The following is a 72089-nucleotide window of genomic DNA, read 5'->3' on the forward strand; positions in this document are numbered from 1 at the left end:
TAGGAAGACACATACAACAAGCAATAAGTTACTATATAATTGTACACTAGTTCAGGGTTCTGATTGAAGACTGTTGATCACAAAAGGGAAAGTATGCTAGAGAAATCCAGGGGGGCTTCTAGAATAAGTAGAATATAAGCCCGGCTCTGAAGGAAAATGTAGAATCTTTTGTTATTTCCAATATATGCTCTTTGTCTTTTTGTCTTTGGTATCTCAAGGCCAAGATCCAGGGCCATAGGATGATAGAGTTGGAGATCTATCATTGATAACCAAAGAAGTCATCTCATAAACCCCCCTTGCCCTACAGATGAAAAAAATAATTCCCAGAGTCCAAAGAGTCACAGAGGAAGCCAGTGGCATAGCTGGGTCTCACATCTTCCAGTCTAATTATCTTTCACTATATCTCAGCCAAGTTTCAAATATTGGAGCAGATTCATAGCTTATAAAGTTGAATAATCTTTTCCCACCTTCTGCTTGTCTTCCTATTGATGTAACTTAATGCCTTTATCCAGCGAAATTCCCTTGCATTTGCCTTTATGGTATTTGTTTATGTTCAGAGCTGAGGATGTTGGGCAGAGTGAGCTTGAAGTTTGTCTTGCTAATGTCAGCTTCCTAAGCTCTCCTGTCACACGCAGGCCTTTAATGCAATGTCTAAGCACCACAGATGAGAGAAGATGGGAGGCAGGTAGACACCAAAGAAGGAAAGCAGCCTTGAAAAGGGCTCATCAGAGGTGCTGGTCCTTCCTCAGGAACTCTGGAATAGTTAGCCTGGAAGAAAGAAAACTGAGGAAATGACAAGATGATTGTTTTCAAATATTTGAATGACAAACATAAGAAAGAGGAACTATCCTCTGTTTAACCCTAATGGTGAGTGGAAGCAAATTTAGGCTTGATATCAGGAGAATTAAAAACTCCCCCCCCCAAAAGAACTTCCTAACAATTAGAGCCATCTAACCACCCCACTATCTTTGCCAAGAAAATCCCCCAACTCCAAATTGGGTCACACAAAGTTGGACACAACTGAAACTGATTGAATAACAATAACAAATTATAATATAACAATATAACATAGTAATAATACATTATATGTAATATAATAATATATAACAATGTATATTACATAATGAAAAACAACATAATAACAAAATAATAATAAGCGAAAAGTCCGCTGCTTTGGGAAATATGAAGTACCCCTTCATTGGAGGTCCTTAATCAGAGGCTGGATAACCTCTTATTGGGTTGTTAAAAGTGCAGATTTTTTTTTTCAGATACAAGTTTGAACTAAATAACCATTGTGGTCCTTTTAAATTTCAAATTAAATAAATTATCAAGGGAGTTAAAACTATATCTCTCATCTTTTCCCAATGTCTTTTTCTTTAGCTGTAGGCCCTGATTTTCCACATCCCCCAAGAGATTTCTTGCCCAAAACTTCTCTGATCATCCCACCCCTAAAAGATTTCTTCTCAAAACACTTTGAGCTACTGTTGGCTGTCTTCTAAAAAACACAATCAATAAGTCAGTCAATAAACATTTATAATTGTTTACTTCATATCAGGCCCTGTGCTAAACACTGATACAGAGAAAAGCAAAAACAAAAAGAAAAAAAAAACCACGATTCCTGCCCTCAAGGAGCTTGCAATCTAATGGGAGAGGCAGCATGTAGATAACTAGGTACATACAAGACATATACAAAAATAGATGGAAGTTGTGTCTGATGTCTTTCTTCACATTCCTGGGACATAATAGGCACTTAACTGTTTTTTGATTGATTTCAGGGAAGGCACTAGCAGTTGGGGGAGGGATGGAAGATACAAAGAATTGGGTTCCAATAAGCTCAGAAAGAGGCAAGGAGAACCTAACCCTGGCTTGTATCTAGAGGGAACAGCAGGACCTGGAAACAGGCAGATACTGAAGACTCATCTTCCTCTACAGAGTGGATTGGGAAGCTGAGGGAGGGGACTTGTGCTTTCTTGCCTGAGTCATGGCTTCACTCCTCTGTCTCAGATAAAGGAATGCTGACTGGAGCTAAATTGAGTTCCTTTTACAGACTTTTAGTTCCTTTTAGTGACTTTCTCTAGAGACTATTAAAAAATAAGAGCAGATGCCCATTTGCTCTCCTCAAATTTTATAACTTCACAAAGTAGAGTCGTCACTCAGTGGACTCATATCAGGCATAATTCAGAGAATATAAACACAGCTGTAGCATTAACAATGGCTCTAACTAGGGCATTCGTCAATGCAGTCTAACTAAACAGGGAAAGACAAGTTATTTAGCTGAAGTCTCCTCTTAGATTGAACTGGAAAATATTAGTACAAATTCACCCAGAAGTTGTAGAATCTTTAGAACATAGACTAGACTGACCAAGACTGAGAAGTGTTACCATTAAAATTATATCGAGAGATTGTTTTGGGGCCAAGAAAATAAATTTACTGTTGATATCATGTTTATTGCTAAAGTCAGCATCATAACTGCTAAGGTGATATAGGTCTCCATGGCTCTCTAGGGACCAGGGATGACCTGAGTTGGATCAGGCAAGTCTAATAAGTAGATTTTTAAGGAGCTCATTATTCAGCCCTTCCCTTGAACATCCTAAGATATTCTTAATCGGTGATAGCTAATTAAGAGGGGGGTCCATTAACCTATCCATCTCTTCACATCCCTACATCATGGGGAACTGACACATAGGGAAAGTACCCTTGTTGTCTTCAATTATTAAACAAATTCAAGAAGAAGAACAAAAACAATGAGAAGGAGAAGGAGAAGGAGAAGGGAGAAGGGAGAAGGAGGAGAAGGAGAAGAAGGAAAAAGAGGAGAAGGAAGAGAAGGAGGAGAAGGAAGAGAAGGAGGAGAAGGAGGAGAAGGAAGAGAAGGAGGAGAAGGAGGAGAAGGAGGAGAAGGAAGAGAAGGAGGAGAAGGAAGAGAAGGAGGAGAAGGAAGAGAAGGAGACATCCCTTGGAATTCCTAAGGACAAAGCAAATGCAAAAAGTAACACACTGAATGATAGCTCTGACCCAGATCACAAATACAGGAATAGACAGTAATACTCTCAAATATATAGGAATTAATACAGTATATGAAAAAGAATTTTCTCAGAAGGCTACACACACCAAGAAAGCTTCTCATAATAAAATGAAGTTTAAGGAATCTACAACTTAAGGGCTAGTCTTCTCTGAATAAAGGTCCGGAATGATGGTGGATGGCTTTGTCACAGGGTAGAAAATTTCAGGGCTACTGACAGCACAATACAAGACACATAGGTCTCCCTGCCTCCAACTCCCACCCTTTTTTCTCTGTGATACAGTAGATAAAAGAGTACTGGCCCTGGAGTCTAGAAGACAAGAGTTCAAATCTCACTTCAGATATTTACTGTGTGACCCTGTACAAACCTCTTAATCTCTCTCAGTCTCAATTTCCTCATCTATAAAACAATATAATAATAAAATCTACTTCATCAGCGTTGTTATGAGGATCAAACAAGATTTTCATATGTATGTATGTATATTATTACAATTAAAATTCTCTGGAGACTGCATATGAATTTATAAATTTTAAAACATTCATTTATTATATATAATTTGTAAACATTTATTAATAGTAAAAACCAGGTCAGTGGGAGAAAAGGCACATAATCACTTGGCTGATCACCTAGCCAACTTGAACTTGCTGCTCCCCTCATGTCCCTGTTCACTGCCACTACTTGGCCAGAAAAAGAGAGTTCCCTGGCCAAGAATAGACCCTGCAGCTTCCTAGATCCATTACTTATGCCCCACCCCCATGACATCACTTTCTCTGAGTCTCCCTCATTGATGAACTTGACCTCAGACTTCATCTTCCAAACACTAGGAGTGGGATAAAAGGCAAGTGTCTTCTGAGACACCAGGGAGCCAAGAGATTTCTGGTGTCCTCCCATAATACACACCCTTATCCAGATAAGCCTCATACCTTGCTTTTAATCCAATCAAGGGTTGGAGGCGGCACAGTAACCAAATTCACTAGAGAAATACCCCAAGACTGTCCTTTGGGTACCCAGAAAAGGGGTACAAACTTGTATTCAATTCTTAAACTCTCCTCTCTGATTCTTTGGGACACATGTTAGTCTCCCCAGTAAATCATCCCATATATTATGGCTATAAATTTCAGGATTGTGCATAAGGGTCCAAAAAGATTATACATTTCATGCAGGATCTAACTACATTTGGGTGTTTCTTAACATATTAAAAAAGACTGATAGACACATTGACAAGGAACCATTGGGGCATTCCCCTTTTCCAGCTCAAGGGTTTTACAATCAAGATAAAATAATGGCTCATGGGAAAGACAGAAGTGGGTGGAGGGCCCAATCCCCTAAAGCTCAGTTTGTTATATCCAAAGGTTCACTCAAAGTCTCCTGATGTAGTTAGTGTCTGATTTCTGGAGACATTCTTTACTGCTGCCCTCTTTTTAGTCTGTCTGGAATCATGATGTTCCTCACAGTATCTTCTCCAGGAGATCTGCTTTCCAGGTCTAGGTTACAGGTGATATCTTTCCCTAAAATGGTTTTTTTTGTTTTTGTTTTTGTTTTTGTTTTTGTTTTTTTTAACTCTTGTACTCCGGTGTATTGTCTCATAGGTGGAAGATTGGTAAGGGTGGGCAATGGGGGTCAAGTGACTTGCCCAGGGTCACACAGCTGGGAAGTGGCTGAGGCCGGGTTTGAACCTAGGACTGCCCGTCTCTAGGCCTGACTCTCACTCCACTGAGCTACCCAGTTGCCCCTCCTAAAATTGTTTTTAAAAAATCTTAGTCTATGAACCTTGAGGATAACTTCGCAATACCCTCTCAGGAGGATGAGATACTGCCCAGAATCTAATCCTGCATATAAACTACAGATAACCTGATGGTGACACAAAATAACTTTCCAACAATATGTTGTTCAGTTTCAGTCATTCCCAACACATTGGGACCCTATTTGGAGTCTTGGCAGAGAAACTGGAGTCGTTCATCATTTCCTTCCACAGCTCATTTTTTACAGATGAGGAACTGAGACATATAGAGTTTATTGACAGCTGGTATCTGAGGCCAGATTTGAATTCAGGAAGATGTCTTCCTGATTCCAAGGCCAGTGTTCTGTCCACTGGCCTAGCTGTCCTGTATGTATGTGTACATATACATATTTACTTTTACCTTTACTTTCCATCTTACAATCAATACTGTAAATTGGTTCCAAGGCAGAAGAGTGGTAAGAGCTAGGCAATGGGGGATTAAGTGACAACTAGGAGATTTGAACCAGGGACCTCCTTTCTCAATTCACTGAGCCTCTTAGATGACCCTACATATACATATATCATGTGTGTGAAAGAGAAAGAGTTCTGAAAACATTAAAGATTATATAAATATCAACTATTATACTGTTGTCATTGTTATTACTCAGGATAATCAAGGGAGACTTCATAGAAGAAATGTTCCAAACTGAGTGTTCAAGAAAGGGAATTCTAAAGCAGAGAAGAGGAAGAGCATTGCAGGTATGGCAGATGGTGTGAGAGAAGGGACAGAGGTAAATCATGCTATTTTAAGTTCATGGAATAGTTTCACAATAGCCTGATGGACTGCCCAATCGTGCTCAGGTTTAAATTCCTTACAAACTATCAGGAGCTATTGACACAAGTGATTTGCAAGAGTAGACATGTTTCTGAAAGGATATACAGAACCAAATGGAAACCAGCAATTCTGTAGTCAGCTCTCACTAGCCTTCAAGTAATCACCCCCCTTCCCCACTCAGTACATCCAGTCCTGATTCTTAGATTAGATTCTTTCCATTAGAAGTATGATATGAACTGTACTAATCCAAGATTTGTGATGATAAGCAGGGAATTGCTGAAATGCTTGGCTGGCTCAATATCCTTTTATTTATTTTTATAAAACCCTTATTGTTTTATTGAAAGAAGCTACGTCAGTGGGTTGGCATCACTTAGTTCAGATCCTTGAGAGTCTTCAAGGGACCCAGGATGATGATTACTAGCATTTATACAGCATTTTAAAATGCTTTGCAAAGCAATTTACAAATATTATCTTTATTGTAGCCTCACAACCCTAGGAAGTAGGTGCTATTATCCCTATTTTACAGAGGAATAAATGGATGTAGACAGATAAAATGACTTCCCCAGGTCACACAGCTAGTAAATATGGGAGACCAGATTTGAATTTAGGTCTTGACTCTAGGCACAGTATTCTACCCACTGCCCAAACTAGCAGCCTCTAATTGATGTCAGTCTCTATCCTGAGTTGGGTCCTCCTCACACTATTCGCAACTTAAGCCTATGTCTAGAATGTGCCGTGGTGTCTAAGACAATGAGACAAAGGACCAGGACTTCCTAACTCTTCTTTTTTTCTGGTAGTTGGATAACTAAATTAATTTTTTAAAAAACCTCACCTTTAATAATTAACAGGAAATGAGCTCCATCTAAGAAAGAGAAGCAATGTTTAACATGTCATCCATCACCCCAAAGAGAAGTTGACTGGGCATAGGTGCCAATAAATCTGCTCCTAACCTAATTATATAACTTATCTCTTCTGAGATATCTTGGGTAAAACATCTTCAGAGTGGAATTAAGGGACAGAACTAATGCTTCAAAGGGGCATTATACTTGGAAAGTGAGAGGCAGGTAGAAGAGAGGCCAGGAACCAGAGGAATTGGTTTCCCAAGTTTCAGGTACATAAGCAGAAAAGCAAAGCTCAGTGTATGAGTATGTGACTATCACTGACCTCTAAAAATTGTCAGTCCAGTTTTTTTGAGATTGCCCAGAATTCCATGGCAGGGCTAGAATTTCAAAAAAGCAGCTCAAAAATATTGTCTAACTAAAACCAAAATATAGACAAATCCTGAAAGCCTCCTTCATAACAATCCTTGAGTTGCTCATTATTTTGCTAACCAAAGATGCTTCTATAATGTCATGACCAAATGACCTAGACTTTCTTTTCCCCTACTTCCTGCATACCCTCAAGTTATTGTCAATAATCCTCAAGTTGCTTGGGTTTGCAGTATAGCCTTGGAAATGTTATGGTTATAGTCTTTTCATAAATAGTTTTTTGTTAGAATCCCCTAAGAATGATGTAATGCTTAAGACCTTATGACTGGTCAATGATGTCATAATGTTCTTTTTAGTTGTTAGAGAAAATTTTTCTATATATGTTGGCCTGGATTCTCAATTAAACTTGAACTTGTGGCAGATCCCTTGTTTCTGTCAGGCCCTATCAATTAATCATTGGAACTCCCTCTTATATATATGTTTGTGTCTTACTTAAGCTGATTTCCCGGGAAGCCTGAAACTCTATCTTTCTCACCATCCTTTCATTGCCAGGATTTCCAACAAGAAATGAAGGACCTAGACTGGGATGGTGTGAGTGAGAGTAGAGCAGAAAGGAGAGACAGGATGTAAGAAATACAATAAAGGCAAGGAAGGAAGATTTACTAGGTCTTGACCATTGTTTTGATGTAGTGGATGAGGGAGAGGGCAGAGTCAGAGGTAACTGTGAGATTTTCAGCCAAGATGATTGGCCAGTGGTGGTACTGTCGATCATAAAAGGAAATGAGGGATAAGCAAGCTTTAAGGTTCCATTTTGGAGTTCCATTTGGCTCATGAATGAACGAATGTAAAAGAATTTATTAAACACTTGCTATGTGCCAATCATTGTGCTAAGCATTCTGGAAATACAAATAAAAAAAGCAGATATGATCCTTGCCTTGGAGGAACTTCTATTCCAGTAAGGAAGACAATACACAAAGATAAATGGTGGTCAAAGACAGATATTTTGGTTATTATCAGATTGACACATACCATGACAGAGCTGATTTAAGGAAGTGAGGGGTAAGGAAAAAGAGAAAAGAGTATCTTTTAGGAGCAGGGTAGCTAGCAAGGGTATGAAGAAGATGGCCAATGTGACCGAAGTGGAGTCAAGTACGGTGAGAGATTTTCCTGAAATAGTGGTCCAAGAGGGACTCTCATCAATCAGGACATGTTGAGTTTCAGTTGTTGGTAGGACATTCTGATGTAAATGTTTATCAGGTAGTTAGAGATATATGACTGGAGCTCAGAAGTAATTAGGAATGATGACATTAAATCTGCTTAGAGGAATCTGAGCTACAGGTAATAGAGCTGGATCACGCTCTAGTTGACAAGTCAAGTGAAGTTAATAAGTACTTTATTAAGAATTTACTATGTGGGGTAGCCAGATAGCTGAGTAGATAGAGAGCCAGGTCTGGAGATAGGAGGTCCTGAGTTCAAATCAAGCCTTGGTCTCTTCCTAGCTAAGTGACCCAGTCACTTAATCTCCACCACCTAGTCCTTACTGCTCTTCTGCCTCAGAACTAATACATAGTTTTTTCTCTAAGATGAAAGGGAAGGTGTTTTGGGGGGTGTTTTTTTTTTAAGTCCAAGATATAGGGTAGCTGGGTGGTTCAGTGGAGAGATCCAGTTTTTGAAGACAGGAGGTCCTCGTTTCAAAGCTGGCCTCAGATTCTTCCTAGCTATGTGATTCTGAGCAAGTCACTTAATCTCAATTACCTAGCCACTACCACTTTTCTGCCTTGGAATCAATAATTTGTATTGATTCTAAGTCAGAAGGTGAAGGTTTACAAAAAAAAAAAAGAGCCTTCTGTGAGCCAAGTATTGTGTACAACTGTACAACTACATTCATGAGCAACCTTATCCTGCTCTGAGCATTGCTAGAGACAAGGAGGCAGACCTGCTATGAGGTCAGAGAAATATTTAGAGAGATAAAAGGAAGAAGGCAAGTGTAGGGAGAGAGAAAAAGATAGTGATAAAGTTTAGAAAGGGAGAGATTATTATAAGCAAATGTTTATTAAGCCCCGACTCCCCAGCCAGTACTGTAACTCTCACAGAGAAATAAAAATCATAGAGTTAGAATGGACCTTAGTAATCATCTACTCCAAGTCCCTCCTTTTTTTTTTTTTTCAAACCCCTGTACTTCGGTGTATTGTCTCATAGGTGGAAGATTGGTAAGGGTGGGCAATGGGGGTCAAGTGACTTGCCCAGGGTCACACAGCTGGGAAGTGGCTGAGGCCGGGTTTGAACCTAGGACCTCCTGTCTCTAGGCCTGACTCTCACTCCACTGAGCTACCCAGCTGCCCCTAAGTCCCTCCTTTTATGGTTAAGGGAACTGAAGCCTAGAGAAAGCATCCAAGATCACAGAGCTGGTTAATGGTAGATCCAGAATTAGACTATAGTTTTCCTGGATTCCAACCCAGTGCATTTTCCAGACATTGTTCTGCTTCCTATGTTTGTGGGTCCCAAGGAATCTTAAAATGGTACTTGACTTGAATCAGGAAGACCTGGATTCAAATCCTAATTTAAACTCTTATTAACTATGTAACTCCTGGAAAGTCACTTTGAGACATTGCCTCATCTGTAAAATGGGGACATAATGGTACCTCACTAAGTTTTTGTGAAAATCAAATGAGATAAACTATATAAAGGGTCTTGTAAACTTTAAAATGCTATTTTATTTTTTATTATTCTTATTTTTATTTTTTTTATTATGGAAAACATACTTCCATATTGGTCATTATTGTGAGAGCATAGCCATACAAAATCAAAACCCCAAAATAAAACCATAAATACACTTATCTGAAAGATAGTATGCATTCATCTTTCCTCTATCTGACTATTAATTCTTCCTCTGGAGTTGGATAACATTCCCCATCATAAGTCTTTCAGGATCATTCCAGATCATTTAATTTCTGAGACTTTTCTCAACTGATCATGGTACTATATTGCTGCTACTGTGTACAATGTTCTCTGAGTTCTGTTTATTTCAATTTGCATCAGTTCCTACAGATCTTTCTAGCTTTTTCTGAAATCTTGCTTATAGCACAATAGTATTCCATTACCAACATATACCACAATGGACATCCCCTCATTTTCTAATTCTTTGCTGCTAGGAGCTGCTATAAATATTTTTGCACAAGGAGATCTATCCCCCACTTTTTATTATTTCTTTGAGATACAGACCTGGTGGTGGTATTATAGGATGAAAGGGTTTGCACAGTTTTATAGCCCTTTGGACATAATGCCAAATCACCCTCTAGAATGGTTGGAGCAGTTCACAACTCCACCAACAATGCATTAGTGTCCCAATTTTGCCACATCAAAATGTGACTTTAAATGTGAATTATCTTCATTACTGAAGAAAATGAATAAATGAAACAGAAAACATTTAGCAAGTGCTTACTTATACTATTATTACAATTTGTTCATCCTCCAATTCAAGTTTCTCCCTAAAATCCTCCCTCATGGCTGTTGCCATTATGGACTTCTTTCTCCATATTCTTTCAGCCTTCATTATCTGTTTATTACCCTCACTCAGCACATAAGTCAAAATGCTAAATATATGAGACTACTCATTATTACATTTTTAGGTGGGAATTAAGATATAAAGCCAGAGAACAGATATGTAGGTTACTTTAGGGCACCATAAAATAAAGAGCTACTTAATGATCATTGGTCAAACTAAGTAGAACAATTTCACATAATTATTATAGGTACTGTCTCCAGTCCATCAGAGTCTAGATAAGGAATCTGTTTATGTGAATGTGTATCTGGGGAGTTGGGGAGAGAGAAGATTTCCATTTCCCTCCTCCTCTTAACCTCCAGCTGAAAGTGGTCTTTCCCTCTTTTGAGCATTTCTATGCCCCTTTCCTTTGCCTTTGTCTCACAGATAGGGGGATGGAGTTTATTTTATTCCTTGTACCTAGTCTATTCAAAGATTTAAAGGAAGTATTCACAAGAGATCCAAATGGGTTAGCTATTCATAAAGCAAAAAGCCTTTATTATGAGCATTTTACCTCACATAGGGAAAACTTTAATGAGCATTTATTATGCTCTTATTATGTGACAGGCATTGGGCTAAGTGCTGCATATATAAAATTTAAAAAAAAAGACCAACTGAATTCTAGCTTTCAGGAAGCTCATATTATAATAGAGGAGATACCATGCAAATAATCTTTATGTACATATCCTATGTGTGTGTGTGTGTGTGTGTGTGTGTGTGTGTGTGTGTGTGTATGGTGTAAATGGAAGATGATATTAGAAGGAAGGCATGGAGGAATAGGAAGGACTTGGAAAGGGCTTCCATAAAAATAAATTTCGAGCTGAGTCTTGAAGGAAGTTGAAGAAGCCTGGAAGTGAAAGTAGAGAGAGACTATTCCAGGCATGGAAAGGGAAGAGAGAGGGGAAAAGTGTGTCAGGCACTGTGTTAAGCACTTTCCAAACATTTATCTCATTTGATCCAATGGATACAAGAGATAGAGTGGAGGGTATGAAAAATATCAAGTATTAATTGGATCACAGAGTGAGAAGAGAGAAGTATAAGAAGATTTGACAGGTTATGAAGTATTTTAAATGCCAAACAGGATTTTTCTTTGATGCTAGTGGTAATAAGGAGTCAGTAGCAATGACTGAGTAAGGAGTGATACGATGAGAAAGATATAGCCAGAATGCTCACGGGGACCTTGGATTTGACCATCAATAGACCGCAGCAGAGAGGGATGGGTCCTGGGGATGCTCCTTCAAAGGGGTCACCCTTGGGCATGGTACATCTATGAGTCCATTTCTTTTACTGGTTGTTATGCACAGTGCATGCATGGGGCCTGTATCTCTTCCCCACTGGGACATCTCAGCAAGGCAGGAGATGGACCTGACTTTTATAGGGATGGGGAGATAGAAAGGGAGTGTATGGTAGATAGAGGAAAGCATATGAGAAACAGCGTGACATAATGAATAGGGCACTGAACTTGGAGTCAAAAAGAGCTGATTTCAAATATTGTCTCAAATACTAACCATGGAACTCTGGGAAAATCTTTTAACTTGATCATGGCTCAGTTTCCTCATTTGTAAAATTTTGGGGTTGAATTTGATGGTTTTGAAGTTCTACCTCTAAATTTATAATCCTACAATCTACAAAATTGCTATATTTTAATAATAACAAAAATAATAGCTAGCATTTATTTTTAACCCTTATCTTCTATTTTAGAATTGATACTAATTAACAGTTTGAAGGCAGAAGAGCAATAAGGGCTAGGCAATTGGGGTTAGGTGACTTGCCCAGGGAATTTAGATCAGAAGTACTGAGAAGTACCATATTTGATCCCAGAACCTCCTGTCTCCAGGACTGATTCTCTATCCACTGAGCCACCTACTTGCCCCTATAGCTAGCATTTATGTAGCATCTACTATTTACCAGGCACTACATAAAATACTTTGCAACTATTATCTCATTTAATTCTCACAATTACATCATTTCATAATTGAGGAAACTGAGGAAAATAGAGGCTAAGTAACTTACTCAGGGTCATACAATTAGTAAGTGTCATAGGTCAAATAAGAATTAAGTTCTTCCTGACTCCAAGCCCAGTGTGCCAGCTAGCTGCCTATCGTCAAAAATGGCTGCAGTGTGGGAAAGGGATTAATTGTCTTCTTGGCTCCTGAGAGCAAAATGAGTAGCAATGAATTCCATATACACTGGCTTTGTCTCCGTGAGATTAAAAAAAAAATACTGGCAATCAGAGCCAGTCAAAAAGTGGCAACTAGGATAGCAGATCGGAGCTATTCACTTGATGCAGTGGATAGAGTCCATGCCTGGAATCCAGCAGACTCCCCTTCTGGGCTCTGATCTCTAGTCTCAGATACTCCCAAGCTGTGTGACCCTAAGCAAGCTACTTAGCTCTGTTTGCCTCATTTCCCACATCTGTCAAATGAGCTGGAGAAGGAAATGGCAAATCACTGTAATATTTTTGCCAAGAAAAATCCTAAATGGGGTATCATGAAGAGTCAGACATGACTATACAACAGAGGGAAGATTCTGGGGTTGTGGGGTGGGAGAACTGAAGAAGCCTCCTACAAAGGTAAGATTTGAGCTAAATCTAAAAAAAATCCAGGATGCAAAAGGAAAGGAAGGCAAACATTTCAGGCATGGGGAACAGTCACTGGAAAGACACACAGCTGGGGGATGGAGTTTCAAGTCTAATGCACAGGATGATGAAGATGTTTCTAGATAATTGGATCCATGGAGGGAAATGAAGACTAAGATTACAAAAGTGGAAAAGAGCCAAGTTTGGGTTTTTAATGCCCAACAAAGCATTTTATATTTAATTATATTATATATAAGACTGTATTATATATAATTTGTATTTTTATTATGTCCTAGAGATAGTGGCAGCTACTAGCATTCATTGAGGAGAAGGATGAGGTTTCTTGATAGGAGACCCTAGCAGGTCACAAACTATCTTTGGTTTCAGTTTCTATATCTGCCTTTCCTGCCTTCCTCAGGTAGGGATGGGAATATTCTGAAGTTGAGATGCTCTGAAAAAACTCACAAACTATTCAAGTGGAAGGCACAATGAATGATCACTAATACCAGTCATAGGAGGACATCATGACATCAGCTATTAGGCTACTATGGACAACACAATTTTCCCTAAGCCTCATTAGCTCATTTTCTCCAAAGAATGGTGATTAACACATGTATGAGTCCCTTAAAAGCACACTAGACAAGAGGAAGAAGCAACACAGGTAAAACAAAAAATCCAGATATTTGAAAAGCAAAAATATATTCTTTTGGAATGAATTATACACCTGAGGTTGCTGTGAGACTTTTGGAGATAAGGGTTTTTTGAATTTGACTTTTCTTGACATTTCTTGAAAATGACTTTTTAAAACATATTCATGCTTAAATTATGTTATGTTCCTTGCTATGTACCAACTCCCAGCAGCAGGAAGTGACCTAGGTTGTAGATAATTGGCATCAAGGAGAATAACAGCCTGCAATTACAATTTTAGTAACTGAGAATTGATGGTATTTGTGAAGAGTAAAAAGTAGAGATTAGAATTGTGATTTTATGCTTATAGGCAACTTTTGATGGGAAAACTCCCTCTACTATTGAAGAGTAGCCTTTTTTAGACATTTATCATTTTAGTAAATTATTTGAGGCACTGAGAGATTGAATGATTTTTAACAGAAAAAAGACTTGAACCCAGTTTTCCCAAGCCTCTAATCACGGAGACACATTCTCTTTCATTTGGAAAGTGTAAAGGTATCAAAAGGGAAAGTTAGGTGGTACAGTGTATAGTCAGGCTTGGAACCAAGAAGAGTTATTTTCCTGATTAGTCCTTAGACACTTCTTATTTGTGTGATAGGGGTCACAAAGAGTCATACACAACTGAAACAACTAAACAACAATAAAAAAGTAGCAAATACCCAAGTCATCCAAGAAAGAAATGCTATCAAGCCCCCGGAACATTTTTTTCCCCAATAGAACCACTTTCCCCATGCATAAGTTTTAAGATTGGGGCTCATATGATGAGGGAATTGGGTTTGATGATCCCTTCTGGATCTAGTGGCTCATGAATTTAAATCAAAAGAGATCCAAACTATAAAAAATATTTTTTAAAAGGAAGATGCTTTAATACAATAAAACAAACATTTATAACTACCTACTATGTGTTGTTATTGTTGTTCAGTCTTTTCAGTCATTTCCAACTCTTCATGACTTTATGTGGGATTTTCTTGGCAAAGATATTAGAGTGATTTGCCAACTCTTTCTCCAGCTCGTTTGACAGATGAAGAAACTGAAGCAAACAGGGTTCAGTGATTGGCCAAGGTCACACAGGCATTAAGTATCTGAGGCCAAAGTTGAACTCAAGAAGATGAGTCTTCCTGACTACTTCAGGTCTGGCGCTCTATCCGCTATGTGACCCAACTGCTCTACTATGCCTACTATGTGCCAAACACTATCTGTAGCATTAAAGATCCGAAGACAAAAAAATTCTGCTCTCCAAGAGCTTACATTTTTGAGAAAAGAGGAAAGGAAGAATGTATGCAGAAAAAGACAAGCTAGATGCAAAATAAATACATAGTCATTTGGGGGGAGGCGGGAAGGAAAATACTGATTAAGCAGGGAGGAAATATCTCATAGAGAAGGTGTCTCTTGAGAAGAGCCTTGGGGAAGCTTGAGATTCCAATAGGCAGGAGTACAAATGGAGAGTATTCCATGCATGGGGAGCTATTTGCACAAAAACACAAAGTCAGAAGATACGATGTCCTTTAAGAGAAACATGTACTTAAGCTGGAATGACAGGTGGAGACACACTATGAAAGGCTTGATCCCATTCCCTGGAGAGCATGTATTTGAGGCTGTTTTTCTCACATCAGCATTGGTCTAAACGGAGCCATCCACTGTCTCTTACCTCACCTCCTCATGGCCAATGACCCATTACTTTCTGGAGATGGGTGCCCACAGGCAAGAATGAGGCTAACTAAGCTGACCAAGGATTTATAGCTATGGCCTTTGGCCCCATTTTTACCAAATTCTGATCAAAATAGGATCATCGATTTCCTGGAGAATCTAGAATTGAGATCAGAAGATTGTGCCTGAAACCCTACAACTCAATTATCTCTCCTCTCCCTCTCCCTCTAAAACAGAACCCATTAAACCAGATTAAGGTTATGTTATCAGGTATCTCCACATTGTAAGAACATCCTGCTCTCTGGATGTTTGTAGGGAAAAAAAACCATCAAGCTGCCAGAGCAGTATGTTGAGTGCAGATGGACACAAGCATTTTGCTTTTCTGGGGTAATTAATAGAGAGTCTAACATGTCAAAGAGGAAAGTCCAAAAGTAGTCGTTTAAAGCACAAATGATTATTTGGAAGAGTCACAGAGCCAGCCAAGAAGGAGTGTACAGTTGGAGCAAGGAGGGGAGCATAGACAGAAGAGGGACAGAGGAGACAGTGGATAATTTAACAAACATTAAGTGTTGAATATGTGTCAGGCCCTATGTGAAACCTGGGGATAAAAAATTATCCATTTAAGAATCTTTATTACAGCTGCAATATTTTTTAAAGGTGGGAAGAACCTTAAATCAAACAATGAACATGTCCTAAGTTGGACATTATACTTGGTGCTAGGGATGTAACAACAAAAATCAGTCTTTGTGGATTCTGTATACTGGTCTCTTCATTTTACAGAAGGTCATCTAGGTCATAATTAGGGTCTAGAAGGGGAAAAGTTAGCTCTACCATCTCAATCTCGACCAAAAGACCAAAAGACCTGAACAAAAGAGAGAGATAAGTGGGTTTGTCTGACAGTAAGTAGGCAGTCCTACCAACATCCCATAAACTCTGGGAGTTTGACCTCCCCTGGGCAGACTTACCCAGAGTGTCTCTGCCATGACTTTGGAGAAGGAGCTTGTGGGTAAGAGATATAAAAGGTAGGAAAGCAAGTAAGAGGTAAAGAGAAGGCAAAAACCAAGCCAGCATAAGATAAAGGATAAAGTGGACACCTCAGAGAACATTCAGGGAAACCAGAGCAGTTGTGAGGAGCCTTGTGCTAGGGTGGTGAGGATGACTGAAGCTTAAAATATATTTGAGGAGAATTTTGTGTGACTGACTCAGTTCAGACAGAAATCTGTGAATTTCTTTACTCCTCCCTCTTTCCTCTCTCTGAAGAGGGTCAAATGTGTTTTGAGTCATCCACTCAAGTTAAATCCTGCTGTTTCTTTGCAGGTTTAAGAGGTTTAGCCTTTATTTTTAAAGTTTACTGTTTCTTAAGCTAGCAAATGTGATAAAATTGTAGGTCTAAAGTGATGCTAAACAGGAGGGTAGCAATCAATCAGCAAGCATTTTTTAAAGCTTTCTTGCTAAGTGCTAGAGATCCAAAGAAAGACAAAAACAGACTCTGCCTTCAAGGAGCTCACATTCTAAAGGGGAACAGGACATGTCCAAATAAGACACAGATAGGATGATAAATTGGAGGCAATCTGTGAAGAGATTTACATAGAGGGGAATGAGATGTAAGAAGACTGAGAAAATAGGAAGGGGCCAGGTGATAAAGAACTTTCAAAACAAAACAGAAGGCTCTTGCAAAAGTCCAGGCATTAGGGGATAGTAGTATGCATCAGGGTGGTGATAGTGTCAAAGGAGAAAAGGTGTCAAGTATGAGAAATATTAAAAAGGTAGAATCAAGAAGGTGGGATAGCTAGATGATGCAGTGGATGGAGCACTAGGTCTGGAGTTAGGAAGATCTGAGTTCAAATCAAGTCTCAGACACTTACTAGCTGTGTGACCCTGAGAAGGTCACTTTTAACTCTGCCTCACTTTCATCATCTGGAAAATGAGCCAAAGAAGGAAATGTCAAACCACTCCAGGATCTTTGCCAAGAAAATATCAAATGGGCTCACAAAGAGCCAGACACGACTGAAAAAATGATGCAACAAAATGAGAAAATTGCACAAAATGATTCCCCAAATCTCTTCCTGTTCTAAAATGTTATTATCCAAAGTCTATGACTGGAGTTGCTAAAAGTCTCAGTTTGTTTATCTTTAAAGTGAGAGGATTAGCCTGGTGATTTCTAATAATTTTTAAGGGAGAGAAATAGTATAATGCAAAGAATACTGAATTTGGTTGAGGAAATTAAGGTCTGGAGAACTTAAAGCTCTTGACCAGCACCACACAGGTGATATATAGCAGAGTTGAGATTAAAGCCCATCTGTCCCTTTTTTCCTCCTGACTCCCCAGTTTCCTGATACTGGCTAAAGTTAGTGTCCTATTCCCCCATTCTACCTCCTCATCTCCATCTGTCATATTCATTGACCTTAGCCATTTGGACTTTATCCTTTCTGGGTTTTATGACAGAAATACCCTGATAAGATCTACCTGGTTTAGGAAGCATATCTACCAATAAAACCATTGTATTATGTTTGGGTGACTTGAAAGGACCTTAATGATTGCAGGAAAAACAGGCACCAGTCTGGGCATAAAGGAGAAAGATTTTTAAAATAATAAGAGTAATAGCAATAAACTATATCTGCCCAAAATGGAGACTGAGGTAAAGAACCAACTTTGGAGACTGAAGTAAAGGACCAATAGTTGAGCCCTGGCCTGAGAGGCAGGATGCCTTTCTGCAAATATTTTTATCTGCTGTCACTGAGAAATCCTTTAGTACCTGAGCCAATCCAGAAAGCCTACCAGGGAAGAAAAGCAATGGCTTTCATCCCTCACTAGTTGACCCAAACAATAATGCACAAAGCATCTTGCAGCAGTCCTCGGAGGTAGATAGTTTAAGCCTCCTTTTTACAGGTGAGAAAACTGAGGCTGTGAGCAGTCACTTGCCCACAAATACATAGCTAGGAAGCATCAGAGCCAAGATAGAATTTCAGGTCTCCTCACTCCAAGATCTGTGCTCTTTTCATTAGCACATGTTGCCTTGTTCTTCCTATAACTGCCGCTACTACCAATAATCACATTTAGAGAATGCATTTAAGATTTATGAAGCACTTACCTCTGATGTAAGGAGTGATATTTTTATTCCTACTTTTTAGATGATGAAACTGAGGTCAGAAGAAGTGAAGTAACTAGCCTAGGGATCAGTTTAGTGGATCCAGCAAAATGATAGTCTTCTGTGTTCAAGTATCCTCTATACACCTTTCCACGTGGATTTTTGGATGACTCAGTTTACCCTTACTTTTGAGAAACCCCAGTACTATTTTACACCTATTTTGATTTGAATGTTAAGCACCTTTTTGTTTTGGAGCCTTCTCTATTGGATGAAAGTTTCCTCTCAGGAAGCCCATCTTCTAAATTATACCCTTGTCTTTAATTTGTTACAGCTGATCATTCTCTAATGCCATAGCTGCTGATTGTTAGGAGGTTTATGTTTAGTCTTTGTAAGCTTCCCAAAAGGGTACAAGAGACTCTCAGGTTCAGCACCTTTTTGGAGGTATCACTAAGAGCTGTGTCTTCTCCCAGGTATACGGTTCCCAGAGCCTTTTGATTCTGTATGGAATTTGTTTTTGACTCTGTGTGGTGCCCAGATTTATGAGCCTATCCCTTTATTTGATTAAAGAATGGGTTTTCTGACTACTTGGAAGTTCTGTATTTATTTCCAAGTTCAGTTAACACACCTTATTCACATTCCTCTGCCCCTATAGATGAATTAAGACTTTGAAGTTTTTAAAGACTGAAAAAGGTGAGCACATAACCTAAGTGCAATTTAACACTTTATATTATTATCACAATTGTTACCCTTCCAAGTAGTAATATATCTGAAAATCAAAAACCATTAAGAGTTGAAAGACAATTAGAGATTTCACAAATGAGGCTCCAAGAGGGGATATGAACTGCCCAAAGTAAAAAAAGATTGAGCTAGGATTTGAGCCTAGTTCTGATTCTTGGTCCAGAGTTCTTGACACTGTGCCATTCTGAATCTTCTCCACCTTTCCAGGCAGATACTATCTTTGTTTACACTGTCACATTATAGACATTCTAAGAATTCCCCCATGGAGAATGCAAATCTAACATCAGCATAATCAACACTTTCTTGGGAATCTGTAAATCCTAAAAATTTCAAAGTAGAAGTCGACTGTCCAGTCAGCTGAAAGGCAGCATGGTCTAGTGAGAATCAGTACATCTGGTCTTTATTCCAGTATGGTCCCCTTGTCATATAAACTTGGGTCTTATTGAGCCTCAGTTTCTTTTTCCGTCAAATGGGACAATAATACCTATCTTGCCTCCTTCACAGGGCTATTTTAAGGGTCAAAGGATATAATGTATGTCAAACTCTACAAATCCAAGTTGCTATTATTGTTGTTATATCAAGAAATCATATAAAAGACCTTATAGTAATCCTAGAAGCTGGGTTTTTTTTTTAATTCCCCACCATAAAAAAATTCTCCCCCCAAACCCCTTGCAAATGATAAGCCCTTCAGGAAGAAGTTATTCAGACCCTGAAGAGGCTATGACTAGTTTGGCATTCTAAACTGAATAAAATTAATTAAAATTGCCATTTATTTTTGCTGTTTGTGGATATTTTAGAAGAAAAAGAAGACAAGACTGAAAGAGCTTCCTCTATCTTTGTGCAAGACAGGTTAATCTCATTATCCTAGTAGAAGAGGTTATTTTTCTTTTCTTTTTTTTTTAAATTTAGAATAATTTTCCATGGTTACATGATTCATGATTCCCCCACCATGCTCTTTCCTCCCCCCTCCTGAAGCTGAGAAGTAATTCCACTGGGTTATACATGTATCATTGTTCAAAACCTATTTCCATGTTATTCAAATTTGCAATAGAGTGATCTTTTAACCTCAAAATCCCAAGCATATCCCCATTGAACCACATGATCAATCATATGTTTTTCTTCTGTGTTTCTGTTCCCACAGTTCTTTCTCTGGATATGGATAGCGTTCTTTCTCATAAATTCCTCTGGATTGTCCTGGGTCATTGCATTGCTGCTAGTAGAAAAGTCTATTACATTAGATTGTACCATAATGTACCAGTCTCCGTGTACAATGTTCTCCTGGTTCTGCTCCTTTTGCTCTACATCAATTCCTGAAAGTTGTTCCAGGTCACATGGAATTCCTCCAGTGCATTATTCCTTTTAGCACAATAGTATTCCATCACCATCAGATACCACAATTTGCTTAGCCATTCCCTAATCAAAGGGCATCCCCTCATTTTCCAGTTTTTTTGCCACCACAAAGAGCTCAGTTATAAATATTTTTGTACATGTATTTTTCCCTATTATCTCTTTGGGGTACAAACCCAGCAGTAATATGGCTGTGTCAGAGGGCAGGCAGTCTTTTAACGCCCTTTGCACATAGTTCCAAATTGCCCTCCAGAATGGTTAGACCAATTCACAACTCCATCAGCAGTGTATTAATGTTCCAATTTCGCCACATCCATTCCAACATTTATCACTTTCCTTTGCTGCCATATTGGCCAGTAAGAGGTGATTTTTCTAATAAAAAGCTGGACTTATTTAAATGTTCATCCCTGCAGTTTAAAAATAAGTCTGTCAGTTCATGTAAAAAAGTAGGGACATAGTACAGGGGATTGGGTAGGCAACCCAGCCTTCATATCCTTGAGAATCTTTCAGTAAGCATTTTCCTCATAATCCTAAATCAGAAGGAGGGCCCCAAACAAATATCCCTTATACTAGCAAAGGCTTCTGGAGGAGATGGCATTTGAGTTAGCTCTTGAAAGCTGAGCAAGATTTTGACAATTAGAGATGGGGTAGGATAGAGACAAGAACTAGCAAACATTGAGAAGAGCTTTTTTCCCCTTTCCTTTCCTTTCCTTTCCTTTCCTTTCCTTTCCTTTCCTTTCCTTTCCTTTACCTTTCCTTTCCTTTCTTTCCTTTCTTTTTCTTTCCTTTACCTTTTCTTTTTTCTTTTCTCTTCTTTTTCTCCTCTCCTCTCCTCTCCTCTTCTCTAGGCATGAATTTGAAAAAGCTGTGATCATGTAGGAAAAACACCAAGTCATTCAGGTTAGCTCATCCATTGAACTTGGAACACTAGAGATCAAACTGTTGAATTTTAAGTTTCAGTTCAATTTGCCAAGCATTTATAAAGAATCAATATGTTGAAGAGCTGGGAATTCAAAGAGAAAAATAAAAACCACAAGAATAGAGTGTACTCTGATAGAACATATTACAGTAATCTCTGCCTTACAGGTATCATATTTCTTAAGCTGGAGTAAATACTGTGAGGGCAGGGATTATGGCTTATCTTAGCAATGCTTCTCCCACAACATTTGCTTGATATTCTGTGTGCAAGAGATGATTAGAAATGTTTATTGAAATTGAATCCAATTAATAAACATTTTCTAAGATTACATATAGGGTGTTACATTAGGTGCTATGGATACAGAAAGAGATACCATTTGTTCCTGTCCTCAAGAAGCTTCCAATCTGGAAAACTGATTAGTTGGCATGACTTAAAAGTATTATCTTTTACAGAAACATCTTAATTTTAGAGACAATAGAGTCATAGTGTCGCACACAACAGACAGACATTGATGGGCTGTCAAGTGCATCATCAATTCAGTGAGATCACAAAGACAGCAAAATATTTAAGTAACAGAAAGAACTCTACCTTGCCATAGAGCAGTGATTCCCAAAGTAGGTGCCACCACCCCCTGATGGGTGCTGCAGCAATCCAGGGGGGCGGTGATGGCCACAGATGCATTTATCTTTCCTATTAATTGCTATTAAAATTGTAAAAAATTTAATTTCCAGGGGCACTAAGTAATATTTTTTCTGGAAAGGGGGCGGTAGGCCAAAAAAGTTTGGGAACCACTGCTTTAGAGTCAGGTGATATGATTCTTACTCTTTGCCACTAATTTACTATCCAGGATGTATGAGGTATTCAGGAAGGACTAGCACCTCTGGTCTGAGGGCTTGCCAACCCCTTTTCAGGGCTCCTCATCCTTCTTTGGTGTCCATCTGTCACCAAACTCTTTTTTTTTTAATTTTGAGTATTTTCCCATAGTTACATGTTTCATGTTCTTTCCCTCTCCCCAACCACCCCCAGGCCCCTTTAGCTGATGCACAGTTCCACTGGGTTTTATATGTATCATTGATTAAGACCTAATTCCATATTATTGATAGTTGGACTAGAGTTATTGTTTAGTGTCTATATCCCCAATAATATCCCCATTAACCCATGTGTTCAAACAGTTGATTTTCTTCTGTGTTTCTCCTCCCACAGTTCTTCCTCTGAATGTTGATAGTTTTCTTTCTCATAAATCCCTCAGCCTTGCTCTGGATTCTTGCATTGCTGCTAGTAGAGAAGTCTGTTATGTTTGATTGTACCACAGTGTATCAGTCTCTATGTATAATGTTCTCCTGGTTCTGCTCCTTTCATTCTGCATAAATTCTTGGAGGTCATTCCAATTTACATGGAATTCCTCAAGCTCTTTATTCCTTTGAGCACAATAGTATTCCATTAACAACAGATACCACAATTTGTTCAGCCATTCCCCAATTGAAGGACATTCTCTCATTTTCCAACTTTTTGACACCACAAAGAGTGAGGCTATAAATTTTTTTTGTACAAGTCTTTTTCATTATTATCTCTTTGGGGTATAAACCAAGCAGTGCTGGCTGGATCAAAAGGCAGATAATCTTTTAAAGCGCTTTGGGCATAGTTCCAAATTGCCATCCAGAATGGTTGGATCAATTCACAACTCTATGCATTGCTGGTGGAGTTGTGAATTGATCTAACCATTGTGTCACCCAACTCTTACCTGTGTCTACAAGCTATAGCATGCCCAGTGACCACAGCCTGGTAAACCCATCTGGGAATACAGTCTAAACCAGTGATTCCCAAAGTGGGTGCTACCGCAGCGATCCAGGGGGACGGTGATGGCCACAGGTGCATTTATCTTTCCTATTAATTGCTATCAAAATGAAAAAAAATTAATTTCCAGGGGACTGAGTAATATCTTTTTCTTGAAAGGGGGAGGTAGGCCAAAAAAGTTTGGGAACCACTGGTCTAAACCAAACCAACAGTAACTGACAAGGCTCCAACCTGTAGTTGACTTAGGGGAATGTCTACCTAAGAATGTGAAGATTTCCCCTGACATAATGGGCAGAGGAGGACAATTTATTCCAAGACCATGAAGGCAAGTTCAGCAGGCATTATGGAGTGTTTAGAGCTTGGTTGGACATCAAAGATCACCCACTATATCCTGGGCCATCATCAATCATCCTGACCTTTGTCTTGCCCCTGGACTTAGATGACTCTGAAGAGAGAGAGAGGCTGACCACTTTGTGCAACTCTGCCTCACTTAAATTCAATTCATTTATAAGTCAAGAATCCATCCTGTGATGCCATTAGTCCTCTTTGAAAACAAAGGATGAACAATATATATTCAAGATCAAGAACCCATTCTTTCTCTGGTTTTCAGTTTCTGCTTTTCCTATTTAATTAAAGGGCCCAGATTAACTGTTTTCTAAGGTTTCTCTCTGCTTTCATATTTGGTATTAGTAGCAAAGCACTGAGGTCATCATCTAAGGATGTGGGTTTAAATCTTGGCATTTCTCCTCTGAGTCTCAGCAAGTTCTTCAATAGTAAAATGAAGATATAGTATTCATATTTCCCCTAATTCTTCAAACATGTGAATTGTTATGAGGAATGTGCTTTATAAACCAAAAAGGATCTCCAAATGGCAATTATTATCATGTTCTAAGAGCCCTGCCAGCTCTGACATTCTATATTCCATTTTCTATGGTGCTTCCAGAATGATATTCTCCAGAATTCTACATGATTAATTCTCTCTCAATTCTCATAGCTATTTAGGGGATTCTGGTGTGTGGATGTATGGAGAAGAAATAATTTTCCTATTTGGATTTCCAACCATAACCCCAAGCTTCTTTGGAGCCACGACTCCAAATACTGAATTTTTCTTTCCTTGAAAATGCTGTATATTTTATTATCATTGTCTCTAGGTTCCAGGCAGTTCCATCATAAAACTAGTTAATAAGCAAACAGTCTGCCAGTGGCTCTGCTGGACATTAGGCTTGGCGACATCATTTTCTGTATTTTCTATGGAAATTACATTTCTCTGGCTCACATGAAAATGATTTTCTCCAAGTGGGCATAGATGAAAAGGTACCTGAGCCTACAGTGAGCTGACCCAGGCTGCCAAGAGACCTTCTGTGACTTGTGACCATGATAAACTCCATTCATAAAAGGCCAACAGCTAATGCACTGAGTGATATTTTCCCCTAAAGGAAAAAAAAAAACCAAAACCTCAAGTATTCCTGTTATAACTGCAAGTATATGGATGACCAAAATCTTGTTTCCTTAATAGAATATAAAGCATCCCTCCTTCTGTGACTCAGAATGTCAGAGCTGGAATGGACCTTAGAACACAGTTTATAGAACATCAGAATTGAAAAAGACTTAGATGTAGGCATAACTAGGACAGACAATAAAGACTGCCCTGAGGTGCCAAATTCAGACAGTCTTGAATTTAAGGGCCTTGACAGCACATGCAATACTTCCAAGTATAGAAACAAAGGAGTTTAGTACCTAATTAGCAATAATAGTTAAAATAGGAAACTACCAGGCAATAGGATAGGGTGGGCTTCCCCTGCCCTACCGTTATACAACCTTGATGTGGCCACCCCAGCAGTCACCATCATGCTATTTTCATGGCATCTGGACTCTATTCTCTCCCTACCATTCCATAATAAATGCACATTCAATGTTATTTGCCCTGGAAAGGATCTGTGATATTTTCCGAAATTTAAAAAAATTCTATCTATAGCTTTTTGGCCAAGAACATATAGCATAGATTATCAAGATCTGAGAACAACATAGTTCATAGAATATTAAAGCTGGAAGAGACCTGAAAACATGGAACATCAGACTTTGCAAAACTTTCATTTAGGTATGGGAAAACAGACATAAAGGAAAGAACTCTCAGTACTCCTCATTCTCTGGTTGGTGACTCAGAATGTCAGAGCAGTAATGGACCTTACTTAAAACACTGTTTATAGAACATCAGAATTGGAATCAACTTAGATGTAGGCATAACTGGCCCAAGCACAGGGATGGGGATGCTCAGTAAATGCTTACTGAAATAAAATTGAAATGTTCACGTAAGAGACCCAACTGGAACGCATATTTCTATATCAAAAACAAAATTTATATTAACTACCTAATTGAAAAGCCAAAAGACCCTGATTTTTATCCTGATTATGACAATCACAAGTTGTGTAGCCTTGGTTAGGTGCTTCCTGTGGAGACTGTGAACCTCAGCCTCCCAATATGTAAAATAAAGTCATTGCACCAGATGACCTCCATAGTCCCTCCAAATTATATATTAAAGTTATGTTTTAGAACCATAGTTGTAGCCTTGTGGGTCTATTTAGGTTCATTGTGCAGAGATGAAGAATGGGTCAATGTTTTTCCTTCTCTCTCAAAGTCTCTGTTTACATTCACTACACAGTCAGTCAGTCCACAACTTTTTAAGTGCATACTTTATACCAAGAAATGAGTATACAAAGAAATACAAAAACAAGGCATCTGCCTTCAAGCAGCGTGCATTCAAAGGAAACAAAATGAAAGTAGCCAGGAACATATTAGCTATATACAAAATGGAAATAGAAGATAATCCCAGAAAGAAACAATTGGGAGTGGGAGACGTAATGTCAACCTAGTGACTTTAGATTTTAGAGGTAGAGGGAATCTTAGAGGTCATCCAATCCAACTACTTTGTTTTCCATGGGGAAGCTGAGGTTCAGTGATTTTCTTAGTGTCACATAGCTCATAAGGCACCCAAGTCTTTCTGACTCTAAACCCAATGTTCTACCCAGTACACTGCACTGCAGTAAATCAATGGAAGCTTCTTTATCTGGTATTTAAACATTTGGACACTGATTCAGCCAGCAACACAGAAAAGTTTCATTCTGTGCCCTGGAAGAGGCTTTAATAAGGCACTAAATGTGTAATACAATGAAGGGCTAGTTTAGGGCAACTGATGCTTGAGAGAAATGATCCAATTAATCTTGAGAGAGATGATCTGATTAATATTCAGTCCTACAGAAAGCAATGTAAATGGGCTTATGTTATCTCAGTTCTCTGTAGAAATTGCTTCACTGTACTATATAGCATAGTTCTGCCCACAGTTTTTACAAAGAGCAGATTTTTTAAATAGTCATTTGAATAACATTTCTGGCATTTTGTAAAACTGTATTTGAAGACTTTCTGTTACTCAGTGACTCTTATAAAGGCCAAACCCCCAATTTCCATAATAAATCCATTTTTGAAATTCTGCACCAAGAAAAAATTTGCCTACAAATTTGCAAGTTCACCTGGTTTTCATTTTATGTAAGGAGAACTCTATGTACTCCATATGTAACAAAGCTTAGAACTCAACCCAGAACTCAACTGCAATAATGAATTCTTCTCCCTTAGGGCCATTTAATAAGTGATTATAAAGTGAATGAATGAGCTGATATCCCATTCCAATTGTTAGCATTCTTCTTTCCATAATACTTTATATTTGTTCTGTATAAATTTTGCATTTACTTAACTGTGTATATGTGTTTCTCTCCAGCAGAAGGAAAGCTCCTTAAGGGCAGGGACTATCTTTATATTTTGTCTTTTTGTATATCCAACACCTAACAAAATGCAAGCCTTAAGTGTTTGTTGAATTGAAAAGATTTTAAATTATTCCTCAATTGCTCTTTTTAACTATATATTTTAAAACTACATGGCATAATAGAAAGAGCACTTTAGACCCAGAAGATCTGGGTTTGAGTCTCTGCTTTTAATGTTTTTTTTTTTTTATTTTAAACCCTTAACTTCTGTGTATTGACTCATAGGTGGAAGAGTGGTAAGGGTAGGCAATGGGGGTCAAGTGACTTGCCCAGGGTCACACAGCTGGGAAGTGTCTGAGGCTGGATTTGAACCTAGGACCTCCCGTCTCTAGGCCTGGCTCTCAATCCACTGAGCTACCCAGCTGCCCCCTGCTTTTAATGTTTTAGTAGGGACTGAACTGTGAGCAAGTAGCCTAACCAACTTGAGCCAGATTCTTTTATGTACAAGAGGCAAATGTGTCATCTCTCCTCCCAGGTTGTTGTTAAGAAAGCAATCCATAAACTTTGTCATCCTATATGGATGCAATTTGTATGTAAATTAATAATTTATATGTAAAATAAATGCATTATTTTAAATTTTCTCATTTTAATGATTTAAAGCATTTTGGAAATCTTAAAGTGCTTTAAAATTGGTCAAACATTTAAGAAGCCATGGTCATCCACTGCATCCCAGGCCACCACCAGTCATCATGACTTTTGTCTTGCTTCTGGACTTTAGTGACTGGAAGAAAGAATGAAGCCTATGACTTTGGGTAATTCTATCTTATTTAAATCCAATTCCCTAGCAAGTCAAGTCATTTTATGCCACTGGTCCTCTTCAATAAAGAAGGATAAACAACGATCATTTTCATTTTACAGGTGAAGAATCTAAAGCTCTCATGTTTTAAGTCTCTTACCCAGTGTCTAGGCAGAATTCAATGCCAATATCATAACTTGAAGGTCTGTGCTCTTTCTACTAGGCTATGAGGTCTCTCCCATCATAGACACTTTGAGTTTTCCAAATTCCTCAAATCTCTTTTTGAAGAAGACAAATACCAAAAAAATAAAAATGAGAGTCCCAAAAGACCTCTGGCTTATGGACCTCTGGCTTAGGGTAATCATGCTATAGAGAAAATGGTGGTGAATTCAGAGACAGAAAATCTGGATTCTAATCCTAGCTTTGCTACCTACTACATGGTTGACCTTGGGTAAAATATTTTGCCTTCCCATCTCTGTTTCCTTTTCTATAAAATGAGTGAACCAGGCCATTTATTCTACAAATACTAAGGACTTACTACAAAGAAGGCACTGGGGAAAATGTTGGGTGTGTAGAGTCAAAACAATATAGTCCCTGCCTTCAAGAAGTTTACATTGTACAGGGGAATATAACATGTAGGCAGATAAGTAAATGCGAAATATATACAGATAAATACAGCATAATTTCTCCAGGGTTCTAGACTTTTCCTTAGCTATAGAACATAATTCTACTGGGCTCTGCTTCATCTTCTCTCCCCCAGTTACTGACATGGGCTTTCTGAGCCCAATTCAATGACCGGATATTGACCCATAATATTCCATTTGCCTAAATTTTCCTATCTCTGAACTTCTCCAGTTCCCAACAGTTCTATAGGATAGGCTGAGGCTTTCCTAGCCTTCTCTTTCTCTCCAAGACCTCTCTGCCTATTCTCATCCCTTATCTAGATCTCAGCTCTTCTCTCCCTGAAGAAGTCCCTCCTTGTGAGCAGAAGGGAATGGAGAGGTCCAAAGAATGTTCTCATGTCTGGCCTTTCAGAATATGACTCAAGGGCTGGCTTTCCCTAAAATAGCCCACACCACTACCACCCCCACCCCCATAATGTTTGAAATTGTCACCATTTGTTGATGACTACACTGTAGAGAGGCATTTCCTTCTGAGAGATGTGGCACATTAGCTAAATGATTCAGGAGTGGAGATAATTGATCTTATAAATCCCCTGCTCCCCTTTCCCTTCCTCCATAGCTTTAAGTGTACTGTCTCTTTCATCTGAGTTCTAAAAGAGAGGGAGGGAAAAAATAATGCACATTAATTGCCCACCAAGTATTGGCTCTGGGAAATGACAGGGGGGAAAAGTCAAAGCATAAATGATTTTTTTTTAAAAAGTCAAAGGCAAAAGTAATTTCAATAGAGGTTGGACTGAATGTAAAAGAAAAGACTGGGGGAATGGTGCCCAGCTCTAGAAGTTCTCCAAAAGGTTGAGTATAGCACTGATACCCAGGAAGTTTATGACCTTTGCAGTGAAATCTGCTCCGCCTCCACCATCACCAACAAACACATATTAACCATAATATGTGTGTGTATGCACATATGTGTATATATAGAATATGTGTGTGTATCTACTGCAGTTTTCAATTAGCAATAATTGCACCTTCATTAAACCTCATTGGCTAGGATACTGCCACTATGTAAAGCTATGTGTATCTAGTACAAAGAGTGGTAGTAGGGCTGATGTTCAGAGATATAACATGAGTTCTGACCCCAGAATATCCCTTTTTAAATTAACATCTATTATAATGGGACTCTACAGAGAATATTACTACCAAAAAATGGGGAAAGGAGGATGGAGGAGGCCCATAAGAACACTGTTAGGCCAGCAGGATAGAGGGAGAGCATGAGCTTTTTTATCTTCTGCAAAGCATATTTTATACAAGCATTTCTAATCAGCACTTTTGAAAGGAAGTTCAGACTCTAGAGTACCATACAAAGGTAAAGTCGAATGGAGGGAATTAAATGGATACTTAAATTAAATGGACATTTCTTGGGAAATTATTTTAAAAGAAACAGTAGAAGTTTTTTCAAAAGAGAACCTAGGATGTCTTCTCTTTACTGTCCTATTTTATTTTCAATTGTTCCATTTTTCCAGGTCCTTTCATTGTGGAATCCATGTGGAACAATCCCCAGTTTAGAATATTGTCTCCATAACTTAATTGTGAACTCCTTGAATGTCTCATTTTTTTTCTTCCTCTTCTAAGGAGCCTAACACAAGTCCTTGTATAATATAGGATGTGTTGAATACATGAATAACTTTATTCTATCAGAAAAAATAAGGTTTTCTTCCTCCTCTGCTCTCATAGAACGTTATGTACCATATTTGTACTTGTAGGAAGCAATATGGAAAAGTGAATAGAAAACTGACCTCAAATTCAGGAAGATCTAATTTCAAATCTTAATGTTTGTCCTACCCCAGGGAAGACACTTAACTTTTTAGTACTTTGGGCAACTTTCAAAAACAAGTTGAAGAGAAAGTACTGACATGCATTAGTAGAAGATATTCCCCCACCTGGGAGTTCTCTGTATCAATTCCTTTCCTATTTTACTAGTAGGACAAATAACATTTACTAGTAGGGAAATAACATTTTCATAGAACTCCTGAATTCAACAAAGCACATGACAAAATATCTCCTGCTATCCAGGTGTTTATGATCAGGAGACTCAGAATAGATGGTAGTACAATTGGGTGGATTTAGAATTGATTGAATGACAAGACCTAAAGAATTAGTGATTGATGGTAGATACAGGGGAAAGAGCACTGAGTCTGAAATTAGTAAGGCCTAAGTTCAAATCTCACCTCAGGAACTTATTAGCTCTGTAAACATGGGCAAACCTCTTGCCTTCTTCTGTTTTTTCATCGGACGTGCAGATAGTAATAGTACCTACTTCCTAGGATGATCGTGAGGATCGAATGGGATGATAATTGTAAAGTATTTAGCAGAGGGCCTAGCAAGTAGTAGGCATTTTATAAATATTAATGAGGAGGAGGAGGCGGAGGGTTAAATTGGAAAGAGCTCTTTAGTGGAGGACTCCTTAGGGATTTGCCCGTTTTGTTCAACATTTTTACCAATGACATGATTATATATTTATAAGATTTACAGATATTTCAAACCTGGTTTCAATAACTAAGCTATGGAGTGGAAGAGTTAAGAGCCATAAAGATTTCACTGGGTTAGAATAATGATGCATCTTGGACTATAATGATGGTTTCCTAATTGTTATCCTGATTTTTTTCCCTTTCCAAATCCATACTGCCCACAGCTGTGAACATACAATATATGAAGGATTTATTCTAATATGGAAGATGAAGGTTCTAAACAAACAAATAAATAAATGAATGAATTCCATAGTTGGAATACTTGTTATGCTATAAAAAAATGACAAGCAGGATGTTTTCAGAAAAACCTAAAAAGGTTTATACGAATGGCTGCAAAGTAAGGTGAGCAGAACCAGAAGAACATTGCATACAGTGACAGCAACAGGAGTATTATTTGGTGAAGAATTATGAATGACTTAGCTATTCTCAGCAATACAATGATTCGAGATAATCCCAAAGGACTTGTGATTAAAAATGCTATCTGTCTCTAGAGAAAGAACTGATGGAGTCTGAATGAAAGCTGAAACATGCTATATTTCACTTTCTTTCTTCCTCCATTGTTGTTTGGATTCTCTTGCATGAAATGACTAATATTTTAAAAGTGTGTTACCTGATTGCAAATGAAAAAATCTATTTCAGAGTGAGGGTGGAAGGAATGAAGGGAAGGAGAGAATATAATATTTAAATCTTTTTTATAAATGAATGTTAAAAATTGTACATGAAATTGGGGGAGAATAAAATATTTTTAAATGACATAATTCCTTCACTAAAAGAAGCCTGCAAACTACTAGTATGTATATGATGTACAACAAAAATAAGTGTAACCCAAAGTAGAGTGTAATGGGGCAAAGGAGAAAAGCAAAATTCACTAGAATTTTTGAAAAACAGAAAAGTCACTTTCAGCTAGAAGCAGGAGTGGGGAGGGGAATGCTGCATAAGGAAGGTGTTGCCTGAGTCATACTTTGAAGAAAAAGAAAGATTCTGAAACAGAGATGAGAAGGGAATGTGTTCCAGACTTAGGAAACAACTTCTGTCAATATTTGGATGAAGGAGAGTACAAGAAAATATCAGGGAACATATATCAGCCCAATTTGGCCAGAATTTAACATATTGGAAAAGAAATGATGTGAAACAAGGATGGAAAGTTAGTATTGGCCAGATTAGATCTTAAACCTAAACTAAGGTGCTCAAATTTAATCCAGAGACAATAGTAAGGCCCTAGAGTTTCTGTTTTTAAATCAAAAGAGTGATGTGATGAGACTTGTGCTTTAGGAAAATTATTTTGAAAGGTATTTGAAGGTTTTCATGAAGAAAGGAAACACTAGGAGAAGAGATACTAAATAAGAAGCTCTTAATATAGTCCAGAGGACAGGTAAGCAGGTGATATAATATATAGCATGCTGGACTTGAAGTCCAGAAGGACTGAGTTCATATCTTGCCTTAGACACCTATTAACAATGTGACCATTGACAAGTCACTTCAATACTGATTGCATCCATCTCTCTTTAAGTTTAAAATAAGGATAATAATAGCCTCTACCTCCCAGGGTTGTCATAAAAAATTAATAAGATATTTATAAAGTGCTTTGCAAACCTTAAAGCAATTATATAAATGTGAAACTATTATTATTAAGTTATCAGAACCTGAATCTGGGCAATATCCATGTAAGTGAAAAGATGGGAGTAGATACAAAATATAGCATAGTCAAGATCTGGCAAATGTTATGGAGAATTAGGGAAAAGGAAACAGTTGAAGATGACTCAGATCATGGGCCTGAGTTCCTAGAAGGATGCCCTCACCAGAAGTGCAGGGAAGCAGGAATCTGGAACAGGTTAAGGGACAAGAAAAGGATTTTTGTTAAAGACCTATTGAGTTTGTGATGTCATTGACCCCTCTAAATCGAAATGACCATTGGTGATAAGAGACCTGGAGCTATAAAGAAAGATAGAGCTGAATATACTGTGGATACTGTTATATTGATTTCTGGGACAAGATGGATACCAACTTTGAGTGACAAGACCAGCAGTCGAACAACTTGGAATTTACCCAGATGCCATGAGCCAGGGAAAAAAGTCCGTTGGAGCCAATTCTATAAATACCCCCAAGGCCCAGCACCTGGGGCTCACTCTGGAGCAGAACTTTGGAGGTGGGAGGTCTCGAGGGAGGGTAGGCAAATACCTGCACTTGTACCTGCTAACCAACCTGTCATACTGAGAGCTAGAGAGCAATCACCATCATTGACAATAGAGCTGAGAGGAAATAGCGACAGTATCATCAAAGTTCTTCAGTAGCCATCCCTAGTCTTTGGCTTGGCTCTGGCCAAGTCAGGCCAGGGTTAGTGTGAGGGTGAAGAACCTCAGCCTCCACTTGAGCTAGCTATCTTCCAATAATCTGATCAATAGCTTAGAGCATTAGCAAATAAGGTTCCCAAATCCTCCATCCTTTTCCCTTGTTCCTAACCCCATTGATTAGAATCAAATATGGTGTTTTGTCATCAAGAACCTTTCCTGAGTGGTCATTATATCTAGGCCCTTGGGAAGGGGAGATCCTTACGTAGTCAGATTTAACCGTTGTTCAAATAGCGCATCAATAGCCTTATCAATACCTATTCTAACCCCAGGCTGAGGAACTAGGGAGGTCAGCTCTACCTATAGCCTCTCAGTGGTTCCCTGTCTGGGCAACTGTTATAAGAAATAGCTGACAGGCTCAACTGAGCAAGCCTGTCAGGAGAGGAGAGGCATTGCTTTACTAACAACACCTATACAGAGGCCATGGGAGAGAGTGTGCTCTCTCTCACACCAAAATCCTACCCACCTGTCAAAGCCTCTAGCTTATAGCCTCTATTGTTATTACCATCAATCCCCATACTTTTATAACAATACCAACAGAGTAAACAAAGCAAGCCTTGCAGTATTTCAGGTAATTGGGTAAAGTTTCTTCAAGGAAATTGCTAAACGAATATCTATTAGTGGCCCCAGAATGAATTATTACAATATGGAGAAATCAAATCAGGCAATCATTTTTGTTTTATAATAAAAGATTTGACATACTAAAGGAAGAAGGAAAAATACAATTTGCTAATTGGATTCCATGGGCCCAACAGATAATGGTCCATCTGGATGGGACTGCACATGGCTACTTTGGCTTCCTATAATTATGGCCTTGCCTTACTGCAGAAATCTGGTATTATAAATAAGCCCAAAGTATTTAGGAGCCTTCAAAGTGTTCATTGCTATTTTTGCAGGCATTTTATGACTAGAGTAGTGTGGTACAGCAGAAGCACCCTGGAATTTAAGAGAGCTGGGTTTGAGACTCAACTTTGACATAAACTGTATAATCTTAATCACATTTCACTCCTCACTCTCCTTCTCTGTAAAATGAGAATAACAATATTAACACTACTTCACAGGATTGCTATGGGAAAGGAAGTACTTTGCAAATCCTAAAGGGCTACAGAAATGTAGACTATGATTAATTTTTTGATTTCCTTGTTTGAGAAGAATTCTGAATTCTTTGAAGGCATGAACTGAGTCTTGTTCAATTCAATGTATTTCAGTACAATTTGCCAAACATGTATTAATCATCTGTTGTATGCCAATGTGTCACTGGGAAAGGAAATTCAAAAGTGAAAAAGTTCAGTCAATAAATTTTGAACATAAAAAGGATTAACATCCCTTCAAGTAAGTAAATACAAAGAGGCAACATGGTAGTGGAAAGCTCTAGAGAAAGAAGATTTGGGTTCAGATCCAACCTCTGCTACTTACTATCAGTTTAACCTTGGGCAAGTCATAATTATGCTGGACTTCAGTTTCCTCTTCTGTAAAACGAGGGGATTGGACTAGATGTCCTCTGAAGCCCCTTCTCCTTTGAGATCTATGATCCTAATATAAAGTAATTTTAAGAGGGAGAATGTGCTAATAATTAAGGAAGTCAGAAAAGGTCTTCTGAAGGAGGTGGCACCTAAGTTGATGATACTAGGAATTCTATACATACATCTGTGAGGAAGTGAATTCCAGGCTGGTGCAAAAACTTGGAGGTAAGATGAAGTATCCCATAACAAAAAGGGTATGTGAAGAAGGATATATACAATGGGCAAAACCATCAAAATTCCAGGCTTATCTCCATACCAGGACTTAGAAGAATACTGACTGAAGTGAAAGATCCTAGGCCAGGTCTCTGATATGCAATAAAAGCTGGGGAAATGTGGATGGAGGAAAAGATTATTATGGTCCTCTCCTTGATGAGTTGGCCAGAAAGGGCCAGTTTGCTGTATGGGTATAGTTATAAACAATGAAAAGGAAAAACAATACCAGCAGTGGACAAGAACATGAAACATCCAAAGACATGTACAATCATTTTTTTAATATCTTATATGAAGGGAATGGAGCCTCTAATCATGAGGATTTAAAAGGTCTGGAGGCACAGCAATAATGCCCTAAGGAATGAAGTACTAGGTTTGAAGTACTAGAGGATTCTTCTAATGTCATTCTGTATTTAAATATGAAGTTGGTAGGACCAATGCCAGCTAGGAAGAACTAAGTACTAAGCCTACTCCTCCCAGAATCTAAAGTGCTATGGGGGAGAATATGCCTAAGGTATTTATTATGGGAAAATATTTGAATGTTTGTTCTTGCTATATATTCCAAGAAAATATTGCTTTGCAAAAACTTACAGCTAAGTGATTAAATGGAACTTAGTAGTTGGCCACTAATAGTAAGGAAGGGGAAGAGGAATATAGATGGTGGGGGCTCAGACCAGTAGTAGAGTAGAGCAATCAGATGGAGTGGTCTGCTCAGGAATAAGGAAATTATGAATGTGTGAAATTTATGAAAAAATTATGAAATTATGAAAACAAAATTAGAAATTATGAAATTATGTGACCTTGGAAATCATATGATATCACTGTGACAAAGACATTTGATAGTGAATTGGGAGTTTAGCACCATCAGGAAAAGTGTTCTCAGGCAATCCTCTGAGTCATGGCATACAGGAGGAAAAAGAAACTCAGTATGGCTTGGAGGAGTGGCTTGGTCTATCCCTTCACTGGTACCACATCATATAGATAGCATAGGCTCTGAAGAAATATAGGATCTACAAGGGCAAAGGAATGTTGGGTGATTCTTTCACCTCTGGCATCAAATAAAAGACATTTGCTGTTCCCATAGCGGCTCCAAGGTCTTTCTCCTTGTGTGGGGTCAAATCCAGAGTCAAACTATAAGTCTGGGAGGCTTTTAAAAAACATCCAGGAAGTTAGGGAGAGGGAAGGAGAGTTATCTTGACTGTAAAGATCAGGTCAGAGTCATTCATATTTTCTGTTGAGTTAAATAAAACCTGTCCTATATTTGATGTTTTTTCAGCTTGAGTGTTTACATGGGAATCAAGTGCCCTCAGATCAGGGGTTCTTAACTTTTTTTGTGGCATGGATTCCTTTGGGAATCTGGGGATTGCCAAAATCCTCTTCTTAAAATAATGTTTTTATAGACTCCTCAAAATAATGTTTTCAGTTGCATAAAATAAGATACCTAAGATTACAGAGGAAATCAACTATATTGAAATAGTTATAAAAATGTTTAAAACAACAACTTTATGGATTCCACTATTTCAAAATCCTTGCATTAGAACAAAGTGAGCTAAATTCTGATGTTCCTAAGGGAAAACCTAGGTCAGGGGAAAATGAGACCATGATTACTGAGAGAGAGAGACAATATGAAACCTAGCCCATGTGAAGCTTTAGAGATAAGGGGAAACCTTAGCCCAGTGCTTTTATTTTATTGAGAGGGAACTGATTTGATAAGGTCACACAGTAAATTTCAGGCACCTGAGACAATAATCAACAAATCACTCCAGCTGTTTTTCTAGATAAGTTCCTAATTCATTGATTAATGAGTTAAAGGAAAATAATAGTTCATAATTCTTACTCTCAGTAAGAAAAGGAGTATAGGGAACCAGAGTCCCAAGCCTGTACCTATCCAGAATGTGAGAAAGACCATCAACCATCAGTGAAACAGTGAGGGTCCAGGAGCCTAATAGAAAATGGGAATCTGTCTCCTCTTATAACCTTTCTCACCTGTTTAGGGACATGAAACTATTCATGCTCCCTTCTAAGTACACCTGCCTCCCAGGTACTTATCATAAACATGATTTTAGGTTAGCAAGGCTCAAGTAGGAGCTGGGTGTTCCATCCAGAGAACAGCTCCAGACAGAGGGAGCAGGAGAGGTACAAGCTGGAAGAAGGAGCAACAGCCATATTTGGGGGGGTAATGAGCAGACTATGGGGCCCAGGCACCTGGAAAAACAACAGCGACTCCTCCAACTCTCCAGCTGGAAGATTGCTTAACCATGGCAACTTGGAGAGGCTGGGCAGAGAAGATAATTCACACTGCACATTAGGGGAGAGACATGTTATAAAGGAAAGAGGATTGTTCTGAGAGGTAGGACACCTGGGTTCTCAGACTACATAGCCTCTGGGCAGTCTTCTCTCTTCTCTGAGCTTCAGTTGTGTTATCAGTAAAGTCAGGATTGGTTCTAGATGAACTCAAGTGGTGATTTATGATCTGAAGTCCCTTCCAACTCTGACCTTCCACAGAATCATAGATTTCATCAATAAGCCATTAGTCATTGTTCAGCAAGCACTGAGCAGCCATCTATGATATAACTGGCACTGTGCTAAGCACCAGAGAAGCAGAAAAAGGCTGGCTATGAGAATTACATCCTAAAAGAAGAAGGGATTTCAGAGACCACATAGTCTAATCATTTCATTTAAAAATATTTTTAATGTCCACATTGTAATAAATTTTATTAGTGGGCAGCTGGGTAGCTCAGTGGAGTGAGAGTCAGGCCTAGAGACAAGAGGTCCTAGGTTCAAACCCGGCCTCAGCCACTTCCCAGCTGTGTGACCCTGGGCAAGTCACTTGACCCCCATTGCCCACCCTTACCAATCTTCCACCTATGAGACAATACACCAAAGTACAAGGGTTTAAAAAAAATTTATTAGCAGTCTCATCATGGCCAGAGGAAGGGGTCAAGGCCTCAAGAACTGTTGTTTTTAATTCACAAAACATAATGTCTTTAGTTTCCTTATTATTGACAGAGCTTGAATTTGATCCATAGATATATTTAAAGTGAGATACACAGAACATGTTTAAGATCTCCAAGAAGCTTGCTTGGTTTCAGAAGAAAATGAGTTGATATTTTAACACAAACTACAAATATTTCTCTGTTTCTCCAGTTAAAGAAACCATGCTAAGCCATACTACTTTTTTTCTAGAATAAGCACTGATCAAAAAAAAATTTTAAGAAGGTATTCTACAGCATGGATGCAAGTAGCTATAGAAAGAGGACAATGGTTGACTATTCTCTAAATTGTTGACTAAAACTCTAAAAAAGTTGACTAAACTCTAAACACACAATTACCTTCACTGTCAAGAAGCAAAATAAAATTGATCCTCTGATGTCTTTATTAAACAAGTTCACTTGTTAAACTAGCTGTTTTCCTAGCTAGCATTTAACCAAAGTTAAGACTCCTGGGAGAGGAAGCATGATGAATAAGAATAGTATAGTAAATATATAAGCAATAGTAAGAATAGTAATAATAAATTATAATTAGTAATATCATTGAATTATTAACAATGTATATAATTATAATGTTATATGTATTATATTTATGTTGTGTTTGATAATATTAAAATGCATAAATAATTATTGTAATTAATAATAATAACTAATATTTATGTAGCTTCTACCATCTGTCATATACTTTATTAAGTACTTTACAAACATTACCTCATTTGATTATCACATTATTATCTTATTTATACCCATTTTACAGTTGAAGAAACTGAGGTAAACAGAGGTTAAATGACTTGCCCCAAGTCACACAACTAAGATATCTGAATCTGGATTTGAACTCAGATCTTCCTGACTCCAGACCTCACACTCAATCTATAGCATGAATTAAGCTGCCACAGAGGAGACCCTTCAGTGGGACGGGGTCAAGGCAATGTCTGAATTCACAACGTTCACTCCAGCTTAGATGATGGCCTTTGGGGATTCATTAGGTTGGCTCAGGTCCTAAGGCAAAGCCTACTCTTCAAATAAACACTCATCGCTGAAGGAAAAGAGAAGAAAGGGTGAGAGGAATAGGGCTCTACTTGGAACTGACAGGGATAAAATAGAGCCAACATTTGATGTGGGAACCCATCTGGAAAGTCCAAGAAAAGTGTTTCTCAAAGCTGAATTCATTAACCAACTTGAAATGATGAAGGCAGATGAAATGAAGATGGAATGATCAGAAAGACGTGGGCTTGGCATCATTGCCAAATACAAGGAGCACAGAATATGCAAACAATAATTAAATTCTTCCCAGCTTTAGAAGGTTCACCGAGCATCAGGCTGTTTTGCTGCTGCTCAGGGAACAGAGATAGCATAAAAGCCCTGCGTTCACTGTTAGCAAATGATTGGTGAAATAATAATAGTCAAACCCACTGCCTGAGTTTCTCTCATCCCAGGTTTGGCCAATGGAAATTATGCTATCCTTTCACAGACCCCAAAATTCTCCCTTAAACAAAAACCCATCTTTTGAACATTGATATTTTTCCAATGATGCTGTATGACTGAGTATTGGAATAACAAATTTTCCAAGTAATGAAAACTGCGGGTTACCTAAAGAGAGATCAAGTGGTGCATTGTGGGCGTAAATAGTCTGCAGCATACTTCCAGCTCTGAATTTCATGCAAAAATCAGAATAAAAAATTTATCTAAGAGAGGGAAAGGGGAAAATGGAGGCTGCCTGGAAAGCTAGGAATAAAAATTAGAAAGTCTACTTGCAGTTGGTACCCATGTAACATGAAGAGCAAACTGATCCACCAGTTGTTCTCCAGGGTATTCCATTCCTAGTCTATATGCCATTGCATTCTTGGGGATCCCCTGTGACAAGGATCAGAGGCATACTTAGGTTGGAGTCACAGGAACTTTGGGTTCCAGGTACTGATATTTAGAGGAATGGATAAGGGCATACTTCCACATCTTCCACCTCATGGTTCTCCACTAACTTGTTCTACCAAGGCATAGCTTTGCTCACTCACCAGCTTTGGTTGAACTTTCCTACCCTGTAGTCCCATTGCTGTGATGTACTTTTCCTGGGCTCAGGGCTCCCCATCTAATCCTTGTGGTAGAACTTCATGGTGGATAAATTTTCCCCTCTCCTGGCATGATTTTTCCTATTATTATATTGTCCTCTGACATTTCAACGCTCCCTTTTTAACCTTGAACTGTCCATTATGCTGCCTCTGATGGGGCCATAAATCTTGGGATCTTTGACAATTCATTTAACTTCCTTAGGTCTCAGTTTCCTTATCTATAAAATGAGAGAGTATACACTAGATGTATCCTGGTGTCCTCTGCTGCTCTTGGTCTATAATCCCATGATCTAAGGTGTTTTCATCACTGGAGCTTCTTTGGAGGAGGGACCACTTTGGGGAGAGGGTTACTGGGATAAAAGGTCTTCCTCTAGGGACAAAATCTCCAAGATTTGGCCTCACGGTTTGTTGGAGAATCACTGAATTTAGAACCGGAAGGGACTTTAGTGAATTGTATTAGAAGGCTAATATAGGAACCCCATGCCCCCAAGGGATTAAATTTAAATAAGGCCATATGGAAAAGACATTGTCATCTTTTATATGCAGGAGTGCCCCTTGAGCCATGACCCATTCTGTCAAGGTGTAAAGATGCTGATATTTATCACCGTGTAGAACCTGATGTGGTGGCACAGTGCCCAAGACCTCAGTCTTTTGCTCCAAGGTCCCTTGCAGAAACTCAAACATGTTGTGTCAAGAGACATCACCAATATAGCAACCCCAAACCAAAGGTTCTAAGATCAGAAATTTAGAACTTGAAGGAGCCCCAATGGTCATCTAAGCCAACCCCCTCGTGGGGACTCAGACCCAAGGAGTTAAGCAGCTTGCCTATGGATGCAGAGGTAGTAAATAACAAAAATAGGATTCAAAATCAAGCCTTCTGAATCCAAATCTAATATTCTTGCCACTAGCAAATCTGTCTCCCTTTGGCAATTTCATTTCCTTTCATGGTGTCCACAATCATGTCTAGGTATATGAAGCTCAAATTTGTTATCAGCATCCCTGATTCCTCTTTCAAACACTAGCCCCAAGTCTGAAATGGCATTTCTCATTTGGACTTTGTCTTTCCTATTTTAGACATCCCTTTGCTTCACAACCCTGGACAAGTCTCTTAACTTGTGCTCTAGGCAATGTTCCAGGCAACTCTCTAACTCTGTAGGTTGCAGAGCAGGGATTGACTATCTTACTTTGGGAGAGGGAACTTCCTCACTGGGAGTTGCCTCCACCAATGAAATCATAGGTTCAGCCCCTGTTCTAATCTCTATCACAAAACATAAATCATCTGTAGTGAGGCTTATAACTGTCTATCTGATCCCTCATTCTAAGGGCTGTTTAAAGAGCTGAAAAACAGGAAAGAAGTAACAAAGGATTCTTGGGTCCCGGCTTCCTACCTAGCATGCAAAGATGGTGGCTTGGAACAGCAATTGTGTATAATATACCATGTGCTCTTCGTCCTTTAATGTTTTCTTAATGTTAAAATTCTTGCTATTTTAAGTAAATTGTTCTTGTTCTCCCTACAGTACAAAATCACATGGTAAATGCTGATTGAGTCTAAAAAGGGAAATTATAACTGGTCAGGTGAATGTAGATTTGGTGAATGGGGGCTCTGGTACAAAATGATGAATGGCTTTGAACACAAAGCCTGGGTATTTACCCAGAAGGGAACTATTATGTACAGTGGGGGAGCTTTGGCATCCGGGCTGCTGTCTCACTTCTCCATCTCTGTCCCCAAACACCATCCCTATCTCAGCTTTCAGCTTGTTTTTCAAATAAAAACAACTTGTATTTCTATAAGGCTTTAAGTTTTATAAATTACTTTTCCTGCTAGACCCTCTAAAACAGATAATGTAAATCCTGTTAGTCTTATACTCATTTTAGAGAAGAGGCTATTCAGGTTAAGAGTTTAAGTCCTTTGCCCAAAGCCACAAACTTAGCAAGTACCAGATCCAGGATTCAAATTGACTCCAAGACCAGTATGATTCCCAACATGCTATGAGAATCTTCCAAGCAGCAGTAACATTTGCATAGTATTTTATGGTGATTGTTCTCTTCTTCATGCCCTTTTTTGGAGAAGCTTCTTCTTCTGTCTCCAGAGGTCAGTTGTTGGGAGAGAGAAACACAGAGACACAAAGACAGAGAAAGACAGAAATAGGAAACAGAGAGAGAATTTAGATTGGAGGGATAGATTAATGAACTGATAGATGGATGGATGAAGTGACAGAGCTTTTATTATGTAAGTATTTTGCTAAGTATTGGGGATACAAATACAAATAAAAAAAGACAGTCTTTAATTTAAAGGAGAGTTGAAGGAAAAAAAATACTTATAATGTCTGTATTTTAGGCTCAGGTCTGTGCCAGAAACAGTTTTATTGGATATACATTCAAGTCACTTCTAGTGTGGAAAGGGAATAATATCCAAACTGGAGTAATCCTCCATGCCTTCCAAAAGAACTTTGCTCCAGTCCTTTGGTTGGATACTTTCTAATGATGATTTACTCTGTGATGAACAGGAAATAAGTACTCCTTAAGGACCAGGATTACCTTCTGACTAAATAATCAAGCACATTTGGAGAGATCTCATGTGATGTTGCAGTTGCATGACAATTTACTGGAGGATCTCTTATTTTCTCAGGCATTCCATTAGGCCAGTGATGGCGAACCTTTTAGAGACCCAATACCCAAACTGCAAACTGTGTTGAGAGTCAGAGGGGAGCAAGCCCCTCTGACTCTCCTTTTTAGTAATGAACTCTGGAGAGGCAATGGCATACATACCCATAGAGAGGGCTCTGAGGACCCGACCCCTCTGGCATGTAGGCTATAGGTTCTCCAACATAGTATTAAACCTTTATCCCTCTGGAATATAAAACATATTCACAGATATAGATAAAGCACAAGCCACTCTTCAGTAGGGTGGAAATCTCTGGGAAAAGAGCCAGTGGATTTTGGAAATTCTTGTTCTTAAACTTGAGGCTCAAACAATCTGATACACAGATTGGAAAGGAGGAAATAAGGAATGTATTCCTATCACCATGCCCATGAACTAGGCACAATCTATCTTACTATTGGTGTCACTAGGCTCTTTCACTATGGGAATTACCAGTGAATTGGGGTCGCTGAAATTGTTCCAGATCTAGAGCACAAATGGAAGGATTTATACTGTCAAAATATGCATAAAACAGCTACAAATACAGACACAAATAGACATCTATAAATATTTTTTACTATGTGTCTGACAGACTTGGCCTTTCTTTTAAACAGTCATATCCCATAAACCTAATCAGAAGTCTATACCAAAGGTAAGCTCTACTTCAAGAAATCTTTTAGAAATTTCAAAAAGGTCTCTTGCCTCTATTAGTTGGCATCCAAATAATTCAGAGATGAGTGGTCCTGTGCCATCCTGCCTTCCATAAGGTGTTGAAATCAGAGTTATAGCACCATCGAATTGTTAGGTATGGGGCAGAGAATAACATTAATAATTACTATGTAGAGAGCAGTTAGATAGCTCACTGAACAGAGAACCAGGTGTGTAGAGGGAAGGTCCCAGGTTCAAATCTGACCTCAAATAATTCCTAACTGTGTGACCCTGGACAAGTCACTTTACCCCTATTGCCTAGCCCTTATTGCTCTTCTGCCTTGGAACCAATAAATAGTATTCATTCTAAGATGGAAGGTAAAAGTGTTTTGTTTTTTCTCAATAAATGTAATTTGTGGTTTAAATTTGTGTGACAAAAATTTTTAAATATTTTAAATATTCACTTATATATGTGTATATACACACATACATATATAGCCAAATCATTTCTATCTTGGAGGGAGAAACATCTGAAGTAACACATTCCCCTATACCTTATAATATGATTCTCTAACCTCCAAAAATTTCAGGTAACATATGTAGGAATTTTCAATAAAGATAAGATCATAATTTGTTAAAATTCAGTTCAGGATTAACATTCCAAAATAGTTACCACTTAGTTTCTTCTTGGATCACTTCCATTTAAGAGTTCCTTCCTGAGATCCATATATCTTTAAAAAAAATATATATATATATATATATATATATATTTTATTTATTTTGTTAACTGTTTCCCAATTACATTTTTACAGTTTTTTAACATTCATTTTTTAAATTTTGAGATCAACATTCCTTCCCTCCCTCCAACCTCTCCCCACTCCTTCAGATGACAAGCAGTATAATATAATATTGATTATACAAGTGAAGTCATGCAAAATATATTTCCATATTAGCCATGTTATAAATGACATATACAAAAACAGGAAAAATAAAGAAAATGAAAAATGTGTGCTTCAGTCTACATTCAGTATTCATCAATTCTCTCTCTGGAGGAAGATACTCTTTTCCATCATGGGTCCTTTGGAATTATCTTAGATTCATTGCTTTGATCAGAGATGCTAAGTCTTTCACAGTCAATCATCATTATAATATTGCTGTTATTATTCACTATGATCCCTTGGGTCTGCTCACTTCACTTTGCATCAGTTCATATACATCTTCCAGGAGTCTGAAATCATCTTCCTTGTCATTTCTTATAGCATAATAACATTCTTTCACAATCATATACCACAACTTGTTTAGCTATTCCCCAATTTGGTCTTTGGAGGTATCTCCTCCACTTCCAATTCTTTGCCACCTCGAAAAGATCTGCTGTAAATATTTTTGTACAAATGGGTCCATTTCCCTTTTCTTTGAGAAGTGAAATGACTTGTCCAGACAGAGGAAGTAAGTAACAGAGCCATGTTGCATCTAGGTGCTCTAATTCCTCATTCCCAGTTCTACCTTCAGCTGCCTTGGTGACCTTGTTCTCTTGACCTCAGATTCATTGTCCATTAAATGTGGTGACAGGACATTCCTTCTAGCTCTACCACTAGCTAAATTCTCCAGACTGTCTTTTCTAAAGCTGAATTCACCTTAGTGTTGCTTAACTTTTAATCTGTGCATCTGTTGTATTTCTATCCTTGCCCTACATATAGCAAACAAGGAGTCTTCCTTGCCAACCTGGGTCCTCCTTTGTCACTGCATAGGACACAGAGATAAGTTTGCTCCTTCTGAATTTTCATGTCTTTGTTAATCAGAGATCAGAATCAGTCTTGTTATTTACAGATTGGAAGAAAAAAAAATAGAAGATCCCAGTATGAACAAAAGGGCTAAGAATTTGCCAAAGCTATTAAGGCAACATGGTATATAAATACTTGTTTATGGAATAATTTAATAATTCATATTTTTGTAGGACTTTAAGATACTTCCTCTAAATTGTTATTTCCATATTATAGATGTAGAGATTGAGGCTCAGAAAGGACAAATGATTTGGCCAAGGTCACAAAGCCAGTAAGTGCTGGAATCTGGATTTCAATCCAAGGTTCCTGTCTCCACTGGAATTAATCAATCAATTAACAACCATATATTTAATGCTTACTATGTGCCAGGAACTGTTCTAAGTGCTAGCAATCAATATACAAACAAAAGTGAAATGCTTTCTTGCCCTCAAAGACTTTATATTCCAATATGAGCAATAGTATAGACCAATCTAAATACAGTATATGCTGCATATAGAGTAGATAGAGCACTGGGCTTAGAATCAGGAGGATTCACCTTAATGAGTTCAAATCTAGTCTCAGATACTTATAATCTGTGTGACCCCCAAATAATTCATTTAACCCTATTTGCCTCAGTTTCCTCATATGTGAAATGTGCTGGAAAAGGATATGGCAAACCATTCCAGAACCTTTTTTAAGAATACCCCAGATGGGGTCATGGAAAGTCAGATACCACCCAAAAAGAGCAACAGGAAAAAAAACAGACTATAAAAAACTAATGTAAGGCATTTTGGATAGGAAGGGCACTAGCTACTGTGGGTTGGGAGGGGCCAGAACAGTATAGGATAAATGGAGAAGACAATGATTGGATATTTAGTTCAAAATGACCAATAGGTAGCTGGCAATGTGGACATTGTAGTTTAGGAGAGGGAATGGAGATAAATACATAAATTTGGAAGTCATCTGCATAGATATTACAAATGACTCTATGAGGCATGACGAGGCCACTGGAAGAGTGTAGAGAGTGATAAAGTGGTATCAAGACTGATCTTTGGGTTAGATCCACAGTTAATGGGCATGGCATGGATGAAGAGTAGTCAAAGGAGGCTGAGAAGGAGCAATCAGGCATGTAGGAGGAGAACCAAGTGTCATGAAAATCCAGAAAGGAAGGACTTTCCAGGAAGAGAGTGTAGCCAACAGTGTCAAATGCAGCAGTGAGGTCAAAGAGTTGGATAACTAAGAAGAGGCTATTAGATTTGACAATTTGATCTTTGGTTTCCTTGAAGAGATCAGTTTTAGTTTAGCAATAGTGTAAGAAACCAGATCAAAAGGTGTTAAAAAGGGAACTGGAGAAAAGGAAGTGGAGACAGGAAAGAAGGTGGCTTTTTAAAATGAATTTGGCTTAAAAAGGTCAAAGAGATAAAGGACAAAAGCCTAGATGGTAGAATCTAGTAAAAGTTTTTTTTGGTGGTTGTTGTTTTAATGATAACAATAATTGCTAATATTTATATAGTACCTACTATGTGCTAAGCATGGTACTAAGCACTTTACAAGGGTTATGTCATTTGATTCTCATGACAACCCTGGGAAGGCAGGTACTATTATTATCCTCATTTTACAGTTGATAGAACTGAAGCAGTCAGAGGTTATATGACTTGTCCAGGGTCACACAGCTAGTAAGTGTCTTTGGACGAATTTTTCAGGTCTTCTTGACTCCGAGGTCCAACACTCTTCAACAAGACCACCGAAAATGCAGGGAGACCTAGACCTATTTGTAGGCAAAATAGAAAGAACCAGTAGATGAGAAATTGAAGATTAGAGTGGATTTTGAAACAGTGGAGGACCAAGGTTCAAGTCCTTGATTCTGCCAATTATTTACTAGCCTAGGTAACCTAAAACAGGTTTCTCAATCTCTCTGGGTTCCAGCTTCCTTATCTGTAAAATAGGCCTGAGATTTGTACTATCTACTTCACAGGGATGTGGTAGAAATCAAATTAAAGCATTCAGTGGTCTTTCAAAATATAAACTGTTACTACCATTTGGATCATTGGTTTCCACTGGGAGCTCTAGGCTTTTTGTTGTTAGTGTTCAGTCATTCATGTGTCCAACTTTTCATAATCCCATGGACCAAGTAGCAAGCCAGCCCTTCTATCTGTCCTTCACTGTCTCCTCATGCCTATCCAAACTCATGTTTGTTGCTTCCATGACATTAATTATCCATCACAACCTCTGCTGTCCCCTTTTCCTTTTGCCTTTCATCTTTCCCTACATGAGTCTTTTCCAACGTCTTGATTTCTCATTATGTGTCCAAAATATTTCAGCTTTAGCTTCATTATTTTTCCTTCTAATGAATGGTCTAGGGGTTAACAAATATTTAAAAAATGGCTGCTCTATGCCAGTATCTAGGCTAGGCATCGGAGACACGAATATGAAGAATGAAATAATATCTCAAGGTTACATTTTAGCAAAGTAGGCAGAAAGTACATTTTTGTTTTTATTTAAATTTGCACATATACATATATAGAGAATAAACATGAGGAGAATAAAATTTTAAGAATATAAAGTAGATAAATAGCAAAGGGAGGCAGAGCACTAGCAGTTGGGGGTGAGGGGCAGGGATTAGTAAAAGTTTTGGATAGAAAAAAAGGCAGTATTTCTATGCAGAGCCCTTTTTTCCTATCTGACCTGGAGCTTAGCCTCATGAGCAGGACAAAACCCCTGGGGTTAAATAGAGATTTCTGTGGCAAGCAAACTCACTAACCCAACAAGCAAAACTCTTCAGCCTTGTCAATGTCCTTTTCTGGGAGCTGCAGGCAGAATTTTATTAAGAGAACATGGAAAAATGCAATGTGGCACCAACCAGAAAAAGTCAAGGGGGTGAAAATGAATTTAAAAATAGCCACTTCCCCTCTATTCTGCCAAACTCTCCAAAGGACCATGCTATTTTTTAAAAAGTTGGATTCCATTTAACTCTACAAATATTTTTGAAGCCTTTGATATGTATGACCTTGTGGTTGGGTGTCAGGGATACAGGCTGAGTAAGTCTAGAACCCTGCTCTCAGAGATTGCATAGTATGGAGGGAAGAGAAGAAATGTAAGAATCTTCATCATCATCATCATCATCGTCGTCGTCATCATTATCTAATCATCAGACAAGATGCAAAGTGAACATCCAGTATGTGATTCAGAGGGAGGAGATGATCACAGATTCTTGGAGGACAGAGACAACTAGTTGTAGGAAAATAAGAACGTCTCCTTAAAATACAGAAGCAGCTAGGTGGCACAGTGGAGAGAGTGAAGGACTTGAAGTCAGAAAGTTCTGAGTTTTTTTAGAAGGCATATACCTTTATTAAAATGGGCAATTTTAAGGTTTAAAAGTTATATACTGAAGAAAGTTAAAACAATTGACAAAATTTTTCATGTGGTTAATGGGACCCATTGGCAAGAATTCAGACTTGGACATTTACTAGCCACATGACCTTGAGCAAATGACTTAACCCCATTTGCCTCAATTTCCTAATCTGTAAAATGAGCTAGAGAAGGAAATGAAAAACCACTCCACATCTTTGCCAAGAAAACCCTAAATGGAGTCACAGAGTCAAAAACAATTGAAAAATAATAACAGAAGTTAAGCTACGGATATTGGGGCCATTTTCATTTGTAATTAAAAAGAAAGAAGTGCTTTCATTGAGTACTCTGAGGAATGAGGATAAATCAGTCTTTTTTTTTTCATCACTAATAATCTGATAGTATAGACACAAGGAGCAATTAAAATTTATTCTAGCTAATCATGAATTAACATCTTTGTGGAGGTAACATTAGCTGGAATACTAAGGAGTAAGAAGAATTACTATCTGTTAAGTCAGGACAATTATGTTAGTTGCAAGTTTCTTGCTATTAGAGTGAAAAAGGTTATTGGATTTGGGGTCAAAGGAATCATTCAGTCACAGAATTTGAGAGTTGGAGAGGACCTTGGTGGTCATTGTAGTCTTAAACTTGGGTTCAAATTTTAGATTGGCCACTCATTATATGTGTAATCTAGGTCAAGTCGTATCATAGGGATTGCTCTGAAATTCTGCCCCAACATTTAGAGGACCTAATTGAGAGCTCCAAATAATTCCTCTGAAAGAAGAGTATAGACCTTTGGGTCCTCTTACACCTTTGAGAAACATCTGACTCAAACTCCCATTCTGACACCCCAAAAGCCACTCCCTTAGATACTCCTGCTAGCAAGTAGGCTGGCAACAAGGTATTAGCATAATCACAGTAATAATAACAGTATATACATCTATAACATTTTATAGTTTCACCAAGGTCTTTCCTCACAAAAGCTCTGTGAGGGAGGTAAGGCAGTTATTATCTTACCCTGTGCAATTTCCCTCTTTTCTCGCAAATTATTCACAGAAAATCAGTCCATTGCATTTTCCTTTGATTTTTTTTTTCTTGGGTGGAGGGAGGGTATCTCAGTGAATCAACTGGACTGTCTAGTGCTATTTCTCATTCATTTTACATGACTAAAGTTTTGGCTCTATAATTATATTCCTTTTATCTTTTTTTTGTATACACAATTTTTGGAATATTGTCTCCATTAAAATGTGAGCTCTTTAAGAAAAAAGATAGGTTTTTGGTTTTTGTTTGTTTTTTGCCTTTCTTTGAATCTTCAGCAGAGTTCCTGAACATAGTAAATTTTAACAAATGTATTTAGCCATTGATCTTTTTTCCATTTTAATAGATGAGGAAACTGAGGGGCAGCATTGTAATAGGAACTTAAAAAAATATTTGTTGACTAATATCCCTTCCCTTCTCTTGCATTCCCTTCCTTTCCCTTCCCTTGCTTTCTTTTGCCTTCTCTTCTCTTTTCCTTATTTTCCTTATTTTTCTTTTTCTCTTTTTCTCCAAACCCTTCCCTCTCCCTCTCTCTTTAACTCTCTGTCTGTCTCTCTCCTTCTCTCTTTCCTTTTTTTTCTCCTCCTTTCTCTCTCTCCCTGTCTCCCTCCTTCATCCCCTTTCCCCCTTCTCTCTCATCCAATTTCCCTCACTCCCTCATTTCACAAATGTGGAATCTGAGGCTCTGGGAGATGATTTGTCTAAAAGCAAATAGTAAACATCAGAGTTAGTATTTAAATTCAAATTTTCCTATTCTAGCTCTCCTTCTACTATGTTTAGATCCTGCCAATAGCAGCCTAACTAGATTATACCAGGAGTGCTTACTACAGATTTCTTCCCTCACCAGTCCCTCAAGAGCATTAACATCCAATTTGTTGAATCTCTGCTGCTGTTCCCTTCCAGCCAAAACTACCTTCTGTTTATTTTGTTTTTATACTACATATGCTTACGCATGTATGTGGTACTGCTCCTTAATAGAATAAAAGCTCTTTGAAGAGAATGTTATATTTTTGTATTGTGTTGCCACCACTCAATACATTGCATGGCACATAGTAGGAATTAAATAACTGCTTGATGATTGATTGTTTAATTCCTAACTCATTATTCAAGTATATAGAAGATGCTGGGCAATGATCAAAATCTCTGAGATGATAAAAATCCACTTCATCCTAAGTAATCTGAATAAAAGAGGTTGAACATCCATAAACATATAACTAAGTAACATTACATTCAGGTTTTATACTGTCTATAGCAGCTCAATATTGAGCTTCCAATGCTTTTCCATATGTATCCAATAACTTTCTCAAGTTGATGCTGCCATGGTTTTATTCCTAAATAATATCTGCCTTTGCACCTATGGTTCTTACTATGACAACATATTATATATATATGTATATATATATTTTTTACATATGTTATCTTATGCAATTTCTGAAATGTTTTTATACTTTGTAGAAAATATTTTGGTACATCATGTTCATTCATTGTAATTATAGAAAATGCTTGATTCTTTGGAATTTATATTTTAACCAAGTTGGTCTGTTTAGTTTGTATTAAAATCATTAAACTCAAAAAGGGAATTTCAAAAGTCTACTCTATGTATTCCTATCCCCTCAAAAATCATTTGAGGTATTGGTATTGGCATGTTTTTGTCATCCATTTCATTATTAGGTAGGATTTCCAAAATTTGTATTAAAACTTCAGGTGGTATAGTAGATAGAGTAATAGACTTGAGGTCAGAAAGTCCAAATCCAGCCTCAGATAATAGCAATGTGATGCTGGGTAAGTCACTTCACCTCATTTGCCTCAGTGTCCTCATCTGTAAAATGGGTGGGAGAAAGAAATGGAAAATTGCTCCAGTATCTGTACCAAGAAAACACCAAATAGGTATATGAAGAGTTGCGTGCTTGAGCAACACCTCCCAATTCTGAGATTCTATGGGAATGGGAGTGTAATTGACATAGTGCCTTATACCTAATAGGTTCTAAGTGTGATAAATGTTTGTTGAGTTTAATTGAATTAAATAATTGGACTTTAACTGGATTCTTTGGAGTGTTGTTGCCCCTCTAAAAGAAAACCAGGAACCTATTTCTACTGAACCTTCCATATAATTTTGTATTATGGTGATCAGCATGTATTTTATTCCTCTTCTAGAGTATAAGCTTTAGGAGGGCAGGACTTGAATCTTATCTAAATCTGTTGCCTTCCCTAAAGCCCAACTGAGTATCATATATGTAGTAAGTGCCTAATAAATGTTTTTAAGTGAATGAATATCAAAAGTGATTGTGGCATATAAAAGATGCAAGAACTAGCTATATTAATCATTGATTACAAAAAACAAAACAGAACAAAACAAAACCTTTGACTTGGTAGAGTTGAAAGCATGCTTAAAGACTTGTCTCTGAAGGCTTTACTCATATATATATATATATATATATATATATATTAAAATTATTCAAGATTCCTTGACAGATTATTATATTAGATTTAAAGTTGGAAGGGACCTAAGTCCTTGAGTGAGGAATGAGGAATGAGGAAACTGGCACTCAAAGAGATTAAAGAAATTGACAAAAATCTCATAGGTTGTAAGTGGAAGAACCAAGATTTGACCCAAGACTTTCTGACTACAAATCCAGCTTTCTTTCTAGCTTTAGCTCCTTTCCTCCAGATGAACCCGCACAGAAGATGTGGATCTCTTCTCTCTCAACACTTTTAGTGAGTTCAACTACCATCACTATAAAGATGGCTCTGGAATCCATCAATTCATCTTTCATCTCTTTCTTGAGTTCCATCTATATTTCCTCTTTTTAATAATATTTTATTTTTCCCTAATTGCATGTAAAAACAATTTTAGCATTCTTTTTTTAAATTTTGAATCTTAAATTCTCTCCTTTCCTCTCTCCCCTATCCCTTCTCTTAGATGGCAAACAGTCTGATAGTGATTTTACAAGTACAAATGTAAATTCCATTTATATTTCAAATTGTCACTAGATATCTCTACCCAGATGCTCTATAACACATCATATTTAACAAAACCCATTGCCTTTCCTCCTGACCCTCCCTTTCTCTTGGTTTTGCTATTTCTCTGAAAGTCCCACTTTTTCCCAATTACCCAGGTTCACAAACTTCTCCTCACCTCTGACTCTCCCCTCTTACCTCTCATACTAATATTGAATCAATTACTAAGTCACATCAGTTCTGTTTCCAAATCTCTCCCTCCCTTAGTCACCACCCTAGTTGGAGAGTCAAAAGAAGGGAGAACATTTAAGTTGAGCTTTAAACGAAAGAAGCAAGGTATGGCTGATAGGGAGTAGCCTTGAACTAGGAAGACCTTGGTTCAAGTCCTACCTCTGGCACATTTTGTTGTTCGATTGTTTCGGTACTGTCTGACTTTTCCTGACCATGTTGGGTTTTTCTTTGCAAAAGTCCTACAGTAGTTAGCTATTTTCATCTCCAGCTCATTTTATAGATAAGGAAACTGAGGCAAACAGGGTGGAGTGCCTTGCCCAGGGTCACATAGCCAGTGTCTAAAGCCAGATTTTAACTCGAGTCTTTTAGACTCCAGACCCTGGTGCTCTATCCACTTCACCACCTATGGCACATACTGGATGTGTTATTCTGGGCTATCACTTTAGCTTTGAGGTTGTTGGTTGTGTCAAACTCAAATAAAAAGGGATCCCTGCTGCTGCTTAGTTACTTAGGAAACCACAGGTTAACATTAATTATGTTATGTTGTATTTTTATTTTGGTAAGCATTTCCCAATTACATTTTAATCTGGTTCTGGCATGAGGAAGTTTTTAGATGCAAATTCGATACCTCCTTTCTGTATAACTCTTTTTTTAAACATTTATTAATATTTATTTTTTAGAAAAGGTAACATGGTTACATAATTCATGCTCTTATTTTCCCCTTCACCCCCCCTGTTCCCCCTCACCCCATTGCTGATGCATATTTCTGCATAACTCTTTATGACGCTTTAGTTGGAGAGTTGTTGACCAGCATTGGTAGAAGTTTCCCATGACTCAGAATTCCCTATCCTTAGCCCTTGAAAATGGAGACAGAAAGATGAAATAGAATGATTCAGGAAAATTAAATTCTAATCCCAGTTCTATCACTAATTTGCTTTGGAAGAACCATTATATTCCTGAACCTCACTTCTTCCTCTGTGAAATGAGGCTGGACAAGATAGATGATCTCTAAAGTGTCTCCCCACTCTAAAATCTATGAGTAGGAGGAACAGCTAGGGGACACAGTGCCTAGCACTTATTCTTTTGTCTTAGAATTGAAACTTATTATTAATTCTAAAACAGAAGATAAGGATTAAAAGAAAAACAAAAACTAATAAAGTCTATGACTATGAATCCAACCTGCAAAAGAGGATAATAAGGAGGACATTCCTGGCATAAGGAGGCACTTCAAACAAGGGCATTGTGTCTATGTCCTTTGTTGTATCTACTACATTGTTGTGCCTTTAGAAACTGCTTCCATGCCATTCTCTGAGTCCTGGCCCTGACCAGGATCTAGGATTATGTATGGTCTTACTAACCCAGACAATTGGCAAGGATCATGCTAGAAATTGGAGATTCCAGTTCAAGTCCTGTCTCTGTTACTTACTGGGGAACCTTGGGCAAGCTATCTGTACTTTCTAGGAAATAATTTCTACATCTGTTAAATAAGAGGATAATAATTCCTTGTTCTCCCTTCCATTGCACAAAGTTGTATCACATAAATAAGATAATGGGTATTGAATAATTTGTAAAAATAAAGTATTTTTCTTTTTATCTTAGGTAATATATCTGTAGTAAAATTGTCACATATGTGAATGTATGTATATATATATACATATATATATGCAGAGAGAAACATAGATATAGACAGAAGAATATGTGTTTGTCATAGTTAAAACTTTGGGGAGACCAAAGTGCTCCAACTCTGTCCCCTAGAATTGCCTCCAATGACTTCTTTAGCATTTGCTCCCTTCTTCCCACACCCCCATAAGGTCCCCAATTCTGAAACTCTTAACATCACTATTATTAAGAATTTAGATAAGACCAGGTTATTATCTCTAGAAGGTAGCAGTATCATATTGTGGTAATTGCCAGCCTCTCAGAACACTTTTATTTCTCTAGAAAATGAAGGTAATAGCCTACTCAGATGAGATGGCTAATTCAAGGGATGAACCACTGGGCAGAGAAAGACCTTGCAAACAAAGATCTCTATAGCATATCTGAAGGTTCCATTTTGGGATTAGCCTCCAAGCTCAACTTTGCCTCAGTTTAGTCTCAGGCTGAACTTGTACCCAGTGGTATGTCCCTATGATAACCCAGAACACTGTTCATAATGTTGGAGAGTGAGTACCTTCTTTCCACTTTTCTGGAGCACTAGGGCTCTGGAGCAGATGGCAATGAGCTCAAACTTGTCTCCTTAGTACTGTTTATCATCGGAAAAATCATCCTTCCTTAGTTGGAAAGATCTACATGAAATGAAGCTGAGTGAAATAAGCAGAACTTGGAGAACATTGTACATAGTAACAGCAATATCATACGATGATCAACTGAAAACTTGGCTCCTCTCAGCCACGCAGTGATCTGAGATAATTCTGAAAGATTTATGATGGGGATGCTATCCAGCTCCAGAGACAGAACTGTTGAGTCGGATGGATGGGAATCAAAGCATACTGTCTTTCACATCAGTGTATTTATGATTTTATTTTGGGGTTCTGGTTTTGTATGAGTGTGTTCTCACAACAATGACCAAAATGGAAGTGTGTTTTGCATAATAATATCTGTATGGTCCAGCTCAAATTGTTTACCATCTTTGAGTAGGGAAAGGGGAGGGAAGGAAAGGAGATAGATCTTATATTTGGATCATATAGTGGAAAACACATGTTGAAAATTATTATTACATGTAATTGGGGAAATAAAATATCTTTGAATTAAAAAGAAAAAAATCATTATCCCCCTTTTCTCCTATTTCACCCTACTTTTTCTTAAGCCTTCATCCTTCTGGATTCCAAAGGAAATATACTGATTAGTCACAAGATGCCATTCCAACTTTGATATTCCATAATTCTAGACATGTATAACCCTTCCTTTGCCCTAGAACAGATGACTTCTTATCAGGTATATATAATAGAAAGAATTCAAATGCAGTGATGGGTTGAATTAGTTGACTCCTGAGGAACTTTTCAACCTTGAAATTCTATGGTTAGGTGATATTTAAAGTCTCATCTAGTTCAAAATCCTGTACTCTTATAGAAGTATAGATGTTTGATTTGGAGTCAGAGGACCTGGAATCAAATCTTTTGTCCTGCAATGTGACCTTGATCTGGCTACTTAAGCTCTATAGGCCTCAGTTCCTCATCTGTAAAAATCAGAAAGTTGGACTAGATAGCTTGTTTAATTCTCTAAGATCTTTTGGAGGTGGAGAGAGGAGGTTCCTTCTTTCCATTTGTTTGAAATAAAACACTAAGGCTCCAGAGCAGATGGCAATGAGCTCAGTCATCCACTCAGCACTATACACACCTGGTCCCAATAGCAGCTATGTCAGTTCCAATTTTTGGAATTTTCTACTTGGTGGAGGAGAGTAGGAGAGACTTAGCTGTCATAGGCTGTCTCAGGTTGTGAAGAAGACGCAACCAGAAGGGTAACTATGGGGGGAAGTTAGAGAGTTTTGCCAAAACTCCAGTACCCAGCATCCAATCCCATCTTCTACTTTCATAGTGAGCATGGTCTTCACCGAGAGAGACCAGAGTTGAGAAAAATCACCCTAAGAATCCCTCAGCCTGGGGCTTGTTCTTTGAACAATAAAATTGAATTTGACCTTTTTTTGTTGTTGTTGACTGAGTTAAGCCAAAATTTCCATTCAATAAATCCTTCCTGGCATCTATGAGAGCTGGAATGGACTGTAAACATCATCTAGTATAACCTCCTCATTTTACAGGTGGAAGAAATGAAGGCCTGTAGAGGGCAAGCAATTTGCCCGATGTTATACAGGTTCAAAGTGGCACAGTCAGAATTTGAGGATTCAAGCTTGTTCTGCTTGGCCTAAGAATGTTGAGCTAAGAGCAATGGGTGACTGTTGCAGGAAAGCAGATTTAGGATTCATGTAGAATATCCAGGAAAAGGTTCCATTAATGAGTCTAAAAGGGACTCTTTCAAAAGGGCTACCTTGAGAGAGAGTGGATGGGAATAATAATAGCACCTACCTCCCTGGGCTGATGTGCAGATCAAATGAGATAATAAGTGTAAAGCACTTAGTATAGTACCAGGCACATAGTACGGGCTATATAAATGTTAGGTCCTACCATTACTGTTGCTTTTATTACTCCCCATGTTCAAATTCACAAATGACCTCAAGAGGAGATAGGTCCCCGGTGGACTGGCCACTGGGATAAAGACAAGAACCTGATGATCTTTCCATATTCCTCTGCTAGGCTTTCTATGATATATAAGAATCTCAGAGTTAGAAGGGATCTTAGACACCAAGCCATCCAACCTATGCCAGAGCACAAATCAGCTCTGCAACATCCCTTCCCATCAGCTGTGCAACCTGTAATTGCACAACTCTCCAAAGAGGCAGATTCCATCATTTGTCTTCTAGATCATTCCGGTTTGGGGCAGTGCTGATTGTCAGCAGATAGAGCCAAAACTTGCTTCTCTGTAATTATGCTCAAACTTCTGTCTTTTATTGTTGTTGCTTTTCTTGTTAGAGACTTTGTTTCTGATATTGCTGTCATGACTTTGGTGAGGCTCAAATAGAAGGGGTTCCTGAACCAGCAACTCGGGCTACCCAACCTACCTGCAAATTGATAGGCAACATGGCACACTGGGAAGAGTCTTGGACTTGGTTCTAAGAGACTGGGGTTCAAACTGTGATGTGAGCCCCAGATTCATCATCTGTAAAATGAGAGTGAAAAACATTAAAAAATATATATGGTATATATATGTTATCTTTCCAAAATTTATTCATCAATAATTTTTTAAAGATTTCAGTTGTTTTCCCAACATGAACTGAACAATAAGGATATACCTTGAGTGTTCTGCCTGTTTCTAGATAAATGCAGAACTTGGAGTCAGGAATACTTGAATTTGAATCCTGCCTGGGACCCTTACTAGCTATGTGACTCTGGGGAAGCTACTAACATTATCTCATTGAGGGAAAAAAATGGGAATTATGATAGCACTTTCCTCACAGGATTGTTGTGAGGCTAAATGACTTAACATGTGTAAAGTATTTTGCAAATCTTAAATCTCTATATAAAGGCTTGTTATTAATATTATTACTGGTTGTCTAATACTCTACTAACCCCAAGTCACTCCTTCCTCCTCCAGCCTTAGAAGATACTATTTTTATTCCTGATTTTCCTATTAAGCTCTCTGCCCTTGCCTTTTTCCTAATGAATTCCATGCTTCTAATGCCCTTAGAGTCCTTTGCTTCCCTACATTCCCTAGTATTTGTTAAAATTAATGGAAATAAAAATTGAAACTGAACCTCAGAGCTACTATGACTTAAGTGTGGACCAGGAGGAAAGGAGCTTCTTGCAGACATCTCCTCTGAACTTCCTTGTAGCTGGGCTTCCAAAAAAAGGTAACAGGGAAGAGACAAATAATGTTAGAAGAAGAGACAGTCAAGGGCTGAGCAAAGACCCAGGAGATCAAGGGGAAAAGTGACCCTCCCATCCCCCAGCCCAAGACACACAAGATTTCCACAAGCTATTCAGTTCTTGGCAATTGGTGGAGGTGGCAATCACTCCTAGGCCACAGGGCTGTCTGTGCACTGAGACAGATCTGGGAGGCTCGGAGCACAAAAGGAGGCAGCCGTTCATTAGCAGAGATGACAGGAGTTGGGCAGGGATTCAGGTTCTCATTGTCCCTTTGGGAAGGAAGCAGATTGGTGGTGGATTTTCATGCAAATTACACTCAAACTGACATTTCTCTACCTAGCACAGCCAAGCCAACTCCATAGATGATTTACCCAATGCATCCAGCCAACCCCTGCTAGAGGTGGAGGCTTTCTCTGAAGTAATCTTACCAACCCCACCTCCCACAAAACCATTAAAGTCCTTCCTCCCTCCACCAATGAAATAGACTCCAGAGTTCCCAGATGAGAGCCAAGGAGGCTTTAACTATCATTTGGATAGTCTTCTGGTATAAAGGGTAGCTCATATCTCCATAGCATTAAAGGTCTAAAATGTAGTTTTCATGTTAACTTTTTGAAAAAATTTCAATTACATGCAAATATAATGTCCTCCCCTCATGACAACCCCATGAGCTAGACTGTACAAACATATTTTTGCTTGCTTTTTGGGGGTGGGGTTGTCTAGGTCTGTGATTTCCTGTAGAGAAGGAATTCTCCAGATGAACACTTCCTCTATCAGAGCAAATAGACCATTCCTTTGTAATTTGCATTCTTAAAGAGTAGCTCAGGGCAAATCACAGTTAAATGATTTGCCTAAGGATATGTCAAAGGAAGACCCTGTGAATTGGCCTTGACTTCAAGACTAGGACTATATCTATTATGTCCAAACCATCTTTCTAATACAAATGGCATTATTCCCATTTTGCAAGCAAGGAAATGGAAGCTTACATGAATTAACAAAGTTAGTTACCCAGGATCAAAGTCAGGATTTGAAGTCAGGTTTTCTGACTTCCAGTTGCTGATATCACAATGCCATGAGCTGGCTGGAAAGATGTTAGAGACTTACTCTATCCTACTTTGTGGCCAAGTGATTAGAGCATTGGGCCTGGAGTCAGGAAAACCCAAGTTCAAATCTCACCTCAGACACTTCCTACATTTGATCTTAGCAGAAAGGCTGAGAAGCCATTCCCCCATATACTTCCTAGCTGTGTGACATTGAGCAAGTCACAGAACATGTATATTCCTAGGAGGAGGGTAGGTAGCTAAGTTGATAGAGTTCTGGGCCTGGAGTCATGAAGACTTGAGATCAAATCTCAACTCAGCCATTTCCTAGCTATGTGACCCTGGGCAAGTCACTTAACCTCTCATTGCCTGACAAAAAGAATCCACTGGATCTACTGGAGAAAGAAATGGTAGACTACCTCAGTATCCTTGCCAAGAAAATCCAATGGATAGTTATCATCCATGGTGTCATAAAGAGTTAAGACAACTGAAAGACTATACAATAACAACTATCCTATATAGCATCCTCATTCTGTTAGCTCTCCATTTATACTTGGAAAAATAAAGCTCTAAAAAGAGAAAAGGACTCATCTGAGGTCATTTATAGAGTATCAGAGATGGGATTAGGTCCCAGGTCTTTTATGCCCCAGACCTGTGTTCTTTGCCTTGCATCATATCTGCCTTTGAGGCATAGATTTCTCTCTTTTTTTTTTCAACTTGTCAAAGTGATGGATGAAAGTAGATATGGCCCAAGTCCATAAATTCATGAAGAACTGACTTATTTACCAAATCACAGAATGCATGAAGGAGAGGGTCCTCTCTGGAAATTTTAGCAAGGTAATTTCAGGACAAATCACACTTTACATTTCAAGGAGCAAGCTCACAGAACTCATTCCTCAGGAGAGGTGATAGATACTGAAAATAGAAATAAATCCAAATAAAAAGGAACAGAATCTTTGCCTGTGTTTGTTTAGCTATCAGTGCCCTCAGTATCCTCCCCTTCCATCCTGTACATACATGGCTTTAGAGCTAAAAATGACATTTTTCATCATCATAGAGTAAGTCTGTTTCTTCATGTGCAAAATGAGGTGGGGGAAGAATGGAATAAATGCCTCCAAGGTATCTTCCAGCTCTAAATCTATGATCTTATCCAGAGATTACTCATGTGACAGATGAAGAAACTGAGGCCCAGAGAGGGTATGATATAAGTAAAAGGGTATATACTCAAACCCCAAATCTCTGAACACTCATATTAGGTACTTCTGTGTCTAACTTTAGATTCAACTACTGATGGGAGAGAGGCAGAGATATAGGTCTTGCTTTCAGGGAAATTATAGTCTGGGAGACACAGAAGAACTGGATCCTGCTCCCTGGAAGTTTAAAATCTGGGAGACACAAAGAGTACCAAAACTAGGCCTGGTCTCTGGAGAAGGGGGGTGGTATGTGGAAATAGACCCAAGGAACAGAACTAAGTTCTGCCCTTGAGGAGCTCACAGAGTGATAACTAGACTAACAGGAAGCACTCTCTCATTCCTTCAGGAAGCTTACCAGTTGATAGAAGAAAGGGACTTGAATTGGAAGAATGAGAATATTTCAAGGTTAAATGTTGCTGTTCAGACTAACAGGACTCTCTGTAAAGAATAATTCGATGTAGACTGAAGGAGACAAGGAAGACTTCATTTTTATTGACCGTAGTTTAATTCCCATCTCTATGTAGATCTAGGGATCTCTACAGTTAGCCTAAGTCTCTAGGCTGGACTCCAGCTTTTCATTTTATTGACTGCCTAAAGGATATTTTGAATTTGATATTCTACTGGCATCTTGTACTCAACAAGTCTAAAACAGAATTCATTATCTTTATCTAACACTTTACCAAACTTCTCTACCCGTGTTGAGCGTATCACTATTCTTCCAGTTATTTAGCTTCACAACTTCAGCAGTATCCTTAACTGTTTACTCTTCTTCATCTCATATACCCAATCAATTGCCAAATCTTGTCATTTTGACGTCCACAATATCTCTTTCATCTGTCTTGGCAAATCAATCAATAAGCATTTATTAAGTGTTTATTATACACCAAGCACTATGTTAAACAGTGGAGGATTAAAGACAAAGTCTCCTCCCCTCTATTCAGTCACCACTTTAGTTTAGGTCCTCATCATCTCTCCCCTAGACGATTGCAGAAGCTTCCTTTTTAGGCTACCTGTCTCCTATATCTCTCTTCTCTGATCAGTCCTCCCCATAGCTGTCAAACTGATTTCCCTATATCAAAGATATGATCACATCATTTCCCTATATATTAAACTTTAGTGGCTCTACATTGTCTCCAGGGTTAAATAGAAACTCCTCTGCTGGGGATTTAGTTATTCACAACCTTGCCCCAAACTACCTTTCTAGACAGGAATTCTACTCATCACACCACTTCTTGCATTCCATGGTCCTGCCAAATTGGCCTTCTTGTTGTTTATTACAAATGGCATTCCATTTCCCATTCCCATGCCTTTGCATTGGCTATCTCTCTGCCTGGAGTATATATACTCTTATTCTCACTTCTATCTCTTAGAATGGCTTATTTCCTTTAAAACTCAACTCAAGCACCACCTTCTACATTAAACCTTTCCTGATCCCCCCAGATAATATTGCATTCCCTCCCACCCAAATTAGCTTATATTTATATTGTATGCATTTTATGTGGACTTTATATATATATATATATGCATATATATATGTACATATTGTCTCTCTCAATAGTATTTAAGTTCTTTGAGGACATGGAGTGTTTCATCTTTTATATTTTTAAACTCAATCCCTAGCACAGTGCCTGACACATAGCATATGTTTACTACATAAATAATATGGTATTCATGTAATAAATTATATAAAATAAATTTAACATGTTTACTAATTGATTTAGCAAAAAGGAAGTTGACAGCAGCCCTGGAAAACTCTTAAGGAAGAGACCATGCTTAGCAAATACATATAATACTACCTTATAGCTCCATAGTACTTTATGGTATTTCACTTTCCCTACAACTTCCTATGAGGCAAAGTTTCTCCTTGAGAAACCCAGCCAATGCAACAATGCCTTTCCTCTGTCCCAGAGATTCTAATATTTTATAATATCCATTTATGAAAAATGTAGACCACCAAGAGGCACAAAAGTAGGTTATTGTACCAGATACCAGCCTAAAGAATAGCCCTTCCTCCTCTTCCTCCTCCTCCTTCTCCTCCTCCTCCTCCTCCTCCTCTTCTTCCTCTTCCTCCTCCTCCTCCTTCTCCTTAACAATCCCCAGACATTCAGGGTCAGGTCTGCAACTCTTCTATATCCGGAGGTGGAAAATATCTCCCAAACTATTCTGTAATGACCTAGTGTAAAGTTGTTCATTTGCACAAGGCCTGGGGCTGTCCTCAGTATCAGTACTGAGCCATAAAGCTATTCTCAGATTCTCCTAAGGCCACCTAGACTATTTTAAATCTAGAAAAGATTCTAGCTCTGACCTCCACATTCTTATAAAATGAGTTTCAGTTGTTTCTGACCTTCTTGTCCCTTTAAATGAGCACCACAGTATTCTTTATTCTTCCTGCCTGCCCCTATTTCTCTCAAGAGAAATAGCAAGGACAGACATGTCCCTATAAAAGTCTAGTTTCTGACACACACGTATTCCATTTGTTGAGTCCTGCTACAATTCTAATTTAAAGTCAAGATGATGAACTCTCAGGAGGGTGAAGAAAACATATAAAAAGAGACTAAAAATGAGCAAGAAACAAATCTTTTCACTAGAAATAAGAAAATGCAAGGATTTGGACATTCAGCCTGGAAAGGAAAAATTCTAAGGAGACATTTGTTAAGCATTTGATGACTTTTCCTGTGGGAAATAACCACCTATTCTTCCCTAAGGACAAGCCTAGAGAAAAATAGACTCAATTGCAGAAAATGAGGGAAAAAATTAAGTCACTAAGAAAAGTTAGGGAATTCCCCTTTCTCAGGGAATTTTAAGAATAGAAGAAATTCTCCTCTTCCCAAATTGAAAGAGCCTTACTTCTGGTAATATGGGGCTGATTACCAAGGGACAGATTAATTTTAGAGTGAATATAAAGAAATCATTAGATCTTAAGAGATTGGGATAATGCATGGTTGGAAAGGAGAAAGAGGATTAGGCCCTGCTCTCTAAAAAGTAAGAGTTCTTTCGTCATACCCATAACTATTAGGATAAGTAGAAAGAGAAAGCTGTCAATTCTTTTCTTATTATTATATTTTCCCAAATTACATGTAGACTTGATTTTTAAAGTTTAAAGTTAACATTTGTTTGTTAGTCACATTAAAATACTGAGATGACTCCCTCTTTACTCCCCTCCCCTCTTAGATGCCTTAGAAAAGGCATAATTTGACAAAAAGATTTAGGTATATGAAACTATGTCTTACTTATTTCTAGTTAGCAGTTCTTTCTTTAGATGTGGACATATACAGGTCATTCTTCAAATATTTCTGTTGCTTTATCTTCTCATTTCACTCTTCATAATTTCATGTAGGTCTTTCCATCTTTTAAAAAATTTACTTACTCATTATTTCTTATGGTGCAGTAGTATTCCTTCACAATTGTATGTCACAATTTCTTAGCCATTCTCAGTTGATGAACATCCCTTTAATTTCCAGTTTTTGCCACCATAAAGAGAGCTTCTATAAATACTTTATAACATATAGGGTTTGTTTCCCTTTTTCCCTGATCACCTCAGAAAATAAATTGTGAGTCAAAAGGTATACCATGTTTTGTAACTCTGGGCTTTAATCCTGATTGTTCTCCAAAGTGATTGACTCAGTTCACAAGTTCTACAAGCAGTCTGTTAGTGTTCCTATTTTTCTACATCCCCTCCAACAACTGTTACTTGCCCTTTCTCATTTTAGTCAATCTAATAGATGTGAAAAAGTATCTCAGAATTGTTCTGATTTATATTTCTCTAATAATGATATAGAAAATTTTCCATATGCTTATTTCTTCATCCAAAAACTGACCATTTATCATTTAGGCAATGGTTCATATTCTTACATACTTGACAAAAGTTCTCTCTATATTTTAGATATGATGCCTCTATCTGAAAAATTATATATAAAATGTTTTCCCAACTTGCTGTTTTCCTTTTAATCTTGACTACATTGGTTTTGTTGAAAAAAATTAATTTAATGTTTTCAAAATGATCCATTTCACATTTCATAGTGATTTCTATCTTGCTTATTCATAAATTCGTCTCCATTCATAAATCTAATTGATAATATGTTCCCTGTTCTTCTAATCTATTTATGATATCTCCTTTTATGCCTGCCATGCATCCATTTTATTTTATTTATTTTTCTGACATTTTGAGATCTCTCTCTCTCCCCCATCCCTCCCTGCTCCCCAGGACAGTAGACAATTTGATATAGGTAATATGTGTACTATCATGCAACATATAGTTCCATGTCCAAAACTAGTCAATTAAAAGGGAGTATTTAAGAGTATCAGGAAATAGGCAGGTTACTGTAATAGAAGTGAGAAGAGTCTCTATCCATTATGCAACACTATCCTTCTACAAGAACTTTATATGCTGGATAAATAGGACCACTCACCATCTCTTAAATATTCTCTCTTCTTCCCTTCATCTATACATTTTTATTGCTTGCTTTCTGCCCTTGAATTCACCTGTTGACATGTAATCCATTCTTCAAGAAACAACTCAAATACTTCCTTTTTAATGAAGGACCTGTTATATGTGACACACCATGTCAGGTGTTACCTGACTCAGTGAGAATTTTATATTTGTTTCTGGAGGCAATAGGGAACCACTGGAGTTTATTGAAATGGGAGAGGTGACATGATCAGATCTACATTTTAGGAAAATCACTTTAGTTGCTTAATGGAGAATGGGCTGGAGTGGGGAGAGACTTGAAGTAGGCAGATCCACCAGCCCCAAAACACTTGCTAGCTGTGTGTCCCTTGTCTAGTCACTCCTCCTCTCTCAGGATCTATTTTCTTATCCATAAGATGGGGATAATAATAATAACAACTCCTTCCCAGGGTTGTTGTGAAGATGAAATGAGGTAATACATATGAAGTGCTTTGTAAACCTTAAAGTATTATATGATTACTATTATTATTATCAATACCTGTTGACATAATCCCACCCAAATGACTTCCCAGTTTTGCTGAAACAAAGCCCTATAAACCATTGATATAGGGGAAAGAATACTGCTCTAGAATCAGAGGACCTATATTTAAATTTCACTTCTGATACACCACCCATATGACCTGAGGCAGTCTCCCAGTTTTAGTTTCTTCCTCTGTAAAATAAGGAAGTTGGACAAGACAGCTTCAAAGTTTCCTTTCAGCTTTACATCCAGAATTCCATGGTTTATGGTTAAGTTGACCAGATCTATGGGCATCTGGAAGGTTTCATCAGATATCCATTAGTCACTAATGTTACAGATAGGATTCTGACCAAGAAGTCACAATGGTGCTACTTTTTTTTTTCATTTAATTCCAATTAAGGCTAAAATGTTTTTGAAGACTCAGATACTGGTAGTAGTTGTCAATCAGAATTCATGTTTTGTTTCCAGGGGAGATGCTGAAGAGACTTGAAAAATCCTAATATGGGATCACAACTATATTCCAGAAATAAACTGCTGACATCTAAATATAACCCTGTGGAGCTGAGAGAAAGACAGCTCTAAGGTAACCAGGGTGGGATTACTTCCTGATCTGTTTCTCAGATTTTGCATCAGAATGTTTAGCCCTTCTTCAAACACAACATGTTAGGCGTGACCCAGGGCCTTTTGTTTGGGTCAAACTAACACCTTGAAGAGAATGCATCATGTAGTTTTGAGACCTGGAGGCGTCAGTCCCCATGCTAGCAAGAAAAGAGAACCTGAATTCTCTTGGCTCAACTCATCCTATGGAGAAAAGATAATTAAGGGACAGTGGGGGTGTGCTGCACTCTGTTGCACTAGGATATAACAAGAGCAGGACAGTTCTTCCAAGTAGTCATCCACCCTCTGCTTGAAGAACTCCAGTGACAGGAACACACTATTTCTATTCTACTTTGAGACTCCTCTGATCATTAAGAAAATCTTTATATCAAACTAAAATTTCTCTCCTGTGATTTCTCATTATGGATATTGTGGATTCTAGTTGAGCTCTCTGGGGTCCAACAGCACTGCATGTCCCTGACTGTTATTGGATCCTCCTTCGCTTCCCTTCGAATGGGTTCCCTTCTCAACTCAAGGCTAAAAACTGAGCTTTCAGTTTCCAACCCTTTCACCACCTATCTTGGCCAAGGAACTTAATTTCTCCACTTGAAAAAAATTGAGGTTCCATGTTAAAGATATCTGAGGTACCTTCCAGCTCTGAATCTATGATCCTTTGACTGTGGATGTATGAGGGATGAGACATCACAAGTGAAAGAGAGTACGAGTATGACTAGCTTCATTCAAATCTTTTCTACTGTGGAATGCACAGTAGTCTATTGTTAGGGGCTTAGGAATTTCTCCTCACACAATTATCATTACCCTTGTACCAGACTCACTATGGCTAAGATGGACATTGCCTTTGTCTATAACATATTTTGTACACACTTGTATTTATTTATTTTGTATTTATGCTGCATGTACATATATTTGCTCTTTGCTTTCTCCCACACTAGAACCTGAGCTCATAATGAGTAGGAGTTATTTCATTCTTTGTCCTTATATCCTCAGTGCCTAGCATGGTGCCTGGAAAATAGTATTCATGAATAAATACTCATTGATTTATTGGCTGATTGGTTGATGATAACTGGCTCCATGTTTCCTCTGGGACTACACTAATCTCCATAGAGTGTGTAATGGTCCCAGAGCCTCTTCCAGCATCTCTTACTTTTCATTAGGTCATTTTGACTTAATGTAGTTATTATAATGGAATGTTACACACCAGGCTATTGTTTTTGCATCCTAGTGACTCTAGAAATACATTACATTAATAAGATGATTGGTACCAGGAAGAAAATGTGAAGAATAATTAATAGGTGCTTTGATTCCTAAGAATTCATCAGCTTTCCCTGCTTATTCCTCTGTCAGAGACTTTTAGCTCAGTGACACTGTAATTACTTACACTGCAATTAATAGGAAACCCAGTGAGGCTTCCTTGGGCTTGTAGAATATTTTTAGTGCTAGTTGGAAATGAGGGTGTCACTTATGTTCATGAATGGGCATTTCAGTCCCTATTGCTGTCATTTAGAGCAAAATATTTTGGTACTGACAGCTACAATGCCCTCCCTGGGTAGGTCTGGCTGACCCCATGGCAAAGATGTGACAGAAGGGCACTGAAGTACTTGAAGAAAAAAAACAGAAAAAATCATAGTTGATCAAATCTTCCTGCTTTAAATATTTATTAAATATTCATTATTCTATGAAATCTTCTATGTGGGAGACTTAGAAGTCATGCAATTCAACCCATAACTGATTAGGAACCCCATGCCACTCCAAGCCTCACAAAGTGATAACCCGTCTTCTACTTGGATACCTTTTCTTTCTCCACATTTTCTCTCTTGGTGATTTCATCGATTTGCATATCTATGCAGATGATCAATATTATGAGTCCCAAAAATTTTAGTGTGGTTTTAAGGTTTAATAGCTAGATATCCACCCCTAACCCCCCATCTGAATTGTATTTTCACATCAGTTGCTCACTGGTCATCCTCTGAATGTTTTATGGTTATTTCAAGCACAAGTCCAAAAGAGAAACATGACTTCCCCAACTAAGTTGGTTACCCCTTCAAACTTTCCTGTGTCTGTTGAGGGCATCTTCCTAGTCATCTGCTTTTATAAAGTTGGAATCTTCTTAGCACAGTGTCTTTACATATAATGTGCCAGATTTAATTGAATTGTCGAAATCCCTAAAAGGGAAACAAACAACTACTATTTGACTTTAAACCAAGTTTGACAAGGAAATAACCTCATGAATCCTGACATAATCAAGCCTAGACAGTTTCTTAGAGTATGGGGTCTCATTCAGCTTCAGGACTTCATTGTGAGACAATTAATTTTTTTGTCTTTATTATTTTTTATTTTAATTTTGAATGTTTTCACATAGTTATATGTTTCATGTTCTTTCCCTCTCCTCCAAACCTCTCTACCCCCTTTAGCTGGTGCACAATTCCACTGGGTTTTATATGTATCATTGATCAAGACCTAATTCCATATCGTTTAGTGTCTACATCCCCAATAATATTCCCATCAGCCCATGTGTTCAAGCAGTTGTTTTTCCTCTGTGTTTCTCCTCCCACAGTTCTTCCTCTGAATATGGCTAGTTTTCCTTCTCATAAGTCCCTCAGCCTTGCTCTGGATCCTTGCATTGCTGCTAGTAGAGAAGTCCGTTATGTTCAATTGTGCCACAGTGTATCAGTCTCTGTGTACAAAGTTCTCCTGGATCTGCTGTGGAACAATTAAAATTCACATTTCTAATTACTCTAAATTGGAAGAAGTTTGATTTCTATCCTATCAGCAAAAATACATTTCCAGCATTGAAGGCCATTCAAGGTCATTCTTTTATGGTTCCTTAATAGTTATCAGTAAGGGTTGCAGGCATCAGAGTAGAAAGATATCAGTCTGAAGTCTTGGCTTTGTTTTGTTTTGTTTTGTTTTTTACATTTAAGTTAGGCACTGGAATGGGTCTGCCAATGAAGATGTGGACATTTCTTGACATCATGGAAGATAACAGGATTCACCAACCCTTAAGGCTACTGGTATCTTACAAGATCCAAGCACTAGAGAGGAGATCGAAGGGCCTCTGGCCCAACATAAACAGACTTGCCCTCTACAACATTCTCAATAAATGGTCATTTAATCTCTGCTCAGTATCCTCTCATGAGGGGAAATCCACCGCTTCCTGAAGTAGCAAATGCTATTCTGGGGTAACTCTAATTATTAGGGAAATTCCTTTTATGTAAAGTTTCAGTCTTCTTTTAAAAATTCTAATTTTTCTGGTTGTATCCTCTAGGCAAACTACGACCTGTGGGCCAGATAGGGGGCTCCTGAAATGTTCTATCCAGCTGTGACATTATTCCTAATCTGACAAATACAATGAGTAGGATCCAATACAATGAAACTTTGAAAGAGTTGCCTTAGAAACAGACTGACAGACGAGCATTTCCTTTCCTTTGGCCCCCTGTTTAAAAAGTTTGCCCATCACTGCTCTAGGACCAAACAGAATAAATAAAATCCCTTTTCCATATAACAGACCTTTAAAAGCTTAAACCCTGCTATCATTACCAACCCCACCCCCACCGCCACACACACATACACACACACAAAGAGAGTTTTCTTTTTTCCCAGGCTAATTGTACCCAGTTTATACCACCTTCTTCCTGAAGTCTTTATTGATCTCTCAAATTGCTAATACCTTCCATTCTTAACTCCTTTGTATTTATTCTATTAAGTGCTTATATAGCTAGATGTCATCTTTTCAGAGATGATATCTCTCCATGAAATCAAACATTCTTTCATTTTTTATCTTTGTATGAATCTCCCAGTGCCTAACACAACTCTTGACACATAATAGTTTAATAGATTATTACTTATTTTTAAGTGAACCAATCTGCATATGATATTTCACCTTGATGAATATTCAGGAAAATTTGGAAAACCAGGATACAATACAATTTTCCAGAGAGCATACAAGAAGATAATAAAGCAAACCTGCTTTATATAGAGATATGTTTATAATATAAAAGGCAATCAGGAAGAAGAGTAGAAGTAAGTCAGGTCAAAGGCTACTAGATGGATAGAAAGCCAATTCTTGAGGTGGGAGATCCCGGATTCAAATCTGACCTCAGACACTTCCTGGCTATGTGACCCTAGGCAAGTCACTTAACCTCCATCGTCTAGCCTTAACTGTTCTTCTGCCTTAGTATCAATACTGTAGTACAGAGAGAGGGGGACAGAGCAGTTTTGCAGGCTTTGGCTGAGTTCTGAAGTCAGTTAGGAGTTTAGAATCTTGGAAGAAAGTTTCAGTTGGACCTGGGACCTCATGGAGAGAGAACCAGGGTCAGCTGAGCTGTTTCTTCTCTTGCTGAAGATTGAACCTAGCCTAGCTTTGGAGTATTTATTTGAGATTTGTTAATTTAGATAAACCCTTTGTATCTCCATACTCTACCTCATTTCCCTACCTTTCCTTTCCCTTACCTAAATGTCTGTGAGGAGTGAATAAGGAGAGTGAATCAGAGAGTAGTTTCAAATCTGTGAGGGTTTAGCTCTACTCTTGCAGTACTTTATCTAGAGAGGTTTGGTAGCCATCCTCATAATTCCTTTTGAATTCAAGATCACCTTGAGAGCTGAGTTAAGGCAGGACCTTGCTCAAACTCCATCTCTGCTTCCCTTCCCCACCTGAGGTTTCTTTAAGCAATTGTTAGGGCTTCCTTTAATTCCTTTTACCTGACAATTTAATCTGAGAAGACAATAAACCACTTTTGTGTTTAAATCAGACCTGTTAGTTACTTGTCAGTTAATTAGTAAGAAAAGGGAAGAAGAGGAATAGAACCAACATACTCTGGGCTTGAAGGGAAGCCGGGGTATCCATCTTGAAGGAAGGTGTAACTGCAAAACAAGTCCCTTCCTGTGATTTTAACTAAAGCCTGTAGTTAATGTCAATCAGTCTATTTCCTTCAGTTTGTCTTTAGTCTAAGTCCTAGTCTATAAGCCCTGCTGCTCTTAGCCTGTTTAGATTAATTCATCCTCTCCCTGGAATTTTGTTACCTCAGTGTTATACTCCCTGACTTCAGCCTCATATTATATCCTGCATCTCACTATTACATCCTACCTGCAACCATATTACCTACCTAGCAAGTCCCTGACAACATCCCTTCCAAATCCCCTTTAACCTAACACCTTTCCCAAATTCACCCATAACAATACATAGTATTAATTCTAAGATGGAAGGTAAAGGTTTATTTTTAAAAAGGTGAAAGAAATAGAGTCAGATTTACTGTGACAAAGTGGAATTGGGTGCATCTTGATAAGTATCCCAGAGGGAATAGAGCACCCCAACCAGCCAAATCTAGTGAGGTTCTATAGGATTCCTATGTGGATCTTGCAGGACCAGGCATTGGAGAAGAAGACTGAAAAGCCTGGCCTGGTGATGATTCATTCTGGTTGGGGAGGGAAGATTCTTTGAGCACTGATGCTTAATTGATATTCCAGTTCCCAGTTAAGAAGGAAATGGGGCTCTCACCATTACAGCATGTATCACTCAGGCTGTCTCAGGTCTTTTGCAATTCCTTCAGGCTCCTTTACTGGGAATCCACTAAAGTCATCACACACATGTTCTCTAGTTCCTTCGCCATCCTGGTTACCTTCTTCTGGTCATCCTCCAGTTTGTCTGCCTCCTTGCTAAAATGTTTTGCCCAGAATTGAAGATAATGCTCCAGATGTGAGCTGACTAAAAGCTCAGAGGAACTCTCACTCCCTCCTTCTAGATAAAATGCCTTCTTTAAATACAGCTGAGGATGCCTTTTTTTAGCCTTTGTGTCACATTGTTGATTCATATTGAGCTTGCTGTCAACCAGAACACCCAGATCTCTTTCTTCCTCGGGAACCAATGTCTAGCTCTGCTTCCCCAGACTGTACTTGTAAAGTGGATGTTTTTGTTAAACGAAGTGGAGAACCTTAATAGAAATCTATCTTAGGCTCAGAGTGTCACTGTAGCCTTTTGAGAACTTTCTGGAACCTATAGGGATCTCCCACACAACACATCAGCTATTATTCCCAGCTTGACATCAACCATAAGTTTGATAAGCGTATTGTCTCTGTTTTCATTCACATTATGTGTGTGTGTTTTAATATTGAACAACACAATGACAAAGGCAGGTGCCTGCTTCACCATTCTCCTTCTTTCTCCCTAAAAAAGCACCAGTTGGGGTCTCCAGAAACTATGCTCCCCTGCCTCCTCCCCAATTCCTAGGAGAGTTAATTCGTTCAGCTATGGAACTCTGTTCCAGACCTGAACTGATATGACTTGTCAGTGAATATAAACTCACTTGACCCCCTATAAATTG

Source organism: Gracilinanus agilis, chromosome 1 (genome assembly GCF_016433145.1).
Source record: "Gracilinanus agilis isolate LMUSP501 chromosome 1, AgileGrace, whole genome shotgun sequence".
NCBI lineage: Eukaryota > Metazoa > Chordata > Mammalia > Didelphimorphia > Didelphidae > Gracilinanus > Gracilinanus agilis.